The sequence below is a fragment of the Miscanthus floridulus genome, chromosome 5, assembly GCF_019320115.1.
Source record: "Miscanthus floridulus cultivar M001 chromosome 5, ASM1932011v1, whole genome shotgun sequence".
Taxonomy (NCBI): Eukaryota; Viridiplantae; Streptophyta; class Magnoliopsida; order Poales; family Poaceae; genus Miscanthus; species Miscanthus floridulus.
Window position 1 is genome coordinate 106,703,636 of NC_089584.1, and position 71,525 is coordinate 106,775,160.

A 71,525-nucleotide genomic window follows, 5' to 3' on the forward strand; every position below is an offset into this window, starting at 1 on the left:
CTGCCTTTCCTCCTTTTAGTTTCTCTTCTCATGTGCCTAAAGCAAATGATATGCAGATGTCAATCAGATATATATGTGCAGACCATCTGCCACAGACCACTGCTCCAGCTTGCGCACATCTGCCTTTCGTGCCCCCTGCACCAGTTAACCGTATTTGTGTGTCTTTACAGGATATTTCTGTCTCAGGTATCATGTGAGATTGCGACTGATCTGAACTAAAGTTGTTTGCGCATTGAACTGACAACTGGTATGTAATTAAAAAAAAACATGGACCTCAAACTTGGGCCACATGTGCTGACTCAAATTGAATGCAGAATTGTCCAAGCCCTTTGTGCTCAATCTTCCTAAAGGATTTATCTTATCTAACCATGAATCATAATACTCTCCATGGCAAAGGCTTATTTTCCTCTCATTCATCTTATTTATATTGTTGCAGACACATTTCCTTCCTATGTACTTAAGCGTAAATATGGTTGTTCAATTGGATTTTTTTTCGCTGTAGTTTTGGACTGATGCTTGAAGTCATCAACAAGTCTATTCAGCTGCTTAGACAATCTTGGCCTCAGGATGACAGGAAAATGAACGGCTTCTTTTATGGTGCTGTTCCAGTTTCAGCTTCCTTTTTATGCCGACAAGGTACATCGTTTCAGATTGATTGTGTGTGTGTGTGCTCAGATTGAACCAGTAAGGTTTTCATAATACAAGCTTTGCCATCTTTATTACCTATATGGAAAACCATCTCATACACATTTTGGTATATGGAAAACCATCTCACTATAGCCTGTACCATGGATATGTGCCAGTTTAATTTGATTAATATAATAACCACGAACAGAGTAACCATACATTTGAACTTTTGTACCATCGCTCATACTGCCTTGAGGTCCTTATGCATGAAAAGGGAAACTTTTGACTACCTGAATTAGAGGATTCCACGGCAAAGGCTTATTTCTGTACTGATTCGTCTTATTAATATTTTTGCAGGCTCATCTCCTTCCTATGTACTCACATGTAAATATGGTTGTTCAATTCGATTTTTTTTGCTGTGGTTTTGGACTGATGCTTCAAGTTATGAACATCTATTCATCGGCTTAGATAATCTTGGCCTCAGAATGATAGCAAAATGAATGCCTCCTTTTATGGTGCTGTTGCAGTCTCAGCTTCCATTTTATGCTGACAAGGTACGCCATTTCTGATTGACTTTGTGCCTGCCCTCAGAAGCACTAATGTTTTCCTCTATAATAGAAACTTTGCTATTTTTATTACATATATGGAAAACCGTCTCATACACATTTTGCCATATGGAAAACCATCTAGCTATAGCCTGTATCATGGATATGTGCTGGCTTAAATAGATTATTATAATAACCAGGAACAAAGTAGCTATACATTCGAATTTTCGTACCATTGCCCATAGTGCCTTGAGGTCCTTACGCATAAAGAAAGGAAACTTTTGACTACCTGAATTACAGGCTCCTGAACAAAATTGGTGCGCCTCCTGAACAAGTGAAATTAATTAAGCATGCCTATTTACTGTCATAGGTTTGTGATTACGAGGATTGCATACTCATTAATTACTATTAAGTTTGCCAAAAAAAATGCTACTATTCAGTGCAGGTTCCTCAGTTATGTTTACAATCCGTTTTACTCCTCCCATCTGATAAAATATAGTACCGTACCATTTTATCGGCTACTTTGACCTATGAACTCACACTGCAATACAGGTACTTTTCTGCAGTTTCTATTAGTTCTATCTCTTGCTGCTTTCACTAAAAATATGTCCCTGTCTCAAACCTGCTGAATCCAGGTATTTCTTCTGAATGGTTCACAGGACAGCGGCATTACTGGGCTGTCGGCCTCCGACTTTGTCGTTGCAATTACTGAAAGCTTATAAAATTGTGTAAGTTTGTTCTATATTTCTCTAACAGTTTACTGCAACAATATGGAGCCATGGAGGAGTCAGACATTCAACAAATAGCTCTTGCTTGGGGCAAAATTTGGCATTACAATTTTCACAATGCAGGCGTCATTGTTCTGCTAAGATTCTCCATTGGATATTTCTCTGCCTTTGTGCGCAGCCCATTGACTGCAAATCCTATATTGGTTCCTCAAGGACGCAAGTTCCTTTAGACGTTCAAAATTTGTCTGCTGACCGAATCTTTCATGTCTAGGTACCTCTATTTTATTGACTATGATGGTCTCCCTATTTTCCACTATGTAGTATAGAATTACTACTATATCCATAAATTTAAAGGGTACTCATATCAAGATTTCTTAACATGAATCCATGTCAGGCTTATGATACATGTAGATTGTGATTCACCTAAGAAAGATAATTTTCTGTCTGCCTGCGCAGTTCCAAGTCCTGGATGTTTTCTTCTCCCTATAAATAATCGTCTTTCATAATCATACTCAGTCTTGCAGACCACATTGCCATGACAAACCTCAATCGGCAATAAGAACCCATCTGTAACAAATTTTATTAATCTAATGGTACTAATCTTTTCCTTCCATGTACAATCATATGACATGCTATCATATTTTCGGCTTCTTTCGCACGGGGGTAACTGCTAGTTAAAAAAAATCGTCATCTTGCAACAGAATCAAAGGAGACAGAACAACTCTGGCTGCGGCTGGCACTGTGGCACGCGGCACATCTGCACTTGTGAAGAAGGATGTTGCTCCAGAACCAGCACTTCTGCACTTGTGAAGAAGGATGCTGCTCCAGAACCAGAAGTGCATGAACCGATGAGGCGCGCCAGCGACTTGTTGATGCTCTCTGGACGTCAGCATCCAAGGCTGCTCAAACGAGATGCAGATGAAGCTGCACTTGAATACATGCTATGATGCTAGTGTTCAGTGTTCACGGTCAATTGGATCGACCTCGCAAATTAAAGAGCGTGCATGCATGAATCTCGGGCTTGGCACCAGCGACTTGTATAGCCCAGGAGCACACTAGGAAGGAGTATTTACTAGGCTCTACTCTAGAGTTGCCTCAAAATCAATAGAGAACCAACAAGCATCTTTTACTAGCTCATTGTCCTTCCAACTCGCTACACTGCCAATTTTATCTTTTGGAAGAAACATATTGGAGGAGGAAGTGAGTCTAGTTTATCTAGTTGGAATAGAAGGTGTCGACATGCATCCCAAGTTCCCAACCACCTAGGTCTAAATCATCATTAACTCAAATTTGGGTGCCTTTTTTCTTCTTAATAGAAATCATGGATTTCCAGTACTACATAATGGACCAATTGCAACGGCTCTTACTGTTGCTCCTAAATGGCTTCCGTTTTTGTTTGAGTGGGAACATATTAGGCCATGATGGCCAATATATGTCTGAATTCTAAGAATCAGATTTATAATACTATGATGCAAGACATAAACAAATCACTTGTGTCACCAAAATGGTGCATATCAATGACTAATTCAAAAATCCCGATGTCCATCCTGGCACAAGGGAAACTACAACAAATAGACACAGTAGAGATGGAAATGCATGTTCCAGCAGATAGTTGTGCATTCTGAAAGCTGGTAAAGTTCTGAGCTATTTTTCGTTCTCTTTTATATGTCCTATTTACACAACTGATTGTGCAGCTGACTTTTCAGAGTAAAACCATATACCAGCTGGTACTGGTAGCAACAAGAAACCGTCTGTTTGCATTTTCTTGTTTCACAACCACACTGGTACAACCCCGTTCGCGAAAAAAAAGAGAAGTCCAAAGGGGTAAAGAAAGTCAACATGGTGGTAAGGCATATTGGCCCCGTTCGCTTGGCTAAAATTGGCTGAAAAAACAAGTCAAAGCTGAATTGTTGTGAAAGAAAAACACTGTTCCGGCTGAAAAAAAGAAGTCGAACAAGCCGGCTTTTAAGGTAAGCCGAACGGGGCCATTGCGTATGGTTTCATAAAATAATTACCAGAGTCCCAAATCTCCGAGAGAGTGACATTTGGATATCTCCGAGTCAGATCACTCTTCATTTTCAGAACAATAATAATAACCTATCGCATGACAGCAATGAAGATTGAATAAAGAAACAGAGTCATAGAAGCAAATAAAAGTACAAGAGGTCTTCACGAAATATATCACGCTCATAATATATAAGGTAAAAGGGCAGTTCAACAGGCTGCTTCATTGAGCCAAACATAAGTATAATGCATTTGTGCGACCTTATTACCTGCCAAACTACTTGAAAATTCCTCCGAACTCATTCGACTCATTGGATTTCAGCTTATATCCTCGTGCACACAGAACAAAGTAGTTAACCAACAAAGAAGCTGATTGACAAAAGGAGCATAGCACTATAATAGTAAAGATTTCTGAATCCCAAACAACTGAGATGCCAGGCCGTCAAACTAGGTACCTCATACTTCTGGAATTGTTCACCCAGCAGTCATCGACCCTGCACTTTTTAATTACGAGTTCCTGTTGTCAAGTGTCCAAGTCAAAGTAACATTTCAGTTGATTAAGCATCCAGGAGATTAAAATGTAAGTATATCGAAAGGGAATTTCTTAAAAAATATATATTTCAGGAGCTGTGCTGTGGTTGTGCCTAATGGATATCTACACAATCCATCCTTAGGATGGTAGCCAAGTTAACAAGTAGCTGTCCCATGTATACTTTAGTCACTTTTAGCTACCCTTTTGTGACTAAAAGCCACTAAACTTTAGTGGCCACTAAACTTTAGTGGAGGTGTTTGGCATTTTAGTGACTAAAAGTGACTAAAGTTTAGTACGAGGGGTGAACCAAACAGGCCTTCAATCTCTCATCATACAGTTCAATCTTGCAAAACAGGGGAAATGTTTCCATGATCCGAACAAACCTGCTCCTACCTGCGTGTACGACAGTACGAGGGCAACCTGACAGGTGAGAACCCTCCATAGAGCAGACAAGATCTGTGTTTGCCTTTTGCTACAGCCCACAAACATAATATTCCATGTCTCGGTAAGTCTTAAACTCACTGCAAACTGAGGCAGTATGCACAAGCTGCGAAAATACAGGCGAAAACTGAAATTTTGATCCTCTCAGTTCCCAAATACTATCCTGAGTACTGATTAAAATGCCCTTAGATCAATGCAGTGTTCTTCAAAGCTCCCAATGGGCCGGAAGCAAAAACATGGGCGAACTGAACTTGGGAGACTGTCCAAGTAATTTCTGATGTTTGGCTGAAAGTTTAAACGAACTTCTGGAGATTTGGACTCAAAAGCACCATTATCCCAAATCCCAAAACTCTGGTACAACTAAATTTGAGAGCCAATTATATTAGATCAAACGGAAAGAAAATGGTAAATAAATAAAAATACATACGTAGCATGAAATGCATTAGGAATCGAATGCGCTCGCGGCGCGGATCGGAGCAAGGAACACCCGACGGGGAATCCAATCGAGCCAGCCTAGATGGGGGAGAGGAGCTGGGCGAGGCGCGGCTTGGGCTCGGAGTTCATGCCGATGAGGATGACGAGGGGAATGAAGCCGTAGTGGGCCACTACCTTGGCCTTCTTCATCGCCCACGTGCTCCACTTCCGCGCCCGCCGCGCCGCGCTCTCCGCCGCTGACTCAGCCCCGTCCGCCAGGGCCTTTCCCTTCCCCGCCGCGCCAGATGCCATCTGCGCCTCCGTCAGTTGAGAAGACGAGAGGGACAGTTGAGAAGACGAGAGGGAGAGAAAGAGGCCAGGAGGCCGCTGACGGATGAGTCGCACAGGGAGGATGCGATTGCTAAGGTGGTGTGCCCTTAAATCTAATCTGATTTAATCTGCTTCTTTTTTTATCCGAAATAGTATTTTTCTCTCATAAATTTATCCATACTCATCCAAATTCATCAATATTCCTCCAAATTCTTCCAAACGAACGGGGCCTAAGACTCTCTCATACCCCGACATAAAATACAAGACTCATTTATCCTATGATAATATCTATTTTTGTCTTCTTCAATAATAAGACTAAAAAATAACATTTTCTATAAATAGGTCTATAGAAAAGAGAATACTCAAATTTAGGTTATACCTCTCTTGACATCCAAAATAAGTTTTAAAGGCTATAGAAATTGGGTTAAAGACCTATTTTGGGTTTGAGTTCTACAATGGGTCTCACGTTGGAGACAGACTAAGACCTAGTTTAAATCCAGAGCGTAAAATTTTAGTTGTCACATAGAGGTGTAACATGAGGTGTTTGATACTAATAAAAAACAAATTATAGAATCCGTCAATAATTTATGAAACGAATTTATTAAACCTAATTAATCTGTCATAACCACATGTATTATTGTAACACCACGTTGTCAAATCATGGACTAATTAGACTTACGAGATTCGTCTCGTTAATTATTTGCAAACTGTGTAATTAGTTATTTTTTAAATCTATGTTTAATACTTTAGATATATGTCTAAATATTTGATGTGATAGAAAGTAAACTTTAGAGAAAGGATCTAAACAAGACCTAAATATATTGAGGTGCTCCATGTAATTGAAAGGTGAAAAAATAACGGAACATTCGGGGGTCTATTTTGAAAAACCGAGTAGTGGCTGGGTAGTGCCTTGCACGGCCGCACACTCTGACGCTCGCACCACCAGATTCGCCGCCGCCGCATAGGGCTTTCCACCCGTCGCCGACGAGCCGCGCGATCCGAGGGGAGAAAGGGAGGAGAAGGAGAAGATGGGTGGCGGGATGGAGGTTCACAAGAACAAGTGGATCGAGGAGTGGAACGCCGGCCGGGAGAACCTCGAGTTCAACTTCCGCTGGACGCGCCGCAGCCTCGCCGTCGTCGGCCTCTTCGGCCTCGCCGTCCCCATCCTCGTCTACAAGGGCATCGTCCGCGAATTCGTACGCACGTTCCATTCCCCTCTCATGAATCATTTTCCTTCGCTGTGGTGGCTCACCTAGATTCAGATCGGGCTCTTGCTGCAGATAAGACGCATTCGTTGCGGACTTGCGGTGGAATGATTAAGTTCCTTTAAAAAAAAACTTTCATCCAAATCGAATTGTGAAACTAGAATCCTTTTGCTGGTGAGAATGAGAATGGTTCTGAAATCATGTTGAGAGTCGAGCCCATCCGGATATATTTTTTTTTAACTTTCATCCAAATTGAATTGTGAAACTAGAATCCTTTTGCGGGTGAGAATGAGAATGGTTTTGAAATCATGTTGAGAGTCGAGCCCATCCTGATATTGGTACTAATTTGTTGGCTTGTTGCTTAAAAGGTCAAAGCATTGTAGCATTACACCCTCTGGTTCTTATATAACCAGATATGTATCATTTTTCTCGAATGGAAATGTGAATTGTTAAATCTTGTTGATGGTATTATAACACTTCACCCGTGTTTAGCTTATAACACTTCACCCGTGTTTAGCCAGCCCTGAACCTTCTCAAGGACATCAAAGATTTCGTTTCCTTTTTATATGTATCGCAGTCTCTTCTGTAATCCAAGTAGAGAATACTTACTTCCCCTGGTCAGTAAGAAAAGTTGGTGACTACTGTCTACTGGTCTCTGGGACACAGAGAATAGGAAAAAATTCTTGTTGTTTTAATGTTTTGGCATCAGTGTTGCTGTTAACTTATGTGTTGCCATATACTTGTACGTGAGATAGGAGAGGTCCATGTATGTATACGAGCTGTGTGTGTACTTGAACTACCATCAACTAATGCATCTATTATCCTCAAAAACTATCTTCTTTCATGGTGTCACGAGATGGTTCGATTCTTCGACAAGTGTGCCACTTACCCTAGCCAACGTTACCCCAGCGCAATTGCCATCACGGGATCAGTTTCCCTGGTCCCCTGTTCATGTGTCACTGGTTTCTCTCCCATCTTCTATTCCTGTTAACCATCTGCCATGCTGCCCTTTTGATGGTTCGGGAATGCGTATTTTTTTTTTCTGTTGCAACACAACCTGACCCTTCCCGGCCTTCCTCCCTTCACTGACTGTTGCTCAAAACTATTGAGAACTCGAGAATGCGATGAACTAAAAGGGAGCTGCACGTGGGTGCTAAGCTGGCGAGCATGACTCCGAGGTTCATTGCTACTAGTACTTGTGTTACATGGCATGGCACTTGAACTAATAATCTTTGGAATGGCTTCATGAGCGAACCAAGTCAACAATGCCAAAGTGTGGTCGTGGGTGCGGTAGCAGCAACAGCCTAGACACAACTGAAGGGGCACAGCTCGCAGGTTCTATTGCACCTGACAATCATGCTCTGTGTGCGCAGATCCTTCACAGAAAGACCAAAGGGGTCAAACTCAATGGAACCATTATTGTCTGGCCTGAAACAATAAATAGAAATAGGATTCTAATTATGTTTGGAGTAACCAAAGCATTTTGAACGAAAAGGGGACCACGCACGGTAGCAAAAGAACAAGCCGGTAGAAGTAACTGGAAGCATAGACCCATTATCTACAATGATGGATGATGGATGAATGAGTGGAAGGTGAAGGTGAGCAAGAAAAAGAGAGTATACTGGCATCTAACGACATGTGCGAGGAAGCACCCGAGTCCATGTACTACTCACCAGTGGACAGGGCCAACTCAATGTCATGGACTCATGGTGTTGACAGCGTTTGCAAGGGACTGTTGATCCCAAGAACCACTCATCAACGGATGCCAAAACGCTGCAGGCTGCTTCTGTTGTGTGGGAAAACCACCATACTGGAACGGCGCTGCACGCTAGCTGGTGTGAGAAACTGGGCGTGGAAAACCAGCAGTTCCAGGTAGGCTGCAGTGAGCGTATGTGGAACGGGAGGCGTCCACGGTGTTGCACAAGCCCAAGATACCAACAAGCTAGTAGGAAACCCATGCGGCCACACCTGAACCATTTCCATCCATGGGTTGAGAAAGGATGGGAGTGACACAGGGGTGCTGGGAGTGGAGGAGGTCGAGCTGTTTGGCTGATGGTTTCTGCGGCTGATAAGCCAGCTGATGCTCATTTGTTGTGACAGAAAAACACTGTACCATGGCTGATAAGCAGTTCAAGCGAACAGGGCGATTGTTATTGAAATTATAGCCGCCGCGATCCCGATGGGTGATTATTGGACTGCCACTGATTGAAGGGTGTCGAATACTACTGCTTGGTGTTACCGCCACTGGTTGGTAGCTTGGCGCATTTCCCTGTTCAGCCTGTGGGGGAGTGTTAGCTGATGTGTATCTGTATGTGAGATAGTAGAGAACTGTGCACTTGAGGGCGTCGAGCTCATGTCTATATATGTACTTGAACTACCATTCATTAATGCATCTATTATTCCCCAAAAAGTATTTTCTGATATTCCCCAAAAAGTATTTTCTGATAGTTGCAATTGATATTGTTTGATTGCTCAGCTAGTATAACCGCATAAGGTTGATTTCCTTGCCCACTTTGACCCTCAGATTATCTCTCTAGAGCATGCTCTATCATTGCTGTCCGAGTCCATCTTGTTTCTTAGTTTAAATATGAAATAGTTCATGATATGAGTGATATCAGCCAGGACTGGAATTATTCCCCGCCCCCCCCCCCCCCCCCCCCCCCCCCCCCCCCCCCCACCCCCACCCCCCAAGAAGGCATCTCAGACATTCCATGTCACCAGTTCAGCATCAAGAAACAACCATATCCATATATAGCATTACCCTGGAGTCTTTCCATAAAAAAAGAGCATTGCACTGGAGTGGTGGAGAACACTGTAACACTTTTGAGCATCTGGCCCAAATATTACACCAAATGTGTCCCAAATCCCTTAGCTTGTGAATTCATAGTATAACCTTTGTGTAGTAATGTTCGGTCAACAAAAGTTATTCAATTGTCTAACATGTTGATTACGATGGGTTAAGTGGGATGTCACTCTTAGTTTTCATCCAGCTTTTCACAAACACACAACTCTGTTAGTGGAGGGGTGATAGGGTAGTCCCTATCCCTGTTCGCCCACTTGGAAAGAGGACTGGATTATTAAGCCTTTTATTGCCTTATTGTGTTTCTTTTTTTTGGTCTTAGTGTACTTTTGTTAAATTGCACAACAATATGACTTACTACATGTTGCTTCAAAACAAAACAGAACCAACATCGTTAATTTGAAGCTGAAAACAATCTACAGCACAGTTGCCAATAAGCGACAATTGCACATTCTCGTATTCACTTCGGGTATTGCTTATGAACATGCTCTCTCTCTCTCTCTCTCTGTTATTGTAATATTATTGTAATATTGCATAACATGGAAAAGGTACTTTGTTTGTATGCACTCGTATTTACCTCAATCCTTTGTCTGTATGCACTCGTATTTACCTCAATCCACATATATCGAAGTGGATTGGGGTGGAAAATTTTCACCCCAATCCACTTCAACACACACATATAGATCGATTTTAATACGAGTGCATCCAAACTAGTCCTTAAGGTGAAATATTGTCGTGCTGGATTTACATTTTTACATGCATCATTACAGCACTGATTTGTCATAGTTGCAAATGGTTTAAAGATATTTTACTTGATATAACATCAGTTAAAGATAACCAGCTGAAATTAGGCTAAGCTTTATTCGATTTTTACTTTTGAAAGTTTCTGTGTTGCAGCACATGCAAGATGAGGATGCAGGAAGACCACCGAGGAAGTTCTTGTAACCTGCAGGTTCATACTCTTTTGTTTCAAGAAATAAGCAATATTGCCAGGTGTGGTAATGTCAACTTGACAAACATAATGCTACTCGGTTCTTTGTAAGCACTTTTAAGTTGCTATATATGCTATGTTCCAGGTGTTTTGCCTTTGAGGAACCTATGTAGCGTCTTTATGTGAGTAACTATAACTATGGTTTATTGACATACAGTATATATTTTGTATAAACTGAGAGGACACACTACATTGCGCTGGTGGTAGTTCAGTAAGCTGGTTTACCCGTGGTTTGCTCGACAATTTCAAATAGCCTAACCGACCCTGTTCAATGGGGACTAATTTCTCGAAGGATACATAAACAGTTGAAATTCCTATGCTCTGAAGACGACGGGATCTTTAACTTTGAAGTCACTGTGACTTGTGAGCATTATGATAGGTAAAGGTACTTAAGTTTTTAAACATTAGATTTCTGTATAAGTATATGAAATAAATATACGCCTTGTTCGTTTGGGCTTCTTTGACTAATAAGTTATGGCTGAAAGTAATGTTGGCTAATTTGGTGTTAGAGAAAAATATTATTCGTTGGCTAAAAAAGTACGGCTTATAAGACAAACAAGCCCAAGCGAATAGGGTGATAATGTGGCAAACTTGTACCTTTACCTATCACATAGTTGTCAACTTTGTACAACTTGAACTTTCAGCAAAATTATTCTACGAAATATATTTTAGAATATACTAGTTTTTTCCCAATAAAAATAAAATCGGAGTTGGCATCTAATCTGAAGTGCAGTAATATGCAAAAACCGAGTCAGATCCAATTATATACAGTGTTTTTCAATCGGACGGCTCACGTCCAGCAATCTCCGTTCTGGTCCCACCCAATCCACTTCGCAGGTCCTTACTCCACTCTCCTCCAAACCCCGCCGGCCGCCGCACACTTCTCCTTCTCCCCGCCTCTAAAAACACGAAAACCCCGACCGCCGGCGGCGACCATGCTCCTCCACCACCGCCTCCTCCCTCGCCTACTGCTCGTTCCTTCCACCCACACCTCCACCACCCTCCGCCCCTCCCGTTTGCCGCTCCGCCTCTCCCTCTCGCCGCTCTTCTCCGCGCTGTCCCACCTCGCGGCACCGCAGACCGTCGACGAGTCCGACGACGAGGGGGCGCCCCAGGGGAAGGTGCAGGTCAAGATCCCGCTCGACCGCCTCTTCGTGCCGCCCGGGGCAACCGTGGATGCGGGGGACCAGGACGCCGTGAGCGCACGGGTCTTTAAGGGCTCCAACATCGTGCTGGGCCCATACGCGCGCGGTGACGCACAGGTGGTCAACGCAGATTTTGTGAAGAGCAGCGTGCGTCCCGATGACTGCCCTCGGGACGGTCTTCCGGAGTTCGCACTCGTTGGCCGGTCCAACGTCGGCAAATCGTCGCTGCTCAACTCGCTTGTCCGCCGCAAGCGCCTTGCACTCACCTCCAAGAAGCCTGGTAGGTTTTGCTTTGCCTGGGTGTTGCCTTGTTCGGTTCTCCTTACAGCGTTATCGAGTTTAGGATTTAGTGATTAAAGGTCCTACTTGTTGAGGAAGTGAATCTGAAGTTGATAGTGCATCGGTTTCGTTAACTGTAGCTACTGTCAGAGTTGGTGAAACTGTGAAAGGTCGGGAGAATCTGCGCATTTGTGTTTGAAGGGACCGCTGTTTTGTGGAATTGTTGTAGCCCGTTGCTCCTGCGGTTGCAGTTGAGGTGTTTGGTTTGAGAAATCAACCATCCTATATGAGGTGGTGCATCGTGAGTCCATCCCTCAAATTTGGTGAAATGACTCTATTCCTCATGCTTATACTAATTATTAGCTTACGAGGAATGAGCTAATGATGGATCAGCTCATTACATTCGACAAACCAAATAAAAAGTGAAGTGAGAAAATGATGGACTAATCGATTCCACAAACAAAAGGCCTCGTTTGGATCCTTGGAATTGAATTCATTTTAATAATCATAATTTAGACACATTAATTAAGCTAATATGGTTGTATATGGATTATATTTGCATATTATTGCTGGCTATACGAGAGAGATACTTATGTGTTGCATTTTCTACCGTAGGGGAGCGAGTTGAAGAGCATGTTATAAGTTGCAAAGTAGAAACATAGCATGGTGATCTATAGAATCAATTTCCATCTCCCACCTATGAATTTGAGATAGGCTTATATGTGAACTTTGGAAAGTGATGGAATGTCAAATTCCAAGCCAAATAGCCTAGTTTATTGAGTAGATTTCAATTCCTCCAAATGAAAGGATCCAAACGGCCCCTTAGAGCATTTGCAAGAGAACCTCTATATGGCTCTTTATTAGAAAATTTAGAGAGAAAAAATCAGTCTCCAATAGACTTTCTAAACCACTCTTCATTTTTTCCGTTCTCCAAAACCATCCTTCTCGATCTCCATTAATCAAGAGGCTACCTCGCTCTCTAAATTCAATATATGGTAGTTGTATCATGACTTTTTTCACATAAGGAAAATTATGATAAGCCATTGGAGTATAGAGAACGGAACTTATAGAGTCCGTTGGAGACACGAGATATACATAGAGAATATTCATGGGATGACTCTCCAAATGGAGATATAGAGATTGAATTTTAGAGAGGCTCTTAAGCTGAACTCCCTTTGGTTTACCATGGTCATATGTGTTGTCCTGGCTTTATCTAAAATCTAAATACCATTTCTTGTTGTAATGCTTATCTTTTGGAAGCTCTTATCAACCAGGTACTCTGTTCACACGTTTAGTTTTTATATAAGAGCTACCATCACATGGAACTAGAATTTGAGACTACTTTCCCAGCTTCTTACTTCTAAGAGCTATTGTCCCATGTGAGAATATAAAACTGTTTGGTTAGGGATTATAACTAATTATCTCTTAAATCCATTAAATTGTGCTCTGGCATCAATTTTATCTCTAGAAAATATCTCTGCAAGGCTTGATCATTTGTGCACCTTTAGTTTTACACTTTGGAGATATACTGCATCTGTACAGCAGGAAGTTAATAAAGGTAACCGTAGTAACTGTACAGAGAAGCTTGTTTCATTTCATTAATGTTGTTGGTTATTTTCATTATTGCAGGGAAGACCCAATGTATCAATCATTTCAAAGTAAATGACAGCTGGTATCTTGTTGACTTGCCTGGTTATGGGTAAACTACTGATCAGCAGACTTTTAGTTTTACTAGTAGTTTCCAAAAAAATAATCATGGAGATGAACATATTTATATTTTCTTATGGTTGAAAATATTCTTCACATAGAAATGGATGAGGTGGCATATGATGTTACATGTTTAATCCTCTAAAACAAGTCAGAATCAATTGGCAAGGGGTTAACAATTACAGGAATCGCTTAAACAACCCTAATCAAACCCTTTTCAACTTATCTTTTTGAATTTATTCTTTATTTATTTCACCAAAAAAAAAGAGCTCTGCCCTTCCATCTCTTGGATAAATAGAGGGGGGGAGGGCAGAGCCTTGCTACTGCAAATATTACTGGAACGGATCTGGCAATAAAGGCCAATGCATGGTCTGTCCAAGAAACTAGTAAGAATGTAAGGAGTTTTTCATTTGATAAGCTTATGAAGCATCTTGCATCGGTAGTATATGAATGAATGAGATATGGGTTGATAGTTCAGTCTAAATGTGAAAAACACCATGTCATCAAATTGGTGTTTGTGAGTTCAAAAGTTTGTTTTACAGACTCAATATTGACTGAGAATGTCTGTGCCTAATATTTTTATGTATTCTACTTTGATCTATATCTGAAAAACTCTACATCGCTACATGATCTTGGATTTTTCTTTGGGCAAATTAACCAGACTGCCTGTTATTTGTCATATGTATAACAGTGAAACATGAATTCACAAATATAGAAAATAAATTTGCATCCCATTAGTTGGAGGATATATTTAGTCGAAATATTATCCATTTTCTTGCATTAACAAGAGCTTTTATTGAACAGATATGCTTCTGCACCACAGGAAGCTCGTACCAATTGGGATGAATTTACCAGAAATTACTTTCTCAGCAGGGAGAATTTGGTATCTGTTTTTCTCCTTATAGATGCAAGTATACCTGCCAAGAAGATTGATCTTGACTATGCTAGTTGGCTTGGTCAAAACAAGGTAAGCATGCTTCTGAAACGACTGAACTCCCATTTATGAAGTAATTGACCATCATTCTTTCATCCATATGCGGTAGGAGTGCTCTTTGATATTGTTAGTAGATAATCTAGTTGATCTGAGCAATAGAAAATAATGCTGCTCAAGTCTAAAGGCTGAAATATCCCAGTTTGTCAAGTTGAAAATCTTGTGCGCACATGATTCTAGCAATAAGCTGAACCAGATTTATTTACAATCATTTTATCTTTCACACACAATGTGTATGGATGTTATCTGTTCTTGTTAGTCAAAGTTAACTATGATTGACTGATTTATTTACCCATCACAATGAAAGATGTATACTTGTCCGATAGAACAAGTATAGCACTGTATTAGACTTTAGGCAGCAGCAATCAATCTTTTCCTAGAGGTTTGAGTCAGAACTTTGAAGGCATATTGCCGTCCTGGGACAAAGCAAACCAAGAATTTGTTACTGACTTATTTGCTCACACAAAGAACTTAACTTGGCAAGTCCTAAGTTTTTTTATCATGAAATTATTCGATCATTTAGGACATAATTGCAATGGGCTCTCTGTTTCTGCATTTTGCCATTGGGTTTATGATGTAGCCTGCCATTTGTATTTTGTGCTATCCTTTTCAAAACCCATCGAAGTCTGCAGAGTGCAGCTTAATTCTGGAGTCTGGACCCCCTACCTCATTTTTAAAACTTATAAGACTATACAAAGTAAAAAAGAAAAGGATCTGGTAACAGTCCGACATATACTAGTACACTGTACTAAAAAGTTCTGAAAAGGTGTTAGCTTCGTGCCTTTTTTTCCCCCTTTTCCTGTACTAGGCATAGATCCAGTTCCATTCTTCGCGTAAATAGTGCAGTGCGCCAGTGCCCACAGACACCCACCCTTCGCAACCAGGTCTGAACTCTCAAACCCTGGACCGCATGTCCTACCCAGTCAATATTAATTAACAGCCCCACCTCCTTATGCTCTTCTGTCCTTGCTTCCTTCACAACGAACTATTATTTCGCCTACTCTCATTTCTGTTTTGCTGCAATCTAGTGCAAAATAATCCTCTTTGGGCAAAGGACCAATTAACAGCCCCACCTCCTTGCTCTTCTGTCCTTGCTGCCTTCACGGCAAACCATTACTTCACCTACTCTCATTTCTGTTTTGCTGCAAGCTACGTAGTGCAGAATAATCCTTTTTGGACGACCTATGTTGGCATGAGCCTTGGTCCTGGGGACACCAGCTAACATACTCCTTTTCAGACATACAGTAATTGATGGACTTGTGTACAGTCAGATGTAGTAACTAGTAGTGCGCTTGCGATCACAACCGTATCAAACATGCATTCGCCCTGTTCGTTTGGACTTGTTTGGCTTATAAGCCGTACTTTTTCCTGCCAATGAACAATATTTTTCTCTCACACCAAACCAGCCAACAGTACTTTCAGCCATGGCTTATCAGCCAAACAAGCCAAAACGAACAGGGCGATGTTTACCCATGTGAAGAATCTATAGGTTGTTGAGGAATAAATCTGGCACTGTTCACTTTTAATGTTTAATACCCCATTCTGTTCAGGTTCCCATGACCCTTGTGTTCACAAAATGTGACAAGCGCAAGAAGAAGAAGAACGGCGGCAGGAGACCCGAAGAAAACGTGGAAACTTTCCAGAGCCTAATCCGTGAATACTTCGAGGCTGCGCCTCCTTGGATCATGACGAGCAGCGTGACCAACCAGGGCCGCGATGAGATACTCCTGCACATGTCTCAGCTTAGGAATTATTGGCTCAAGCATTGAGATACAATGATAGCTAAACCGGATCGAAGCAACTGAAACAGCATACAAAGCACTGTCTCATTGATGCATGAGCAGTCTGGCACCTCCGCAATCAGGCTTTCGCACCAACTAATCCGCCGTTTGAGCTGTTAACTGTCCAATATGACCCCTGTGCATGATTACCCAATCAACACTCTGGGAATGCAGACAAGGTGCTAAAATCAGCTGATCCTGGGTTTTTCTATTGTGTACACGTACAATCCCAATGTTTTCCCCTTGTTCCCTTCTGATTATAGGTTTGTGCATGCTGTGGGTTAAATGATTAATAAACCCTGGTGTCAGCTAATCATCAGCGGGAATCTGACTTTTTTGTTTGTTACTTACTCGTATGTGCTCCCTTAGACCCTGCAGCATACAAATGGCAGGAGGAGGTGCATGAACTTGACCTGTTAAGAAATGGATTTGTTGTGTACAGAATGTATTGAGAGCGCCACATTATTGGGATCCCCTTCTATCATACAGTGTGTTATGTAATAAAATGTATATAGCTGAGAAAAGAGCCGGTGGACCGGTACAGGTTTGCCAATGCTGATCATACTCGCTCCGTCCCTAAATGCCTGTCGTTTTCGCTTTACTTTCTGAGAAACAACTTTAGCTAAATATAATTTAAAAAATATTAATATTTATGATACATAATTAGTATCATTGGATATATATTTGAATTTAGTTTTTTAATAAATTTATTTAGAGATAAAAATGTTACACGTATTTTCTATAAATCGAGTCAAAGATATCGACACTTAAATTGTGACGATAGACATTTAGGGACAAAGGAGTATATCTAATATTTACAGGCAAACTTGGCTGTAATTTTGTTTATCCTGGTGAAACCATAGGTTTTCAGTAGTACATCTGTCCTACACCTATAGTTTAAAGTTCTGACACCCATGTCTTCCTCTTAAAAAAACACATGTTTGTCCGTATTACGGCCACGTCTTAAAAAGCCGTGCGCCGTCTACGCCAATAGATAGATGCTTGTATAATCCAAGAGAACAGCTCACCTGCCTAACCACAGCTGGAGCACGCATTCGCCGCTAAACAATGCAATCAGCGCGTACTGATGCCACGGAGAAACAGCACGCTAACAAGGTGTGTTGTTTTATGCTTGGTGGTGTACTGGTGTGTGCAAGCAAGGCTGCAAGGAATCGTTCAACGCTTCAGTTACTTACGTAATGGTACGGTAAAGTACGTACTTGTAGTATACTAGTAGACAGTTTTTTTTTTTTTGCTGATTTGTTGTTTTTTTTTTTTTTGCTGATATGTTGTGAGAGAAAAATTCGGCTTATGGCGTGCCGCGGCAGTGGTGTACAGTTGCAGAGCGGTGAGTGGAGTTGCCGTAGTCAATGCCCGGTACTCGCCGGCTCCAATGTAGTCATGCACAGTAACTGGTGTCTGGCCTTGGGGGCAGTTGCAGCCTTGCAGAAAGGGCAGTTGATCGCACGGAAAGCGGCAAGTGGACAGTAGACACAGCCAACGGATCAATCTACTCCCGTGTCTTCACTTTACCCAAACTGTGTTGCGGCCCAACGCCTGCCTTGCACTTGCACCTGTGTGTTCTGTTTTGAGCCAGTCTGCGATCACAAAGCTGTAGCTGTTCCCTCCCTTCACGGAAAGCTTATTACTTTCAACCAGCTGACTCCGGCGAAAACACGCAGCGTTCCACGTGCACGCAGCGCGGCGCTCTCTCACGAGCCGCCCACGCCCGGCCCCATGCAATGCGACGCAGCACGCACAAGCAAGCATCGCGACATTAGCATGGCACGAAGAACCAATCTTGTACGTATTCCTTGTTCATAAGCTAATACGGCATCCGGCGGCCGCGCACGACGTGGTGACCGTACCCGTACGGCCGTAACGGCGCCATCTCTTCTCCCCCACTTACGTTACGTGCGAGCGAGCGAGCGAAGCGAGAGCGCGTCCACCGCCCACGACCAGAGGTTGCCCACTCCTACCACACGGCCACACCATGTCTCTGTCTGTCTGGAGGCCTGGGCGGCCGGACCTGGCGGTTTTTTTGTTCCTAGCTCGCGGCTCGGGCGGTTAAAGCCGCGCGCGCGAGGCCGCATTAGCCCGGCACGAATGCGATAGACCAACACCCGCCCCCGCCCCCGCTTTTCTCTCCACAGACCACCACACCCCACGCCGCGCGCGCACGCTCAGAGGCAGCAAGGCAACCGGAGAATCAAGCAAGAGCACATGGCCATGGAGGACTCCAGCGCGGGCGCTGGCACCGGGCGTAAGAAGCTGAAGCACAGCCTCGCGGCGATCCTCTCGGTGTTCTCCCGGCGCCCGTGCGGCGGCGGCAGGAAGCGCCACGACAACGAGGGCGAGGCGAAGCCACCGCCGCCATTGGCATTCCCGTCCTACTCCCGCCTCGGCGGCAGCGGCAAGAAGCAGCCCGGGGGTGGGAGTGGGAATGGGATCGTCGACCGCCGCCTGTCCCTCTCCGCGCCGCGGCCCGCGCCGCTGGTCCACATCACCATCGACTGCGCGGGCCGCCGCTCCATCGACGCGGCCGACCCGTCCCTCCTCTCGCTCGACGCCGCGGACGCCAGGAAGGCGGAGCGGCGGTCCACGGCCGCCGGCGGGCTGCCGCACGAGACCGGCGGCGAGTGGGAGGGCCGCAAGTGCCCCCCGTCGTCGCCGTTCGTGGCGCACCTGCCGCCGCTGCCGCCGGTGGCGAGGTGGAAGGAACGGGCCAACACCAACACCAACAGCTCCTCGCGCCGGCTGTCGACGCACTCGTCGCGCCGGCTGGTCAGCAGCTCGTCCTCCGACGACGAGGACTCGAGGAACCTCTTCTCGTCGCGGAGCTTCTCGTCCGACTCGTCCGACTTCTACAACTGCCCGCGCAAGAACACCACCACCAGGGCGCGCGCGTCCGTCTCGGGCCCGTGCCGCGCGGCGCCGGCACCGGCCTCCGCCGCGCGGCGCCGCGGCGCGTCGCAGAGCTGCCGGTACAGCTTCGAGCTCCCGCGTGGCTCCACGGCGTCCGCCGCGACGGACGGCGGGTTCGCGGTGGTGAAGCGCTCCGCCGACCCGTACGACGACTTCCGCAAGTCCATGCAAGAGATGATCGCCGAGTGGCCCGCTGGCGCTGGCGGGGACGGCAACGATGACGGCGAGGGGGACCACAGCGCGGAGCGGCTGCTGGAGACGTACCTCGTGCTCAACTCGCCGCGGCACTACCCGGCGATCCTCGCGGCGTTCGCCGACGTGCGGGAGACGCTCTTTCCATGAGCTTATTCGTCACCAACGGTCGGCTCGGCGGCGCTGTGGTGTTGATAGGATCGATTAACCTTGTCAGACGGAAGTAATGACAATAGAATTGAGCATGTGCTTTGTTGCGTGCGTACGTGCATTTGGCTCTGCCGTCCTTGGCCTGCTGACAACTGCTTAATGCAGACTCTGTTCTGTAGTCTCTGTCTCTCTGATGGGTAATCTCTCTTAGTCTCGTTCATGTTAATTTTGCGAGTTTGGCCTGTTGTGTACTGTACATATTACCTCTTTTCTCGTCCGTGTATCTCTAGTCTCCTTGTTATTAATTAATGTATATATTTTCCCCTTTCGTGTATAATGAGCTACTTACGCGGCAAAAAGGGTACTTTGGAGCTCGGCGCGTGTGTGATGGTTGGCGAACCGCATCACACCAAGCCCACCAACCAGGCAGCCCGCAGCCGTCCGCCGTCCGCGCGCGGCCGCGGCGTGAGACCGCTTCGACGCGGTTGGGATTTGCACGTCGCCATCGACCTGCAGCAGCACCTTCAGGCCGGCGCGCCTGATTGATTCGATCGGGCAGCCGCGCCGTGGCCCGTGAGCCATGATCGTGGCTCGCCCGCCGCCCGCGCGCGCGGGAGGACGTACGCCATCGTTCAGTTCAGACAGACTCACAGTCGTTGGCAGTGGCAGTCGGGGAGAACGGGCGGATGCGTTCCAGTTCCATGCGCCCGCCCGCGGCGTCTGCCTGGTGCCACTTGATCGCTCGCTCGATCCACTAGTGCGCTGCGCGCCCCCGGTTTCCGCGCAACGCGACTGCACGGCGGGCCTAGAGCGAGCAGAGAGAAGGCAGGCCCCGTGCCCGTCCCGTCCCGAGCGCTGCCGCGAGCAATCGACCAAGACGTGACGCCGTCGTCAGGGCGCCAGCCTGTTCGTTTGGGCTACCACGTTCACTTCAGGAATCTTCTGTCTTTGATATCAGAAAGGAATTTGAGAACATTTTGGATGCAGCAGACACTGATGAACTTAATCGTTTGGAGATCTTCTACCGCAGCATGCTTTCTGGCGTGAAAGACAAGCTTCTGAAGAGAAGAGTCCAAGAGATGGTCCAACAATGCATTATTTCACTCTCAGCAGGGAGGCAAAACCCTCAAGATAAGTGAATTGATTGAATGATTATACTTGTTACCGGACTGCAAGTGAGTACAGTATCTCCAAACTTGGTCTCATCAAAATTGCAATAACCCTGTTTATGCCAACCCACAATCGCTTCTGTTTCTTCAAATATAAAGTGAGTTAGTAAATCTATCCTGGCATCAAGATCATCACCTGGCCGACCATTGCACAAAGGCGGCATTACTCATACTGACTTGTAGGCGTATATGTTGTTTATGAATTGTTACTGGACTGCAAGTGGGTACAGTGTCACCAAACTTGGTCTCAACTAAATTGCAATAACCCTGTTTATGCCAATTGCCAACCCACTGTTGCATCTGTTTCTTCAAATATAAAGTGAGTGAGTAAATCTACCCTGCCATCAAGATCATCACCCGGTCGACCATTGCACAAAGACGGCATTACTGATGTTGTTTATGAAATTCTTTATATGATAAATGCATCCTAGAGAAATTGAATCCTGTGTAAAGGATTTCTCTATGGGTTGTCATAGACGGACAAGAATATAGTCTGTTCGTTTCATCGTAAACGATCGTGGATTATTTACTGCTGGCTGGTTTGGTGTGAGAGAAAAATACCGTTCCAATTTATAATCCACGATCGTATACGCCCAGCCGAACAGGTTGTATTTGATTAGTGTTATTGGAAAAGTCTTAGGCAAATACTAGTTTAAATTATAAATATTATCAAGGTGATGCGCGTAAATAGTGCGGGTAGCTAGTTTTTTTTTAACATGGTAACATTTGAGATTGTTCATTTGAATTTTTGCAAATAGTTTATCTTTTGTTTGTTGTATTTGTCCGCTCTTCGTGAGTCTCTACTGCATGTCTCTCACAAAGATCTTCCGGTATTAAATTTTGAATCATCTTATACCTTTTCTTGCGTGGATCAATAGTTGCCTTTTTGCCGTAATGATCATTTGCCAGATTACTCATGTACGACGATAGATTCAATGCTTATTTGGATTCTCTTTTTCCAAAGGTTTTAGACTTGCATATATGTTCTCCTTTTTGCCATAATAGTTCGGGGTCGGGCCTTTTTTTTTTGTTTTAAAAAATACTTCTGTTTACTTTTCTTTTTGTTGTTTTCATCTTTACGACTGTATTGAATATAATATTAAATTTATATTATCGGTAAAAAAATAAACAATTTATTTTGTCAATGGTCACGTATAGTTTTCATTAATTTATTTTGAAACGCATGCCTTTAATCTCTGGTTCGTATAGTGTGTACTTCATAATGTGCATCATCGGTAGTTTTTTTCTAAAAGCAACATCATTGGTATATAGTTATCTTTATATATAGCGCATAGCGCTGTTTTTTTCTTTTCCTTAAGATATTTTTGAAATCATTAGTAGATGCTTGAAGCTGCAGCCCATTTAATAATGTTTTTATTTAATGGGCCACTGTAACACCCTCGGTGTTACACTGTAAATTATTTGCTAAAATAGGTCATGAGCATCATGTTTATGTGTTAATGCATATAATATAGAGTGTAGATCAAGTTCTGGGACTCAAAACGTTCAACGGAAAAGCATAACCAAAGTTAATTCCATGATCATGTTATATCACTTAGGGTTTAAAACTAATTTTTATTAAGCAAAAATGCTATAGAACATATATGTGATACTTGAATAAAGTTTGAAGTACAAACTTTGTAGATGACGATAAAATACCTACAGTCGAAAAATGATATTACTAGCTAACATTTCTAATAGCTTGGAAATTGAATTTGAAGCAAAACCAACACAAGACTTAGTCGATTTATTAAGTCAGGAAAACAAGGAAAACAGGTTGACAAAGCTATGTTTGGTAATTTTGTAGAAGGATTAGGCTAAGGAGTGGTGTTGCATTATGGCTTGTTTTAGTAGCCTCATATGCCCTCTTAGATATAGCAATGCTGGTTTGGATGTTGGGTCAACCGAATGAGTGAATTGGACGCTTTTAAAACACGTGCATGGCCCATTCTAGGTCGGGTTCCTCGCATTGGCGCGGTCACCGTGCTCCTGTGCCGGCGGCGGCGCGCCGGCCGCGCGCACGTGTCTGGCCACGCTTGGCTGGCCACTGTGGCCGACAACCCAGGCGTGCAGCTGTTCCTCCTCAATGCCGCGATGCGCGCTACCGCTACTGGTGCCCTTGGGGCCGCCCGCGTTCGCTCTATTGCTCGGCTCTGCTCCGCTAGCCGCTGTCGCCGCTGCGCGCACACCGCCTCGCACATGGGTGCCACGACGGCGCTTTGTCTCTCTCTTTGCTCTGCTAGCGCTGTGTCAATGCGGGATCGAGGCCGCTGCCTTTCGCACACGCGCATGTCCCCGCTTGGGGTCAACCGTGCCCTATCGATGGGCATGGAGCTCTCGCGCGCGGCACATCGTGCCAAGCCGCTGCTGGTCTCGCCCTGCGCCGCACGTGGAGTTGCCGTCCCCTCGTCTTGTTCTTTTCTGTTGAATGGCTACGCGACGCATCGTGCTGTCCCTTCTCTGCATCTCTCTCGCGTGCGCTGTTGCGGCCACCAGGGACGGCATGCAGGACCGAGCCGCGCCAATGCCAAATTCGCAACGCCTGGTCATTGTCAGCGCAATTACTCACGCCAGGTGCTAGTACTGGAGTCCTGCTACCGCCCAGTCATCTCTGGCCTTCAATTGAGCCCGGCCGAGCTCCAATGGGCTGTTTTCCCCTCCACCATGCCATTAAGGTCGGAACCGGCCGTGGCCGAAGGCAGCCACCCGCCGCACCACCTCTCGTCAATCCATCTTCACCACGAGTTCCGCCTTCATCTCCACTTCACCCTGCGCACCCCACTTCCCCGACGGCGCTGACGTGGTCGCGCCACCACAGTCCGTCGCTAGACTTGCCGTGTGCGTGTGGCTGAACGCACCCGGTCGGTCCCCGGTCTCGTCTTGTCACTGCCGAACACGCCCAGGTGCGTGTGTTAATCAGTGCCCTGTGCTCTCCATCCACCTCGCGTCGCGCACGTAGCCAGGCTTAGGTCTCGCCGTTACGTCTCATGCATATGCACTCCGCTCTGTGGTCGTGATGTTGCACAGTAGCATCAGAGACGCAATCAGCCAATGGTTAAACGACTGGCTCCTGTAAAGTCTACGGCGGCTCGGTGATTCGCCGGCCACTGACAGGCGTATGATGACGGCCGGCGTGATCTGCTGCCTGAGACTGATCGGCCCAAGGTGACGTGACGCGTCCGATTTCTGTCTTCTTTCATTTGTTGTTGGTGCGGAGAAGGCCGGGCGGACGGAGGGCATGGACTGACGTTTCGAAGCATGGCCCCGTGCCCCTTTTTGCCGATCGGTCCGACGGGATGTTTTGGCCCCGGCCGCGCTCCGGGTATCCGGACGGCGTTGTCACGTCTTGTCGATGCTCAATTTCGACCGTGAGAGTGAGAGGGCCTCTCGCTCTCGCCTCCAAAGGTGCACAACCTGAACCTACAACTAGCTAGTGGCGACCAAGGTACAGCAATCATACCCATGCACATGCACTGATCGGTGATCGCCCATCCTACGACATGAGCACACTGCCCCCTCCGTATACCACTTTCACGCGATAGCCAAGGTACGTAGGCAAGACTCCATGAACATAATACAGTAGTCTACTGGGATCTTAGCACTGGATGTACCAGCATGCATGTGATAGCATACACACTGAGTTACAAGTATAGAAACAAAGAAACATCGACAGTGTGAAACCGCTGCTTCACTTTGCGCGTCTAATTGGCCGGGATTATAGTAGTGGCACGCGTCTACGGCGGTGGGAACAGCTAAACACTTCTAGACCTCGCCGTAGAGCACAAAAAATATGGCCTCGGAACTCGCGGACGTGCGGATGCATGTCTCAGCAAACGCCAACATGAAGGCCCGTCCCCCAGCAAAGATTCTTCCGCAGCGGGCCGAGGGCGACCGCGGTCGTCGATCGACCACGAGAGCAGAGCTGTCCTGGCGGCGGCGGGCCCGGGCGAAATTTCCCCCTCGAGATCTGCTCGTGGACCCGCAAGGAAGCCGGGCACGAAGCTCGCTCCACTTCAGTGTCCAACACATGGCGATCGATGCGCGGCGCGGGGCCTCCTCGCCTCGATCGACGGCTCCACGTACCGGCAACACCGCGAGAGAAAAACACGGCCTCTATGATCTATGAATAATTGAATACTGAGAAGAGTGAATGCCCTGACTTTTTTTATGCATTTTCGTATGGATCCACATGAACTAGCATTTCCAATGGTCTTAGACCCGAATTTTAAAACCGATATTTTGATTCTTTTAACCTCCTCTGTGATAGTCCTAGATCTCAATTATCACGGACATCCATTTTTAACCGATTATGAATCTATAGGAAACGTTACACTACATAAATAAGGTTATTATTATTATTACAATAGTCTAGATACAAGCCCTTGGACTAAATCAATGTGTCATTTTAAACGTCTATATAAATAAGGTTTGGATACACTAAATTATAGATAGAACAAATGGGTGGCACGGCACGACACGGCCCAGGCCCGTTGAAGGCACGGCTCAACACAGCTCGGGCCCCTTGAAGGCAAGGCTCGATGAGCCATTCGTGCCATGTCGTGCCAGCCCACAGGCTCGGACTACGGCCCAGGCATGAGTCGCATGCTTCGCTCCTATGGTGAGGGATGGCGCTAGCGCTACCGAGCCTTCAAATCAAAAAAAGAAAAAGAAAAGAAAACTACGAGGAGTCTTTGTCAAAAAAAAAAAAAAACCTACGAGGAGACAGAGAGGCGATGTTTGAGCGGTGCCGGCGAGTAGCGCACGGGGGAGAGGGTCTCCCTGAACGGCGACCGGTGACCTCCTTCCTGTCCATGCGCGAATCGGATCCGGGCGGCCCTCTCCCACCTCGGGCACTCTCAGCTGTCGGCGTGGTGGCGTGCCTCGGTTCGCTGACTTAGGCTCTTCTCCGCCCTTCTGCCTCGAGGTCTGCACCTCCTCGACTCGTCGCCGACCTCCTGTGATCCTGCCTCGACCTCGAGCCCTCCACTGCAGATTCAAGACATGGAGGATTTCCCAGCCATTGGTGCACAAAGTTGCAAACTTTAGCTTGTTGTGCTCTACAAATAATGAAGAATGTGCTAGGGTTTATGTAGATTTTGAGACAAATAAACATTGTTGTGCATTGATGTAGAAACTTATCTAGGAATTTTACAATAATGCAATAACTAGTATAGATCTATATGTCTGCTTTCCAAGTTCTCCAAAGGAAACCTTTTCTTATCTGCACAAATTTAGACACATCATTTATTGAGTTTTGCCATACTGTTGAGTTAGTTGGTGAGCTGAGAATGATCTATTTCAACTTCAAGTGAAGTGTAGCATATTTTGCAATAAGCAGGAGCCTGGAAGATTAATTACAAAACATCTTTTCAAAAGGAAAAGCATTGCAAAGCAGCATAGAGTCATGTGGTGCAACGATTCTGCTATATTGAACTGGAGAGCAATTTTGTCTGGAGAAACTGTCAGTTTCCACTCGTGTAGTATAGTGGCACTGTACTGTGATCCAAGTTCAACAGGTCTTACAATATTTGTTCGACATTTGCATAACTCAGATTCAGTTGTCTGATCAAGAGTTTCTGTTTATTTAGGTTTCACTTATTATGTTTTTCCCCAGTCTATATTTGTTTTAATAGATCTTCAGAGTTATGAAAGTGTAAAACCGATAGATGCATGCATAAACCATGAAAAGTACACCGGTGATCAGCTCTACCTCCCTGCTTTATTAAACTTGTAGAGCTTGCATAACATTTCAACATGTTGCAGAACTGAAAAACATGGTTCATAGGATGCTACTCCACCATGCTACACATTTTTTCCCCTTTCAGCTATTTTCTTTCATGCATTGATCCGCCAATGGTGCCCTTATATTTGATGCAAGCTCCTTCTAATGCTCTTTAGATCCCAACTGCCCTACCAAACTATTATATTGTTGTTGATTTGCCTTTTAGATGTGCTGCCCATGATGTTCTTCACCATTTGTGGTGCTTACAGAGATGCAACTTAATCAGAAACCCAATCTGAGTTGCTTCTTTCTTCCACTAGAACTGATCTGCATGTGAGGTAACAAGTAGATTGTCTACAACACTTGGCAAAGCAAAATACAATGATCTTTATTTCAGACTTACCTTAATATATTTCACACTACATGCAAGGCTGAGTTTCATGTATTTTGCTCTGCCAAGTGACAAGTTATGTTTAGCCATGGAAAAAATATGCTGATTCAATTAGTTTGTTTGCTCATTTTGTCAGATAAATACTGGATAATGCCATGGGACAAGTAGGCTCCAAATCTTTTAGTACTTGATTTATAGTATCTCAGTGCTAACTAACCATCCACCTAACCAAATAAAACTAGCTATACACATCATGCCGAATAGAAATTAACTTACTACCATGTAGTGCATTTGCAGTCACTAAGCCTTTCCATTTAGGCTCTGAAAACTGCTGTCACTTGGTAACATTTCTTAGTTGGTTATGCATACTTTGTCATGCATCTCTAATAATTTTTCCCTTGCACAGAGAAAGCAAAAAATGCTTAACCACAAGAACCCACCTTTTTGTCTCCATCTGTTGGGGAAAGCCCTTTTGTGTATGATCGCCCGTTGGTCAGTACTTGCCGTTTGCTTTAGAAGAGCCTGCTGCTGTTTTAGTCAACTACATATTTTGGTATGGAGAGGGACGTGCAATGCACATACTTCTGAATCTACCATGTTTCCTAGCAACATGAGCAAGACAGATGTGTATTGGAGCAAAGTCTAAACAAGGTAGTAATTTCATTTATATCTAACTGAATTGTAAATCAATTAATTAGGCATTAACATTGTTGTTGATCACCAATGCAGACCGCAGTGCTCCATCCACCGGCCCTTCAGCATTCACAGATTCACCTTTTAGTGGCAGAGGACCACAAACTTTGTGAGCAGGTAGAAACAGCCGTGGCCACCCCTTCACATGTTCATTTGACATTTGGCATTGAAGAAAACTGTTGTTGTTTTAGTTGACTAGGCACTTTTGTGAACTTCTTTGTGACATATGGCTCCTCATTATGGGTGATTTCTTTTCATATTATAATCATGGATCTGCTTTAGTACCATGAATGTAAATTTAGATCAGTGTTACAGAATACCGGATAAAACATTTCATACTTAAGAATTCTGATCATGCATGATATATGGCTAGAAAAAAACCAAATGGGCTGTACCGTGCTAAGGCTGCTAGCTTACTAGCTGAAACGAACAATGTCTATTGCTACATCCGTCCAAAAATGATGCAATTCTAGATGTGGCCAAAATCAACTATCTTAAGTTTGGCTGAATTTATAGAAAACAATATCAACATTTATGTTTCCAAATAGGTTTAGGCCTCCTTTGGTTTACAGGAATTCCATGGGAAAAATGGAGGATTTCCTTTTCTATAGGATTCAACACTGTAGCACCCTTTGGCTCCTAGGATTGAACCGTAGGAAATTTGAAGGAAACATTCCTGAGCAGCTGATTTCATAGGAAAAGTACAGGAAATAAATATCCACTCCTACATCTTTGTTTCTGTGGCTTGCGTAGGAACGAGGCCAATCAAGAGCCAGATCAATGATATTACAAAGAAATAAGAGCTAGAAGACAAGCATCACATCACACCACGGGAGATTATACAATTCCTATTCCTATGAATTTCCTATACCCATCCAAGCACCTACCTTGAATATTTTCCTGTATTTTTTTTATCCTCTGTTTTGCAATTGTATTCATGCAAAATTCCTATGTTTTTCTTATTCCTATGCTTTTGCAATCCTATGTTCCAATACTATGAAATATATTCTATAATTAATCAAATTTGAAATCTCTCTCTCACGTGGCCATCCTCGATGTCCCAATCATGGAAGCCGAGCAAGAGAATTTGGAATCCGGCCAGTTGGGTAGCCAGTTCCAGCTTAGGATGGATATATGTGGGGAAGAAGCTCCTAGCATCTTTCAGGATGACTTTCGTTTCCTATTCCAGTCTCGCAAGATCCGAATAGGATTGTGAAAGCTTGTGAATTTTGAATGGTTCCATAGGAGTTTCGCCCACCCTGGTACTTATTCAGTATCATAAATATTAGCACATTTTTGTATAGATTTGGTCAAACTTCAAATCGTTTGACTCATTGAAAAGTGAGAATTACAATTTTTTTGGGACGGAGGCAGTACTTTCTAACCATATGTGCAATATGGCCTGCTGTTCCTTCTCTTATGTAGCATACCTGTCTAAATAACTCTACATATATAACTTTACATTTCTTAGTTGTAATGTGTCAGATCCGGGAAGGGCGGGCCTGGTGCAAGCGGTAGAGTCTTACCGCCTGTGACCGGAAGGTCCCGGGTTCGAGTCGCGGTCTCCTCGCATTGCACAGGCGAGGGTAAGGCTTGCCACTAACACCCTTCCCCAGACCCCGCACAGAGCGGGAGCTCTCTACACTGGGTACGCCCTTTAATGTGTCAGATCCGGTTAACAACAATGGTGATATATGTACTGAACCAAGAGAAACGTCTTGATATGCTGCTGCTCTCTGCCCCTCACCGATCGGAGGTTGTACGTGTGGACGATCGGTGGGCGTGGTTTGAAGGCTGATCGGCGGCGAGGAGCCAGCGATCGTGAGAGGAGGAAGAACGAGGTGGCGGCTAGGGTTGGACTCCCGGCTCCCTTCAGGAAGCCGGAAACAATATGTTTCTGCTTGCCATCTCAATAATGTTTACAAGTATTTATGTCTCTCAACTAAAATAGGAAATATTCTAATAAATATTCTAATAATATGGCAATCAAGATAAATATGGGCTTTTAGGCTCCTAGCCACTAGCGGGCTTGCGGCGTGAATAGCCCACGCCGGTCATAACATCTCTCCCCGCCTCGGCAAACAGCTCATCCTCGAGCTGCACATCCGGGTAGAGAGTCTTGAAGTCGTCCAGGTGCTCCCAGGTGGCGTCGTCCTCCGAAAGGCCTTGCCACTTGACGAGGATGCGCCACACGCCGCGACGGAGCTGGGCGCGCAGGACCTGCGCAGGGGCTGGCAGCAGTCGCCCGTCCTGAACCGGTGGCAGCACGGCCGGTGTTGATGGTGGCGAGCCGGCGTAGTTGTAAGGCTTTAACAGCCCCACATGGAAAACGTCATGCAGGCGCGCGTCTGCGGGGAGTCGGAGACGATAAGCCACCTGCCCGATGCGCTCGACGATCTGGAACGGCCCGGCGTAGCGTGGGCGCAACTTGCCCTTGGACGGCGAAGCGAGCGCATGGGTGGGTCGATGGAGAAGTCGGAGCAGCACCCATGCGCCCACGTCGAACTCCACCGCGCGATGGTGCTCATCGTAGTGGCGCTTGGCGTACTGCTGGGCCTGAAGAAGACGCTCGCAAACCTCCTCCAGGAACGTGTCGTGGTCCCACAGCATGGCGTCCACCGCCTCTGTCTGGGCCGCCCCGGCGTGGTGTGGCAGGAGGGGTGGCGGGGGTCGGCCGTACACAACCTCGAACGGCGACGCTCGGAGCGTTGTGTGGTACGAGGTGTTGTAGCAGTACTCCGCCCAGGAGAGCCAGTCGACCCACGAGCGAGGCCGATCACCTGTCGCACAGCGCAAGTACATCGCGATGATCTTGTTGACGACCTTGGACTGGCCGTACGTCTGGGGGTGAAAGGCCGTACTGAGCCGCTGCTTGACACCTGCACATTTAAAGAGATCGCGCCAGAGATTGCTGGTGAAGACTGGGTCGCGATCGCTGACGATGGAGCTGGGGAAATCGTGCAGGCGCACGATCCCGTCGAAGAAGGCACGGGCGACGGAGGCGGCGGTGTAGGGGTGGCTGAGCGCGATGAAGTGGGCGTACTTCGAGAAGCGGTCCACCATCGTCAGGACCACAGACTTGCCGTGCACCTTCGGCAGCCCCTCGATGAAGTCCATGGAGATATCCGCCCAGACCTGCGACGGAACGTCCAAAGGCTGAAGGAGGCCGGCCGGCTGTGTGGTCGGCGTCTTGTTCCGCTGGCACACGTCGCAGGAGCGGACGAAGTCGTGCACCAGCTGGCGGTCGCCGGGGATGTAGAAATCCACGCGGAGGCGCACAAGGGTTTTCTGGACCCCCTCGTGTCCAGCCGAGTGAGCCAGGTTCACCACCTGGTGGCGCAAGTCGTCGGTTGCAGGCACGTAGATGCGCTTGCCGTGGAGGAGGAAACCGTCGGCGGCTGCCCACGGCTCGCCCAGAGACGCAACCTCCAGCTGCTGCAGCAGGTCGCGCACGACCGGGTCAGCCGCGGTGGCGCGGCGAATGTCGGCGTAGAGGTCGAAGGAGGGCCCCGAGAGGGCACAAAGCGCCGCAGTCTCCTCGTCGCGGCGGGACAGCGCATCGGCCGCCGAGTTGAGCCGCCCGGGGCGGTACTCGACGGTGAAATCGAACCCGAACAGCTTGCTGAGCCACTGGTGCTGAGGCACGGTGGACAGCCGCTGGTCCAGGAGGAACTTCAGGCTGTAGTGGTCGGTGCGGACGAGGAACCGACGCCCCCACAAGTACGGGCGCCAGTGCCGGACGGCTTGCACCAGCCCGATGAGCTCGCACTCGTAGGCCGCCAGCTTGACATGGCGGGCAGCGAAGGGTCGACTGAAGAAAGCCAGGGGTCCCCCCCCAAGTGTAGAACGGCGCCAAAGCCGGTGCCGGACGCGTCGCAGTCGACCACGAACTGGCGCTCGAAGTCGGGCATCTGTAGAACCGGCGCCGACGAGAGCGCCCGCTTCAGGGCAGCGAAGGCCTCATCCGCCTCCGCCGTCCAAACGAACGCCTCCTTCCGCAGGAGACGTGTGAGTGGTGCCGCGATGGAGCCGAAGTCGCGGATGAACTTCCTGTAGTAGCTGGCGAGGCCCAGGAAGCCACGCACCCCGCGTGGAGAGCGCGATAGCGGCCACGAGGCGACCGCGGCCACCTTGTCGCTGTCCATGGCGACGCCGTCGGCGTTGATGACGTGGCCGAGGTAGGTGACGGAGAGGGCCCCGAAGGAGCACTTCGACCTCTTTAGAAAGAGGCCGTGGGCTCGTAGGGCGGTGAAGACGAGGCCGACATGCTGCAGGTGCTCAGACCACGACGTGCTGTAGATCAAAATGTCGTCGAAGAAAACCAGCACGAACCTGCGGAGGAAGGGGCGGAGCACATCGTTCATCAACGCCTGAAATGTCGCAGGGGCGTTGGAGAGCCCAAACGGCATCACCAAGAACTCGAAGTGGCCGTGGTGGGTGCGGAACGCCGTCTTCTCGATGTCCGCCGGGTGCATGCGCACCTGGTGGTACCCCGAGCGGAGGTCGAGCTTGGTGAAGTACTTGGCCCCGTGGAGCTCGTCGAGGAGCTCGTCAACCACCGGGATCGGGAACTTGTCCTTGGACGTACGGTCGTTGAGCGCGCGGTAGTCGATGCAGAAGCGCCACGACCCATCCGCCTTCTTGACGAGGAGCACGGGTGCTGAGAACGGAGAAGTACTGGGGCGGATGATGCCCTGCTCCAGCATGGCGGCGCACTGCCGCTCGAGCTCGTCCTTCTGCAACTGAGGGTACCGGTACGGCTGCACTGCCACCGGCGCGGTCCTGGGCAGCAGGTGTATGCGGTGGTCGTAGGGGCGGGCTGGTGGAAGGCCGCGCGGTGTGTCGAAGACGGCGTCGTGCTGAAGTAGGAGCTCGTCCAGCAGCGGGTGGTGCGGGTCCGAAGCGACCGCTGCTAGGAGGGCGCGCCCGGGGCGCCCACACACCGCCACGTGACGCGGCGGCCCTCATGCAGGAAGGACACGGTGAGCCCCTCGAAGTCCCAGGTGAGGGGGCCCAGCGTGCCAAGGAAGTCGACGCCGAGGATGAAGTCGAAACAGCCGAGCGTGAGGCCGACGCAGGTGATGGAGAAAGGCGCCCCGTAGATGTTGACGGGCACGTCGCGTGCGATGCCTTCACACGGCACGCGCTCGCCGTTGGCCACCGTAATGCGAAGCTGGTCGCCCCCCTGAGGAGCGAGACCAAGGCGCCGCATGACTGCGCCCTGGAGGAAGGTGTGGGTGGAGCAGGTGTCCAGGAGGGCGAGGAGGCGCTCGCCCTTGATCGTCACGGGCAGGAGCATAGTGTGGAACGTCCTGATGCCTGCAAGAGCGTGTACAGAAACCACAAGAGCGTGAGCGTGAGCATCCGCTGCGGCGGTGGCGTCTTCGGGCAAGGCCGCGGCTGCGTCGTCGGCTGCCCCCTCCACGTCGTCGTTGAGGAAGTCGTCCGCCTCCAGGAAGAACAGGCGGGGGCACACGTGCCCACGCACGTACTGCTCGTCGCAGTTGTAGCAGAGGCCCTGACGACGGCGTTCCTGCATCTCAGCCGGCGAGAGGCGACGGTACGGCCGCACGGGTGCCGCCGGGGCTGCTGCGCCCGGTGCTGCAGCGGCGGCGGCGGGCAGCGCAGGCAGCGCTGGTGCGCCAGCCGGGGCCCCGGCCGCAGCCGCCCCCTGTTGGCGTGGGGGAAAGGCTGGCCGCGGGGGAGGGCGGGCGCCGCGCTGCGGAGGGGGTGCTGCCGCGGTCAAGGGCCTATTGGGCCTTAGCCCATTAGGGTTAATTAGTCGCTTGCTTAGGGGCCAAGTCAGACCTCTCTATATAATGAGAGGAGATGTATCAATCTAGAATTAAGCAAGAGATTAGAAAGAAATCCCTTCTCTCTTGCTTGATTCTAGATTGATACATCTCTCATTATATAGAGAGGTCTGACTTGGCCCCTAAGCAAGCGACTAATTAACCCTAATGGGCTAAGGCCCAATAGGCCCTTGACTCCTCTAACACTACACCCCACCTGGACATGCAGCTCGTCCTCGAGCTGCAATCTAACGATGACACTAACGATGCCTCCACTAGACACAAACCGAACACCTAAAAATAAGCCTTTTACATCTCGGCTTATTTTATTGACCTGAAGAAGACTACGACTCTTTATTTTTGACTCCTGAAGATACGGCGGGCACCCTCCGCTTGCTGGACCAGCACGTGTGTAGCCACCTGGATCCCATGGAGACCATCGGAACGAGAGGGGTGCACGGGTATGGCCACCTAGAATTAATGGCAACAGCAACCAGCGGAGACATGCTCGTGGCGAACGGTGGCGGAATGCGATGGTGCTAGGCAGTGCGTTCCCGCCGGTGACAAGGAGGAAAGCTGCTCCCATATCGCCGGTGCCGCAGAGTTGGAGTTCGCCGCCCACGGAAAAAACACCATGCTTGCGCCTGAAGACAACAGCAGGTTGGTGCGGTTGCTGGCGGCCATCCAACCAGGCGAGGTCGACCGACCATGCTAGGTCGCGCTCCCCTATGCTGAGGTCGACCGCCGCCAAGGTCTCCTCGTGCATAGGTGAACGCATCTTCTACAGCCGCCGGCGTGCTAGGAGGCCACGCGCCGCAGCCTGCAGCCGCACCGCCGCAAACACCTGGCAGGCACTTGCCCGCGCAATCGCCTTCCTCTCCGTGAGCTGCAAGGCTGCTGCTGTAGGGACGACTGGCCGCAAACCGGCGATCCAAGCCGGAAGCGGTGGCGGCAGCAACTGCTGTTGGGACGTCGGCGACGGGTTCGGCTGCGGCCCCAGCAGGAACCCATGAATCCCGGCCACCATCTTGCCGAGGTCAAGGATCGCCGCCGTCAACTGCTCATTCGTCATGACGCCCACGGCGGAGGACGACGAGTGGACATGATCGAACCAGAGATCTCTGATACCAGGTTGATATGCTGCTGCTCTCTGCCCCTCACCGATCGGAGGTTGTACGTGTGGACGATCGGTGGGCGTGGTTTGAAGGCTGATCGGCGGCGAGGAGCCAGCGATCGTGAGAGGAGGAAGAACGAGGTGGCGGCTAGGGTTGGACTCCCGGCTCCCTTCAGGAAGCCGGAAACAATATGTTTCTGCCTGCCATCTCAATAATGTTTACAAGTATTTATATGTCTCTCAACTAAAATAGGAAATATTCTAATAAATATTCTAATAATATGGCAATCAAGATAAATACGGGCTTTTAGGCTCCTAGCCACTAGCGGGCTTGCGGCGTGAATAGCCCACGCCGGTCATAACACGTCTTCTTTCTCTATTTACAATTATAATTTTCTGCAATCTTTGCTTTTTTTTTCATCCAAACTGAAGAGTTTTCTGCAGCTGCCATAGTTTGGCTGGTAGGGCGCACAAGGCACGCACCAATTTCTAGTGATATTTTTGCCAACTTTCAAACTTACCATGTTGAGGATTTAAATGAACCTCTTATGTTGAAACCACTCTAGCAATTGAGATTGGTGCAGCCCCCTTAGTTCCTTCTACTTATTGTGTTTTTGCTCGCCTTGGTGTGGCTGTCTTTATTTTGAACTAAAATCCACCCTGTACATAATTTCTTTTCCCCTTAATTGAGAGGCAGAGCTCCTGCCATTTGCGTTTTAAAAAAAAAAACTCTAGCAAGTGAGATTGCTATGCTGACAAATGAACTAAAGTAATGTTTGCATCTTTAATTTGACAAGTGTGCTTTCAAGCTCATGAAATTTCTACGTTTCTGATACATGACTTCATGCTTTATGGTTTGACACTGCCCTCAGAATGTGGTCCATTTTGTCTTTAGTCTTTATGCTATTTATATACCTGCATAGTGGAATTGTATTGAAAGGCACACAGCCCATGCAATACTAGTCAAGTTCTATTTTTTCATTCCGCAAAGTGCACCTGTTACTTATTGAAATCTATAAATATGCCATGCGTGCACACTCTCTGAACATCCTCCAAGGAATCCAGTGCCTACCTATTGTTATCTCCAGCAATTCTTGAACTCCTTATGTAGCATCGCTTACCCTTGTAAGTTGACTATTGTCACTTTGCCACTCAAGTAGAAATATTCTGCTTAGGCCTTTCTGAAAGTAAAGGTACTTCCCATTTTCAAATAGCAGTTGCTAACTTGCTAAGATAAACTGACGGAGCATTCTAGAGTCTTCAAATTTGTAACTTGAAACAATAGAATTGCATTCAAGCAATTTTTTATTCATATGATAGATGCAAGGACATTGAATCGAGCTAATTATATCACTTTGTTAAATCTGAAATGCATACTATTTGTCATATTCGCCTTTTCCATAAAGAAAAAAGGTGTATGCAATGTGGAATATGGTTCTTTAACTTTCTTACTAATTCGTGTTAATGATACCCATAACCAAAGATTCCAATATTATTATATTCGTGCATTAACTTACGCATGTGCAATAATCTTGCCCTTACAAGTACAATTTGATTAAGGGCCTGTTTGGATCCATCAGCACTAAAAATTAGCTAGCTAATAGCTAATAGCTGCTATTTTTTAGCTAGCTAATTTTTAGTAGGAGGCCGTTTGGATCCACCTGTTAATAGGTGGTTGGATAGTGAGTTGAAGGTGCATTTGAACAATTAGCACCTATTAGCAACTCCAAACCAGCTAATGGAACTAATAGTTAGCAGCCCCCTAGCTAATAATTAGCAGGTCTGTTTTGATCCACTAGTATTAATTTTAGCTGCTAATTTTTAGTGCTAATGTATCCAAACGGGCCCTAATACACAAGGGACTTTTGTAGTTTCTACTTATACTTGTTCCAACAGGTGTGTATTTATTTTTCAAGAGAGGCAGACTTCATCACCTTTTCCTGCTTTATCTATCCCTTTGCATATCCATTTTTTATAATCTTTTCCATATCCAGTTAGTTTGCACTGTCTCCTTAGCATGACATAAACTACTCATGAGAAATGACTTAACGCTTTAGGTGCCATGGTATTCAGGACTTACGTTTCTTGAATTTGGTGTTACCTCAGTGTATATATGTCATGGCTAACATGATTGCTGGTATTACCGTAAACTATGTTTACCGTTCCTTGCAAGTTATGGCTGTGTTCTGTATGTAGGGGAGTTCTGCTCCAGTAAACAGTTTTACTATGTGGAAGCACAAGTCCAGCTAGAGTCACACAAAAGTAACCCGCTGAAAAATCTACTTTCAGCTATTTTATATGTCAAGTTATGCTTCGAGAAAAAATATTTACGCAATGTCATTGGCCGCAAAATTTCCATGGGAATCATTTCATTGTTCTTTTGGATCACTGCCACGCATTGGCTGGTCCGGAGTGCTACATTAATCAATATAGTTGCATCCTTGCTGGTCAAATGCTTCATAAATTTATTAGTGTTCTTCTCTACTGTTTTAAGAAACAAGTATATTTCTCACAGTCAATCATTGTTAGATGAACAATACAGAATAAGTGAGACAATGAAGCTGAGGAGTCTTTAATCTTTACAATACTCTAGTGCATTAGATGGACTTGTTATGAGATCTAAACTCTTTTGCTTAATAACCCCCTATTCTACCCTATAGCTATTTCTATATATTTGCAGTCAAGTTTTAGGCTAGTTTCTGATAGAGTTTACCTGTTCTTTATGTAACATTCTACAACATGAATTCGCTTTTGGCTGAAAAAGTCATCAGCAACAAAAGAGGCTGGAAAATGCCTGTAGTTATTTAATATAAATAGACTACTTCATGGGATAGATTCTCAGGCTTAAAAGGTGTAGTTGTATATTTCAAGCTACATGAGCATGCATCTTTGCCATTACTACAATCAGTTATCAAAACACAACAGGCAAAAGCACTGAGCAGGAAATTTGTTCTGTGTTGTTAGTGGCTCTGGTCCCTTTTCTTTGTTTACAGTCGAGATACCCAAAACTGACACCTTTTCTAGTATTTTATTTTCACACCATTATGATGGATCACAAAATATGGTTGTGTACTCCTTGCTTGATAAACACAAATTACAATAAGGATTCTGCTTCATCTGTCTATTTTCTAGAAGAAAATTTTAGGCATGTACTGGACTTTACTGTTCCGACCTCTGATTTTCTCATTAGTGAACATTATGCTTCAGTAGCCCTGCATTTTATATGGGACGTGCCTATACTGAATGAACATCGATTTTTTAAATATGTATTTAGTGCAAATGGAGTAAAATGTTCTACACTGCACAATTGAAAAGGACGAAGTGACATCAACCTATAATGCTGTATTATCCTTTTCAGCGTAAACTGCCTTTTCTGCAAAGAACCTATGTAGTACACACCTTAAATTCGACAATCTACGAAACAAATTTCTTTGTGCCTGCTCAAATTTGCCATTCTATAAAACTTTTCATCTGTCATTTTGCTTGTAAACCTTAAATGGGTATACTCCTTTGTCATTGGTTGATTTCTGTTCCTTTCTCTTCCACTGCAGCAGTGCAGCCCAAGGAATCCACTTCTATTGAGGTGTGTACGATTTTCCTTTTTTCAGTCCCAGACACTGGCTATCAATTGAAGCATTCCTTCATAACTCTGCACAGGCTGCCTCTTTTTTGATGATGTAACAATTTTCAGCCTATGGCCAAGTAAATGCCTTGGTGGGTTTCAACTCTAGCCTACCCCAACTTGCTTGGGACTTAAAGGCTATGTTGTTGTTGTTGTTGTGGTCAAGTAAATGCCTTTCTCGGATACTGCTTGAAACTTTGTGTTGAGTGGGAGGAATTGTTACTGCCCATTACATGTTCAAATTATTCAAGGTCCTAAGCAGTGAGGTATGATTTCTATCACAGTTATTTTGACAACTATTTGTAAATGAAGGTGGCACTATGCTATTATGTTACCTTTTTACACATTATTTATTTCATACATGTGCCATTGTACTGGATACAATTAAGTCCTACTCTCTCCTTTCCAAATTATAGCCCACTTTAACTTTGTCCTGAGTGAAAATTTGACCATTTTTTATAGAAAAATGCACCAACACTACAAACATTAAATAAATAAATAGTTTCATTAAATCCACCATGAAAGATATCTTAATAGTGCATTTATTTGGTATTGTAGATGTTAATATATTTTTCTAAAACTTGGTCAAAGTTAGAGAAATTTAACTTATCACAAAGCTAAAGTCATGATTATACTTTGTGTATGTCACTAGCAACTAATGCCTAGACAAATACTTACCCTCAGATCAATATTTTTTTTCATGATATGGCATATTGTTGATTAATCAAGGTTATAAATTAGAGGGATTGGCATAATGTAGCATGTTTGATATTGTTGAGCCTCATTGATGCTTTATATAGAGTATAACAAATCTTGGAGAGCAAAAAGAATTTCCTAGAGATAAGGCAGTTGTCCCGGGATTGATACAAATTCAAAACTAACGTATCTCGAGATATCCCAGTATAAAAAAAAGGGCAGACCCAGTGCCGGAGGCTCCCACATGAGTGGGGTCTGGGGAAGGGATAAACCGAGACAAGCCCTTCCCCCGCAAAATCTGCGGAGAGGCTGCTTCGAACTCACGACCTGGTGACTCAGTGAGACAGCTCTCACCACTGCACCAGGCTTGCCCTTCGAGATATCCCAGTATACTCTTAAGTATTAACACCTTTTCCCCGCCCTCCCCCATCCAGACTTGAGAAGAAGCTGAAGATATCCCTTACTGCTACTTGCACCGAGTCTTCTGTTGTTTCAACCTTGACTTGTTGGAAGGGTATACTTCTACATTCTGTGTCCTGTAGTGCTCTACCTGCAACAATGCTGGGTCTGTGAGATGATTCATGGCATTTGAAACAGCATTCACTCCTACCGAAAGGGTAGTTGGAGCTGTTTACTCACCAAAATAAAGGAAACAGCATTCTGAGAGTGCTCTCACTGCAAGAATCCCCAAAAGCGATGGCTCAAGAGATCGCATTGTACGGTAGTGGGCTGGGTACAGAGGAATCTAGTGGGAATCCTGGAGCAAGTATACTGGGAGAATGGCAGGCATGAGCTATGTCTCAGTGGATCCTCCATCATTGGAAGATGGATCCTTGTAGCATGTGCTGAGTGTGCAGCAGGAGTGATTTGGGTCTGATTGGTGGCAAGCAGGGTACTGCTCTCATGTAGGGCAAAAAGGTCACAATTTGCTTGCACCCACTGAGGAAGCTTGTTAGGTTCCCCATTTTTTTGTGCCCCACAGCAGGGGTGCGTTGGTTTCCTGGGGAGGAAACTGGGTTTGTGTGAGTTGTATTGTGTGCATATTGTATGTATATCTTCTTAATGCTAGCAACAAAGAAAATGGTGTCTGGTTATCAGTCAGTGGAGAATACAAGAAGTTAGGTAAATGGTGAACCCATTGTATATATATCGCTATGTTGCTCAACAGAGCACACCACACCAGAATGGCATCATTAGTTTCAGTCCTGCTGCACACCTGGCCCTGTTTTGCTTGACTTTTTAGCTGTGATCAACCTATATGATCAGCTAAAAAAATGCTTTTCTTGTCCTTGGAACTTATCGGATTACCACTCATTTATAGTTCACCCATGAGAAAATTTCGCTTCTGCTTACTACCCTCATTAAAATTAGAAATACATAGTTCCTCCTATGTTTTCATGTTCTTTACATCTCCATTAGAGTAGAGACCACATAGCTGGCTGTGCTGCACAAGAGTAGGAGTAGGTGAGGTGGAAAGCAAATTAGCAGTAGGTTAAGGTAGTAAGATAGTGAGGACACCTGTCTTGAATTTGAAACTTTATTGAAATATTCAACCGTCCATCATTGCATTAGATTCTTTCAGTTATGGGCAAATTTTGGTTCATTCGAGTGGAACATGGGATTTTGGCTGAGTGCAACGGCAATTCTGGTTATTCTTGTTTGTTTGGAGTTGACATTTTGAATTGTTAGGCCCTACCAAGGAGAGATGTTGGGAACACCACTATTTTGTAGGGATCTTCTGAATGCAAAAATGAAATTAGGTATAGCACTTAGTCAGTCGGTTTGTAGGGGGTCATTTGTCAGGTGCAGTGCCACGATAGTGTGTTACAACATGAATTGCTGACGGCTGGCAACTTAGGTCTAATAATTCCTTGATGCTGTGTTGGAAACAAGATAGTCCATGAACAATCATTGAAAAAGTTCAAGAATGCTGAAATTTCCGATTTACCTAGGCGCTGCCATTCAGTGTCCCAATTCAAAGGATCGTCCTAAACATTGTTTTCAGCTAGTGATTTTCATGGTACCGGACACTGATGTAGCTACAATTGTGCCAGATGCTGACCAGTTCTTATTGTTCGTGGATGCTTCTAGGATATTGTCTCAGGCAAACAGTTCTGTGGATACTTCTAGGTTAGCTTCAGGAGTAGAACACACATTTCATAACATAGTAGCTTACATAACTCTCTGAGAATCATTCATCTTTAACTGCATGAGATCATTGCTGGGGCATTAGGTATGGCAGAATAAATCATGGCACACAATGGTTGCAGTTGCTTTGGCTAATATATTAACTTCTACTATCCTTTTTAGGCATCTTTGCTTTAGCAGGCTTAGCTGTTACAGTTTAAGCATTAACTATGTACTTAAATCCTGCCATGAAAAAAAAGTATATTCTCATGCTTGTTTTTTGAGGGCTATTACACCTCATGTACAGTTCCGTGATTAAACTATGTCACTAGGGTCTGATATCCTATGCATGTTCTCTTTTGTGAGACCTTGCCACACGTCTGCCTGAGTCACTAAGTGATCCTCCATGACTCACCTTTCTATATTATTTTGGGATGGGCGTACTTGATCTGAATCAAAATGAGACTCCTACATAGAGTATATAGGGCACACAACTAGCTTAGCTAGGCCATGCATTCAAAAGCTGTGCATAGAACTCTAGAAGACGGACACCTTCAGAACTTCCTCCTCTCTACTCATATTTCCCTACTGTCTTCTAACTCATCAAACAACAAAGAGTCCCACTAGATTGCCCAGGCACCGACCTCTTGAGAAGAACCATGATTCTTATAAAGCATTCGCATCAGTCTTCACAGTGTCTTCCGGAGATGCACACAACAGTGTCTTCCGGATATGCCGCCCTGTTCGCTTGGCTGATAAGCCATGGCTGAAAGTACTGTTGGCTGATTTGTTGTGAGAGAAAAATACTGTTTGTTGGCTGAAAAAGTACGGCTTATAAGCCAAGCGAACAGGGCGCCCCATATCTCCCCCATCCTTCTCTCTCGCCCATGCCTTCATAAGCAGCAAAGTTGGCTGGTTATGTGTACACCATGAAGTTTGAAGCCAACACATCCGTTTCTCGCTAGTAAGATCAAGAAAAACCCACTGAAGCCTACTTCCTACCTGAATCTTCATGGATCCTTGGAGTGAAAGTGAGGGCAAGAGAGCCCATGATCCTATCTTCAAATGTTCCAGCCAAAACCACCACTTCAAGGAAATGAGCGCTGATGCTGCTGTCGCTCTCTCTGAGAGATGTACATGCATCTGGGTTTCAGGTCCAATTATCGTTGGTGCAGGACCATCAGGGCTTGCTGTTGCTGCATGTCTCAAGGAGAAGGGGATCAGCAGCCTTATTCTTGAGCGCTCCAGCTGCATAGCTTCCCTTTGGCAGCTCAAGACATATGATCGTCTCAGCCTTCATCTTCCTCGGAAATTTTGTGAGCTTCCTCTCATGCCTTTCCCTGCCAACTACCCGATATATCCCTCAAAGCAGCAGTTTGTAGCCTACCTGGAGAGCTATGCTGCAAGTTTTGGCATAAGTCCCACATACAATCGCACAGTGGTGTGCGCAGAGTATGATGAACAGCTTCTGCTATGGCGTGTGAGGACGCAGACTTCTGGCACAACGGGACAGGAGGTGGAGTATTTATCCCGGTGGCTTATTGTGGCAACTGGTGAGAATGCTGAGGCTGTGCAGCCAGATATTGGTGGTCTACAAGAGTTCCCGGGAACAATCATGCACACCAGTGCATATAAAAGCGGCAGTGCATTCACTGGGAAGCGTGTTCTCGTTGTCGGGTGTGGAAACTCCGGGATGGAGGTGTGCCTAGACCTCTGCAACCACGATGCAGAGCCCCATATTGTAGTAAGAGATGCTGTACGTGACTTCTCTCTACTTCTCAATTCCTTTTCTTTCCTATGTTATTAAGCATTCTTAATTAGTTATACTGTTCTGTGACTTATATCTGTTTCCTACTCTTAATTCTGTAAAGTGATAGTGGTGTAAATAACAAGAGGTGCCCCCTGGTTGCTATTTTTGGTTGTTTACAAGTGCTGGTTTAGCCTGTGCTAGTTATCAGCAACTTGTGCTCTTCACAAGCTCATGAGCTTGAGGAAGGGTTAGAGCCTGAAAAAAATCATTTTGTTGCATTAAAAGCAAGACCTTTCATGAGCAGCTTTATTTGCATTAAGTTATGCTAGTTCAGGGTAGTTGTCACTTAGGAAAGAAGAGATATTCTTGAGATTTAAGGCTTCTTCTGTGGCTGCTATTTGTATTCGCATTAGTTCTTTCTTGGGATTCATCGCCATGCGCGTGTACTTGCAGCTACTCTAACCATCAGTGTGCGTGCTTCACACACATGTATGTTTTGGTTCTTTCATTGCTCCCTGCTAGTATTTTTCTTGCCCCAAGGGTAGTGCAAAGTGTATTCTCGTCTATACTTTAATGAGAAAACTACGGTTTGCATGCACTAGCCATGTGTCCCCATCACCACCACGAGAGTATAGCATAAGTTTGTCACTTTAAAAGAAACATTAACAAAATGGCTTGAGAACCTACCTTTCCCGACTAGGTGCATTCCTTTCTCACAGCTCTTTCAGCTTTGAAAGAGCTTAGTGTAATTAAAATAGTTGCAATCTGTGTTTGCATTATATACTATACTATGTTGGAGATAAGGGAATAAGTTTGGTCCAAGGCCCGCGTTTCGAAAAAGAAAGTATGGTCCTGATCATTTTGCTACTTGTAGCATGCAGAAAGCAGCATTTGGAGAACAGATATTTATTCTGATTAATTGTCTGATCCAACCATTAGTCAGATGTTGCCTTTTGTGCATGAGCCCAGGCTAAGATTGTGTTCATCATTGGCAGGTACACATCTTGCCCAGGGAGATGCTTGGTCACTCCACCTTTGGTCTGTCAATGTGGCTGCTCAAGTGGCTCCCAGTCCACGTTGTGGACCGTGTTCTACTGTGCATAACATGGGCCATGCTTGGGGATACTGCTCAGCTTGGGCTAAAGCGGCCGGCCTTTGGTCCTCTTGAGCTCAAGTCACTGTCAGGAAAGACCCCAGTTCTTGACGTCGGCACATTTGCAAAGATTAAGTCTGGTGATATCAAGGTCTGTTTTCACGCATTTGAGGCACAAAGCACGAGAGATTGATTGTTGAGTGGAATCAACTGATCAACCTCTGTCTTGATTTAGTCCTGACATGTATCTTCCCCCATTGATTGAACCGTGCAGGTACGACCTGCCATAAGACAGATATCAGGAAGAGTGGTAGAATTTGCGGATGGTGGGTTGGATGAGTTTGATGCCATTGTGCTTGCGACTGGCTACAAGAGCAACGTTCCCTTCTGGTTGAAGGTACCTTTAATCCAAATCTGACCATGTAATGAAAATATTGTAATTACTTAGAACAATAAGCTTGAAGTTAGACAAGAAAATAGTCATAATCATGCCTTTTTGCCAATTTTTGTAGTGGATAGATTGGTGAGATACTGTTCTTATGATGCATCCTTGATAGCTAAATCGAGTTTTGCTTTGAATTGGTCAGGACCGAGAGTTATTTTCTGAAAAAGATGGCTTGCCGAGAAAAGCATTTCCGAACGGGTGGAAGGGCGAGAACGGCCTGTACTCGGTTGGATTCACCCGGCGTGGACTGATGGGGACCTCGGTCGAGGCCAGGAGTATCGCCCACGACATCGAGCAGCAATGGAAGGCCAAAGGGATGCATCCGGATGGTTCCTCCAGCTCCCGTCGCTGTTGTTTACCATGATGACGGGAGCCGTGTCGTCTGTCATCTCGCTGAGAAGCTTGTGAATACACTAGTGGTAGGTTTGGCGAGTGATACGATATTTGCCGACTTGGGTGGTGGGCTGTGAATTGCCAAAGGGTGTATGCATTCTGCTGCTCTGTTGCCTGCGTGTGTAGTGCTTGTATAGGGGGGGTATGGGTATTGTACTGTCATTTTTTGCGTTTGTTGGTTTTGATGATGACTAACCATCCTAAAGGGCATAGGCATGCTCGTGGGGGTGAATACTGAGGTGCCCGTGTTCTTCAAAAGTCGGGCTCAGTTGACTTGGCCTCTACTGATAATGAATGAATCTTGCCTGGTTTTGTGTACGGTTTCGTGGCACTCGCTTTGTTGTTGCTGTGGTCACTGGTGACCTGTTATGTTACTAACTAATGTACTACTAGTACAACGATGGCTTTGCTCCATCACGTTACTTTCGGCACGGAGCTTTTGGATGGATGCTTTGGATGCCCCTCACACTCCAGGACCATGCCCTACAAAGGCTACAGCTCTCTATCCTTGAATAAAGGACAAGATCGGCTACCTACTGGGAATCCGTTCTTGCTTTTGGTGGCCGTGCACAAAACCAAAAGTTTCGGTTGCTGGGCAGCGAGCAGGAGCAGCAATGCAATCTTTGCGTTGCGTATCACCCGGCGATATGACAGTTGGATCGTGCCTGCCAAAGTGCCAAAGGGAAAGAGCCTCCACCGCTCCGGGCTCGGTACAGACTACAGATAAGGATGGCAACTGGATGTACCTGTCGGGTATCGTCGGAACGTTTTCTTCTCCGTTACGGAGAATTTATCTCGTCCCCATTCTCGTTAACTGTCTCGGGTATAGATTCTTGCCCATCCCTGTACCCATCGGGCAGCGGTCGGGTAACAGATACCCGACGGGTACTGCATACCCAATAAACAAGGACACTTGGGGTCGTAGCTTTGTAACCGGAGACATTTCTTCTTCACCCGGGTATAAGTGTCGGAGTCTCGGAGATGCCGAGCAGAAGGAGCGAGGTTGCGAGGAGGACGAGCAAATGTGGCAGAGAGACCGAACTGAGGAAGCGAGGGGCACGAGCGCTCGTGAGGCAGGCGTGCTTGTGCTCCTGGCGGAGATGGTGAGGAAAAATTGAACTAGGGTTTCTAGAACACACAAACAATATATATGATTGTTCAGATTTGGGCCTAATACTCGCATGACAGCTCAAATAGTCGGGTTCTCCAACGGGTAACGGGACGGGTAAACAGGGAATGTTCCCGTACCCGCTATACCCGTCGGGATGGATTATTGTCTATTTAGATGTCCGCGGGTAAAGATATGATTACATCTCCATCCCCTAATGGATCAAATACCCGTCGGGTATCGGGTATCGGGGCCGTTGCCATCTTTAACTACAGAGCAGGCACGATCCCACAGAGGTCACTTGGCAGAGGATGAGGTTATTCCTGGGTGGAAAGACAGCCAGAATATTCCACAGGACTCATTTGCCTTTCACTGTGGGAAAAGACAGCATGCGACGCTAATATCTGTCCTTGACTTGCTCATGAAACCTTTTCATCTTTTGGCCTTGTTCATCCTGCTGTTGGTCTTGATTCTTACTTGAAGCAATTCGACCACGTAAGCTGATGCACGCATGTTTACTGTTTAGCACTTTAGTTACATAGGCAATGTCGTTTCCTGACAACTTACTGTCTTTGCGTCAACGCAAGATTCATCTACACCGATGGCGATGTGGATGAGTTGGTAACCACGCGTCAAGCGATTCAAGGTTCAGTCGCCAATGCTATCTAATGATTGCTTAATAAACAACTGTACCCAGATGAGATCTCTGAACTGAAATGAGGATGAGCAGAGCAGTGGGGATGGAGGCGTCCGTGAAGGAGGCTGACGAAACGGAGATCGATCAATTTTAATTTTAAGCGTCATGGCACAGGGCAGCGCACATGCGCGTATGGTGGTGCATCGATGCATCACATTCGCGTCGTCCCTGCAAGCACCAAGAGCTAGCGGCCGGATTTGACCCCGTCGAGGTGTCACAGCACGATGATGGGATGAGCTAGCTAGCTGGTCGATAGCAACGTCTGTGATCTCTCAACACCACGGCCGGTCACGTTAGAAAGACGGCACCGGTCAGTCGGTCGCGTGGGTCACTGCCACTGGATCTCTCCTCGATCTCCTCTCTCGAATGTCTGCCTGGTACGGTCGATCTGATGGATCTCGCTGCGAATTACGGACCGTGCATGCACAGCACACCGACGACGGGTCGTCGTCGTCGGCTATCATGGGACATTGCATTGCACTCGGCGCAGCATGTGCGTCCATGCATGCTCGCATCCAAGGAGAAGCGAACGGAAAAGGGAGTGCATCCATTGTAGCTAGCCTCCGTCCGCCTGGTCGCCTGGACGACTAGCTAGTACGTTATGGACGGTTGCCATCAGCCGAGCCAGTTGCAGTCGCTTAACTGGGCGGGCGAATCTAGCTGTGATGTTACGTTCAGGCCGGGGGGCCATCATCTCATCATCATGATGAGGCCTGTTAGTTTCGCCTGATCACCAGACCAGACCAGACATATGTACTCCTAGCTAGCATGCACTTGCCAGTGGACGGCTGGACGCACGCATATTCGCGTAATCATGTCCTGCGCCGGCGGATGATTACTACTGGGACGGCGACGTGCGCCGGCGCGTCGTCGACACGCGCGCATGCAGTTCCCAGTCCGACAGGGCACGGCACCACTCTAGCCACAGCAGCAGCCGTTGTTGTTGTGTGCAGCAGTGCATGCAGATCCGTTTCCCGGACGGGATGGACGATCGACAGCAGCGGCCGGCCGCTTGTGCGCGCGCCGCCCGGGTTGGACTAAACAAGGCAACAAAAGGCTCGCGCCGAGGCCCCTAGCTAGGACTAGGAGCTAGGAGCCGACGACGCGACCCAAAAGGAGTGGACGGCATGCAGCCGATCGAGATGTGTAGATGGAGCACCCGGCCGCGCGGGCGCGCGACGACCGACGAGCTAGCTATGCTGGAGCACATGCCCAGCAAATTGTAAAAGGTGTCCCGCCGGGCTAGCTAGCCGGGGCGGAACCCAAGGACCCGGCACAAGCGCGCGTGCATGCGCATGCAGGCAGCTGGGACACGGGGGGGCGCCGTGCTTGCTCATCGGTCCTATCGCTGGCCATACAACCTTCTCCTCGCTCCTCCGATCCCATGCATGCCATCCCTTTTGCCCTTTTGCCCTTTTGCCATGAGAGAGTGACCACGAGTACCAGTACCACCGCCTGCACTGTAGTGTAAGGTAGTAGCCTCGCCACTCGCACGCACCGCACCTCCCAGGTCCTTGGAACGAAAACCCGTGCCTCGCTCTCCTGCTTTCGAGCATGGCAGGACCGGCTTGCCTTGGCCTCTCTCGCTGGCTGTGGCTGGCTGGCTTTCGATCGTGCCATGGTACGTGCGGTAGAAATATATATATATATACACACACGCATTCATGTTTCTCCTACTACCTGGCATCTATCAGCCAATAAGCCCAACGGCCTATTGGGCCTTGGTCACGCGTCCTGATCGGAGACATCCAACCCTACATGATTGGTGGGCCCCCGTCGCACTGCGCTATATAAAGTGGTGGGGGCCGGTGGCTCAACGTACGAGGTTCACCGTGAGCAAATCCGCCCCACCAACAAACCCTAAGTCCGATCTAGTAAGGGCGCGCAGCCAGCGACGGGAAGACGCCACCGTCATCACCGTCGGCTTTATTGCACCCCACCGCGTCGCCAGACTTCACCGACTCATCTCCGACCATCGCTGCCCGTGCGCAGAACATCACCGACAGAACGAGATGGCCGGATCCTCCTCGACGGCTCCCTCCGATGGTCTGTACATTCTCATCTACTCTCCCCTCTCTATCACTCTGTAGTACGGTTCATTAGGTCATCTACTTGCTCATCCCAAAATGCAAAGAACAACCCGACTAGATGCTACTCTAGAAGATCTCTGGATCTAACAATGGTATCAGCCGCCAGGCTAGTTCGTAGATCTAGATCGGGGAAAGAAAAGCAAATCGAACCCTAACCCTAGATCGGGTACGGGAAAAGTCAGAAACAGATTGAGACACGGTCTCAACCAAGAACCCTAACCCTAGCAGTTCGCCAGCCTAGGGTGTAGATCTAGTTTTTCCGAATCAACAACAACGAAAAATGAATGAAAAGAAAAGTGGAGTTCGAATGCGATTCGGATCCAAAAGAACGAAACCCTAACCCTAAAGATAAGGAGCCTACCTGGGCTTTCCTCACCGCCGGTGGCATCGCCACCGCGCGGAAAGAACACTGCGGCGTCGCTCCCGAACGGCGCGCGAGACAGAGTCGTCGGGCTGGGTAGTCTGGTGCGCGCGAACAACAGGGCACCGTCGCGGGACTACTCGACGGCGGCGTGCTCCACAACTAGGCGAGCACGCACGCCGGCGAGGAGCTCCACGGCAGCGCCATCTCATCTTCCTCCTTCGGTCACCGTAGGTGGCCGCCGCTCGTCCGCTGCGGCGCGTGAGAGTAGGAAGAGGAGAAAGAGAAAGAGAATGAGGGTTAGGGTTCAGGGAGCGACGGCGAATGCTGGTTTTGATCCAGCGAAAATGAAGGCCGACCGTCCGATCGCATTGGACGATCGAGATTCACCACGCTGCGGCTCGGGCCTCTTTTGGCCCAGGCGGGCGATGATGCTCGACCGGATTCTCGGCCCAGGCCCACGTTGCGACCTGGGTGTAGGGGAGGGCGGCGGCGCCAGCTGGGCCAGGCCATTTCGGCCGCTGGGCTGAGTGGACGCGCGTTGCGCACGTGGGCCAGGGCGCGAGCTACTAGGCCGAAATGGCCATAGACATAGTGACACAATTTTTTGTCTTTTTAATTTGCCCGAAACAGTTTTGATGTATTTGAACAATTCGAATTGAATTTTGATGTTGAAATCTGTACAATTTCGATCCAACGTCAATTTTGTTCAGAGAATAGTAAAGTGTTGTAACAGTTTCTGAAAAATAGAATTAAAAGATTTATTAAAGTTTCCGTTGCGTACTTAAAGATTGTTGCTTTCATTATTAAATTCGAACCAACGAGAGAATTTAATTTTGAAACATAGATAATTTTTACAGTTATTATAATGTTGTTATTATTCTGACCAACGTTGATTAATAGCAATATTATAATGTTGATGTTATTATGGTTTTTTGTTATGCATTATTTCTATTTCTGCCCAACGGTGATGTAGATTTAATGTATAAAACAATTGTATGTTTTAATTTTGACCAACGTTAAAACTAAGGCATGCAAATTGTTGTTTTTCTATATTATGTTCTCACTTTAAACAGAAATTGTGTTTTCAGGAGGATACTCTTTGATGGCTTATATCAAAGATATCCCAACTCTCAAAGGGGATAACTACATTGAATGGAAGAAAAAGATTAACCTGGCCTTCATTTTGGTTGAGGTTGACTGGGTAGTCACCACATCGTGTCCCAAAGAACTTGTGGCACCGGTGAGGGAGACTGATGAGACTGATGCTGCATGGTAGAACAGAGAGCGGGACTTTGCTCCCGTAAAAATGTCTTTTGACCTCGAACATAGAAAGTGGGTCACAGCCAATAAGAAATGTTTAGCTGTGATAAAGAATACAATTGAGCCTGCGATAGTGGGCTCAATTCCAGACTGTGACACGGTCACAGAGTACCTAGAAAGAATAAAGAGTCAGTTCACTGGCTCTTCAAAGACATATGCAACCCAGCTGATCAAGCAGCTGGTGACAGAAAGGTACTCTGATGGCGGCAGTGGCATTAGAGAGCACATACTGAGAATGAGCAATTTGGCATCTAAGCTCAAACCAATGGATTTGGCACTAAAGGATGAGTTTCTTATTCATTTGATTTTTGCTTCTTTGCCTAAAGAATTTGACACTTTTGTTGTTAATTACAATATACAGCCCGAGAAATGAGATCTAGAAAAGCTCATAGCCATGTGTGTGCAGGAGGAGGAAAGAATAAAAGTTTCACAGGGTGGTACTATCAACTACCTAAAAGATAATAAGAAAAAAAACTATAATAACAGCTCTTCCTCCAAGTCATCTGGAAAGGGTCCCATGCAACAGTCTCAGAACAAGCAATTCCCAGTGGAAAAAGACCAGTGTCTCTATTGTAAGAAGACGGGACATTATAAGAAGAATTGTCCCAATTTCCTAAAGATGATTATAAAAAATAAAGGTGAGAACATTATTACGTTCGTAAATGAATTCTTGTATGTCGAGTTTTCAAAATCTACTTGGTGGATTGATTCAGGTGCAACTATTCATATTGCTAATTCTTTACAGGGATTCCGTTCGATGAGAACTTTGCAAAGAAGCGAAAGTTTCATTAAAGTCGCAAATGGAGTACAAGCAGATGTTGAGGCCGTTGGCGATCTTCCGCTAGAGCTTACTGATGGCTTCATACTTTTTCTTAGAGATGTTCTTTATGTATCTTCTTTGCAAAGAAACTTGCTTAGTGTATCAAAATTGGACCATGATGGTTATAATTGCCATTTTGGAAATGACAAATGTCAGATATTGTTTAATAATATATGTATTGGTCTTGTCTTCCGACAAGACGAGCTTTATTTGTTATCACTTCGTGAAAATGTGAATTCCGTATGTGATGTGAATGAGAATGTATCCTCATCAAACAATGCAAACAGAAAACAAAAGAGAGCTCACGATGCGTTGTCGAAATTATGGCACTGTCGTTTAGGCCATATTTTGAGGGGGGAGAATAGAAAGACTAGTTAAGAATGATATTCTTCCTCCATTAGAACTCTCAGATTTAGAACAATGTAGAGATTGCATAAAAGGAAAGTATGTAAAAAAAATTAAAAAGGATGCCAAATGAAGCACAGGAATTTTAGAGATAATTCACACAGACATATGTGGTCCTTTTCTTGTGAAAAGTGTGGATGGTTATGATTCATTCATAACATTCACAGACGATTACTCTCGTTTTGGCTACATTTATCCAATTAAAGAAAGAACAGAAGCGTTGGATAAATTCAAAATATTTAAAGCAGAAGTTGAAAATCAGCATGATTTAAAGATTAAGATAGTCAGGTCTGACCGTGGGGGGGAGTACTACGGTCAGCATACCCCATATGGATAAGTTCCTGGACCTTTTGCAAGGTTCTTACAGGAGAATGGTATAGTCGCCCAGTATTCAACACCGGGCGAACCTCAGCAGAATGGAGTAGCTGAAAGGCGTAATCGTACCCTGATGGATATGGTGCATAGTATGATAAGTTACTCCACCTTACCATTGAGCCTGTGGATAGAGGCGTTAAAAACTGTCATTCATATTCTCAATAGAGTACCAAGTAAGTCGGTGCCCAAAACACCGTATAAATTATGGACAGGAAGAGTACCCTCACTAAAACACTTATGAGTGTGGGGGAGTCCTGCTGAGGCTAAAGTATTTAACCCAAATATTAGGAAGTTAGATCCCAAAATAGTAAGTTACCATTTTATTGGCTACCCAGAAAAGTCAAAAGGTTTTTATTTCTACTGTCCAGATAGACATACAAAGTTTGTGGAAACGAGACACGTTGTCTTCCTAGAGGATGAAATGATAAGGGGGAGCATGGTAGCTCGAGAAATTAATCTTGAGGAGAAACGGGTGTATGCACCCACTCCGATGGTTCAGGAGCCATTTTTCGAGCTACCTACTGCTGCTACACCTACAACGCAAGATGTTGTGGTGCCAGCACCTATTGTTATTCCTCCTATGGCAACAACAAATGAGGTTGAGGAACCCATGGTTCAAAATCCTACAGACCCTATTGCCACACATGAGGGGGAGCAACAACAACCTCAAACAGTAAATGTGCCAAATGTGGAGGCCCTTAGAAGGTCTCAAAGAGTTAGAAGATCAGCTATTTCTGATGATTATGAAATCTATAATATTGAAGAGTTTTAAATGGGGGATGATCCCACCTCATTTGAAGAAGCCATGAGAAGTGATCATTCATCAAAGTGGCTTGAGACCATGGAAGATGAAATGAAATCAATGAATGCCAATAAAGTTTGGGATTTAGAGATAATTCCTAAAGGAGCCAAAACAGTAGGCTGTAAATGGGTCTACAAGATAAAACTTGACTCTCAAGAAAATATAGAGAGATATAAAGCTCGACTTGTGGCAAAAGGCTTTACGCAAAGAGAAGGGATTGATTACAATGAGACATTTTCTCCAGTCTCATGTAAAGATTCCTTCAGAATCATAATGGCATTAGTGGCACATTACGATCTAGAATTACATCAGATGGATGTAAAGACAGTATTTTTTAATAGAGACTTAGAGGAAAATGTTTATATGGCACAACCGAAAGGTTTTGTCATGGAAGGAAAAGAACGAATGGGATGCCGCCTAAAGAAATCCATTTATGGATTAAAACAAGCTTCAAGACAGTGGTACTTAAAGTTTGACCAGACAATAAATAATTTTGGGTTTAAAGAGAATGTTGAGGACAATTGTGTCTATACAAAGTATAAGAATGTGAAGTTTATCTTCCTTGTCCTGTATGTGGATGATATCTTACTTGCTTGTAGTGATGTCAGTCTACTACTGTAGACAAATAAGTTTTTGCCCTCAAAATTTGATATGAAAGATCTTGGTGAAGCTTCGTTCATTCTAGGGATCAAGATTCACCAAGATAGAAGAAAAGGGGTATTAGGACTGTCACAAAAAGCATACATAGAAAAAGTCTTAAAGAAATTCAGTATGCACAAATGTAGTCCCTCACCTGCTCCTATAGTCAAGGGCGACAGATATGGGGATTTTCAATGCCCCAGGAACCAATATGAGATCGATCAAATGAAAGTGGTTTCATATGCTTCAGCTGTCGAAAGCTTGCAATATGCTCAAGTATACACGCGCCCTGACTTGCATTTGTTACCGGGTTACTTGGCAGATTCCAAAGCAATCCTAGAATAGAACATTGGAAATTGGTAAAGAAAATCTTACGTTATTTGCAAGGAACGAAAGGCCTCATGATGACGTATATAAGATCTGATTCACTCCATATAGTGGGATATTCAAATTCTAATTATGCGGGAGATAATAGAAAATCCACGTCTAGATATGTATTCACTCTCGCAGGGGGGGCTATTTCATGGAAAAGCTCAAAGCAAACCGTCACTACATTGTCCACAATGTATGCCGAGTTTATAGCGTGTTATGAGGCAACGGGGCAGGTGAACTGGCTAAAGAAGTTCATACCCGGTTTAAAGGTGGTTGACGATATCAATAGACCACTGAAGTTATACTGCGATAATAATCCAGCAGTACAGTATGCTCACAACAATAGGTCAAATGGTGCTGCCAAACACATTGACATAAAGTATTATGTTGTGAAGGATAGAGTCTGAGATCAAATGATAAGTCTTGAGCATATAAGTACCGAAAAGATGCTCGCGGATCCGCCTACAAAAGGCTTACCACCCAACGTGTTCAGAGAACATGTAGCCGGCATGGGTTTAAGGGAAAGCCTATGATTCCTAGACTATAAAGGGCCCAAAAGTTAAAGTATCTATTTCAGAGCAGAGACGTGCATTGTAGCTGTTAAATCTATCGGCGATTGACCGTGACGATGAAACATGCTCTATGCATCATCTGTGAAGAAATGAGTAAGGATAAAAGGATAGAAGTTTAAAGATAAAAGTAATAGTGTGAGATCAAGGGGGAGAATGTTGGATTGATCTCTCAGCCAATAAGCCCAACGACTTATTGGGCCTTGGTCACGCGCCCTGATCGGGGGCGTCCAACCCTACATGGTTGGTGGGCCCCCGTCGCACTGCGCTATATAAAGTGGTGGGGGCCGGCGGCTCAATGTACGAGGTTTACCATGAGCCAATCCACCCCACCAACAAACCCTAAGTCCGATCTAGTAAGGGCGTGCAGCTAGCGACGGGAAGACGCCACCGTCATCACCATCGGCTTCATTGCACCCCACCGCGTCGCCGGACTTCACCGACTCATCTCCGACCATCGCTGCCCGTGCGCAGAACATCACCGACAGAACGAGATGGCCGGATCCTCCTCGACGGCTCCCTCCGATGGTCTGTACATTCTCATCTACTCTCCCCTCTCTATCACTCTGTAGTACGGTTCATTAGGTCATCTACTTGTTCATCCCAAAATGCAAAGAACAACCCAACTAGATGCTACTCTAGGAGATCTCTGGATGCAATTGCAATGAAGAACGGTGTGCAGTGCAGGGCTGGACCGATACATGCATAAAGCTGGCCGGGTGCGTGCTATCTACTAGTATCTCCTAGTATATCTCCTGAATGACAAGGCCTCCTGATCCTGATGATGAATGATGAATGACGACCGACCTTCCGTGGAACACTAGGTGCCACTTGCCGTCTTGTCAGGGCATATACACCGGAGATTCTCGCTCGTACCCATGTCACAAAGGTGCGGTACAGTGAGGTGAGTGCGCGCTGCAGGTTACGTTAATTAATTGGTCTACCATTTGCCGCCTGAGGCTTTTGTGGCCAAAAGCGAGAGCGAGCATTGCCATAGGAAGCCCATCACAGCCATGAAAAGTCAATGCTAGCCAAGCAAGGCTGTCTGTGTTAATCGGTCGAGCTAGCTAGTACGAGACCGAGACCTAGCTTTTATTTCGCTTCTCGACCAAATCACACGCCTCGCCCTTGATGCTTGGTGTAAATGGAGTAGCAGCCGCTAGTGCGTGCTGGGACGGTGACCAGTGTGCTCTGCTTGATCGATCTGTGCTCTCAGTGTGCGTGCATGCGTGTTGCATGCTCTGTCGTCCTAGCTAGTGCCTCTCCAGCTTTTGGGGCGTCTCCCCCTTCACCTGGCCTGGCACTGCATCTGCATCTGCATCTGCATCTGCATGCACGCGCAGCGGTCGTGCCAGAGTAGTGCTGGTATGGTATCTGCTAATGCGGTGTAGAATCTATGTCGACCTGGGCGGGGGGATTTCATGCTAGCATCCACTACGTACTGCCGCTCATCCTCCACAACCAGGCATGCAAAGTAGCGTCCACCTGCAGGTGCAGTGCAGGTGTTAGGCTGCGAGCAAGTGGTTGACGGACGGTTCCGATCGACTGCCTTTATTCCCAACTGAGGCAGGCATATGAATCTAGAGATTCATCCAAGTGCTTATTATCTGCAATACCCTGGACGGGCCTTGAGAGACGACGCAATGGCTTGCGTCAAGCCCATGCACCGTACTTACGTACGTGCTTGCTTGCACTAGTACTACCGCCGGAGCGTGACGAGCAGCCGAGGATGTCATCACAGGTATTAGTGGAGCTGATGCGTATGTAGCAGCATACATACGGCGTGTGCATTCAGCACACCATATATCATATATATTTCGATCATTGTTGGTTTGAGGAAATAAAATTTCTTACACTGTATCTCATCTATGCAAATTCGCACGATCCATATATATCCTTCAAATGTAAGCATCGTTTAGGCCCAACACGAATCTTTGTTATTATACTTATATACTCGCGTTTATTATTATATTATATACTCGCGTCGTATGCAGTAGTAGACAAGAAGCGAAGCCCGGAAAGGCCCATATAATGTCACACGCAATACTGATAGGCCCAAATATATTCCAGCTGGAGGCCCGACCGAATAAGGACTCACAAGCTGCCGTCCGTAAAATGGGCCACACTTTCTAGCTCAGCTCGGCCTTGTTTTCCTAAAGAAACAACAAAAGTGAGGCAGGCCATCATTTAGGCCAAACAAGGATCTTTATTGGCCCATGAAAAGTAGTCAATACCAACCCAAACGAACGAGCTTAGAGCCAGGAGACGCTCTAAAATTCCACCCTGTATGTCTCCATTTGGCTATTGAGTTCACTATAAAAGATCTTTTTCCATCGTATCACTCATCCCTCTAAGAGACTATCAAGTCCCCGTATCCTATCGATTTGTATTTTGTTGGTATTAAAACTAACATGAATTTTGATAAGGTTTTTCCTTAATTTTTGAGAATTAAACAAATCAATATAATTTACAAAACAATTAACTTTGATGAATTTTAATTTCAAATCTATATTGAGTTAAATCCAGTTAAAATGGGATCTGTTATTTATTCTAACAATATAAAAAATATTATGTGATCCTAGGAGCTTGATATAGTCATCACCTTCTGAACTTATGAAGGATGGGGAAATGAATGAGCGTCACTGGAACGAAGATGGTGAGGCACGCACGGACTAGCCAGATTTGCCATGACCGAGTGGAAGGATAGCGTGTGAACTGTGAACAGGGAAGACGACTTTTACTGATTGGAGCGGTGATTTCTACGTGTTGCATGCCAAAATGTCGATGTTGCGTTGAGTACCGAGTCATATAGAGATCCATCCCCAATATGTAAGGCACACTAGGTTCCTTTTCCTGATTTACCTCGATAGCCCATCTTATCTAGTTATCTTGCCTTGCCTGGCAAAGCCAAGCAAGTTTTGCCATAACTGTATGGTTCCATGTACATGCAGTTTCTCCCTCCGGTTCGTCAACCAAGGTGCCAGCAAAGCTCGATTCCGGACGTTTAGGATTTGATTGGTTTGCCATCAAAATTTGCCATGCTATGAATTTGGTAAGCCGTGGTTTTGACTATTGTTTGGTTGGCTATCAAAACTGATCAACCTCTCACATTTAGTTTGTCAAATCTATAATAATTTTTTTATTTAAATTTGGCTTGCCAAATCTACGGTACGGTAAATTTTGATCGTAAACCGATCGGCCCCTTTGAGGCTCGATGTGAGAGGCACGAGCTTGATCTAGATGGTGGTGCGAGCTCAATCTGACGTTGTCTGACTCCATTTTCAGTGCAAATTCTTTTTTCCCTGCGAGGCAGCTGCAGTCGAATCAGGTAACGTGAGCTCGATTTACCACTGTTAGCTCGTTTTTTGGGGGCGTCCGAATTCGATTATTTTACATGGCCGCGGTGCCTGGGATTCCGAGCAAACAGCTCCTCACTGCGCACCGCCATTTTACATGCTCGAATAGTCGAATGTACCGTGTCGTACGTGGGCCGTTGGTCGTTCGATCAGCGGACGGGCAGTCGCCGTAGAGTGCCGATCCGACTTGATGCGTTTCCTCGTGAAGTGCCGGGCGGGATCGGAGACAAAAGCCCTCCACGTCGAAAAGGCACGCCCGGGCCCGTCGGTTTCTCGCCCTCAGGCCAGGCCAGTGCGCATCGAATCCATCCCATCCACATCCACCACGGCACCACCGCGCCCGCAAAAGCGAAGCGAGTGTACCGCGACTACAGACAGACAGACAGACACCCCCGGCGAGGCGATGGCGTGCGCGCATAGCCCTCGCTTTTGGCTTGTTGGCCCCGCCGTCCCCGCACGCGACGACCGGGACGCCGGCGGGGCGCGCAACGTGGCTACGCGGGGGAGGCGGCGACCTGTCAAGCGTCAACGACACCAGCGTCCGCGCGCCCCGGCCGGTTGCTTTCCATTGGGCCACCGTTTCCGTGGGCATGCTGGCGGCGCGCGTGTTGCTGTCCGCGCCGGGCACAAATGGATTCAGGCGGTTGGCTGGCTAGCACGGGCGCGCGTGTTACTAAGCTGCTGCATCTGCTCGTCCATGATACATCCCTTTCAGTGACACGACACGATCTCTTGGCCTGATACAAGTGCGACGTGGTGGGCTCGTAATCGTCCAAGGGGAGGGCTTTACTAGACTGGTAAGTACCACGCTAACCATCCTCGGCTCTGTGTTTTGGATGGACTAGGCAACAAAAAGCGAGGCAAGGAATCTGTCTGGTGTACCGCACTTAAGATATTGCTCTGCTCTGATGTTTACCTTGACTTTAACCGCAAACGTGCCAGACCGACCTGCTCCCACCTTTTCCTTCCACCACCTCCCTCAGTTGATCGTTCTATGTCCGGAGGTCCTCAGACCTGTTGGTTTCGCTAAAATTTGGCTTATGCTGAATTACCGTGAAAGAAAAACACCGTTTATTCGTTAAAAAAAACACGGTTGAAGTAGTGCAGAGGGTGAGTTGTGCGCCCCGTGGGCCCGTCCACGCCTCAAGCAAAGAAACTAACCAACATGAGGTCTGAGGAGTAGAGTGACCCGAGTCCAGTAGTCTCCCAAATTGCGAGTAGCACAAACTCTGCCCTGCAGCCCCTGGTCGCCGTCGAAGCAAAGAGTTTGGAGAAATGCATGACAATAGAGAGCGGATCTGCCCTCTGCGCATGTCATTCTAACGCCAAGCTTTTGTCTCCGGGGTGATCTCAAAATATCTCACCGTACATACGTCGTCCAAATATCACCACCATCATAGCATCACGCTACTAAAAAAAGCGCAACAGGCTAGGGAAGAAAAGCGCAACGCCTGTATAAACGGACATGCTATGACCCAGGGGACAGCGCGACACTTTTATGCCTGTACCGCCACACGTGCCCCGTGCTACGCGACAAGCGCCGAATCCTCCCAAAATCCGGGTACACCACCAGCGCCACCGCCACATCACCGCGCAAATCACATGGCTCCATTTGTTGCCGACTTGCCGCCGAGCGCCGAGCCCGAACCCAGCCACCTGGCCTCCGTCCCCCAATTCCTCCTATGGGCCGGACACACGCACTGGCTCGCGTCCGCGGCCCGTGCCCGTCCCGCGAGCTGAGGCCGCCGATAAGATCGGCAGCCGAGCCAGATATTTAGGCAGCGGCAGGCGCTTTACCGCCCCGGACAGAAATATCTGTGGACATGTTGGACTCGCCCCGCACCGACGAAGGAGACGAATAAACCCACACGGCCACCACACACACACACACACCCCGAGCGAACAGAACGGCAAGATAAAGAAAAGCGAGCGGCTTTATTATCCGGTTCTTCGCTCGCGCAAAACGGGAACCGGGGGATCTGTTGTTCACTTGTTCTAGGGAGCAAGCGTCATGGGCAGCGAGTGCAAGGGCCACCTTCAGCTTCACGCCGCAGGCGGCTACGGCATCGGCGTCGCCAGCCGGCAGCAGCAGCAGCAGGAGCAGGCGGGCGCCATCGCGCCGTTCGTGGCGAAGACGTTCCACATGGTGAGCGACCCGGCCACGGACGCCGTTGTGCGCTGGGGCGGCGCCAGCAACACCTTCCTCGTCCTCGACCCGGCCACCTTCTCCGACTACCTGCTGCCGTCCTACTTCAAGCACCGCAACTTCGTCAGCTTCGTCCGGCAGCTAAACACCTACGTGAGTGCGCGCTAGCTACCTCCTCTGCTCCACTCACTCAGCTGGCACTCCTCGTGTGATCATAACAGTTCTTGGCGGTTACATACAGGGGTTCAGGAAGGTGGACACGGACCGGTGGGAGTTCGCGCACGAGTCGTTCCTCCGGGGCCAGGCGCTCCTGCTGCCGCTGGTCCTGCGCAAGAAGAAGAAGGCGGGCGGCCACGGCGGCGGCTGCCGGGACCTGCTGTGCGAGGAGGGGGAGGAGGTGCGCGGGACCATCCGGGCCGTGCAGTGCCTGCGGGAGGAGCAGCGCGGGATGGAGGAGGAGCTGCAGGCCATGGACCGCCGCCTGCGCGCCGCCGAGAGCCGCCCGGGCCAGATGGTGGCGTTCCTCACCAAGCTCGCGAACGAACCGGGCGTCGTGCTGCGCGCCATGCTCGCCAAGGAGGAGCTGGCCGCGGGCAACGGATCGTCGCCGGGGACCGTGGAGGCGCCGGGCAAAAGGCGGCGGATCGGGGCCGAGGCCGGCGCGGGCGGGGCCGCGGACCTGGCGCAGAGCCGGGGCGCCGTGCCGTTCCCGTTCTCTGTTCTCGGCCAAGTGTTCTACTAGGGTAGATAGGGACAGGTCCGTGGTCCGTGCAGTGGTGTATATGACTTGTAGCATAGTTTTCGTCGCTTGCTTTATAAACTATATTTTTTTTAGTCAACGAATATTATTTTTTCTTTTATAATAAATTAGTCAACCGTACTTTCAATTATGGTTTATCAGGCAAGCGAACAGAATATTTGTCTTCGTTTAATCAGCTACTGCCTACTACTAGTATAGTACACTAACAACTTGTTTAAATTCAGGGTCTAAAATTTTAGAGGGTCACATCGAATGTCATATAAAAGTGACACATGAGGTGTTCGGATACTAATAAAAAAACACATTATAGAATTCGAGATGAATTTATTAAGCCTAATTAATCCGTTATTAGCACATGTGTTAGTGTAGCACCATATTATCAAATCATGGACTAATTAGGTTTAAAAGATTTGTCTCGCAAATTAGTCGTGAACTTTGTAATTAGTTATTTTTTAGTCTATATTTAATACTCCATGTATGTGTTAAGTATTTGATGGAATATGGAGTAAATTTTAGGAGGAATTAAACAAGACCTGCTATGTAAACGGTGAATAGTTTGTCTGCAGAGCGAGGCCTGAAAAAAAAGTAAAGTGTGGTGATGTGCGTTTGGTAGGGATATAGATTTTCATAGAAACATTTTGAATCCAGATTTATTCAAGAAAAGTTTCTCGTAATGAACCAGAATCACTTTGTCAAACCAGATTTATTCAAGAAAAGTTTCTCGTAATGAACCAGAATCACTTTGTCAAACCATTTGGCTGATGGCTGGATTTGATTCAAAAATATATTTTTTATGAAAATTTTGAATAAATACTTAAAAAATTAAAACTTTTTGTAGACGAAGAATAACTTAAATGCAACCGATTTTAACTTATTCCACTTAAAAAACTAACTAAAAAATTATTGTTGTTAATAAAAAAGGGGGCAAGAATCAAAATCACGCGAAACCAGCTAACATGTGTTTCTTCGCATAAAAACAAAAAACGGTTCCAGTGATTCTCAAGAACGTTTCTCATCTCATCTGTTTGGTAGTGATTCTACCGATTTTCGTAAGAATCCGAATAATTGCCAAATGGGGCCTAGGATCTGTTTGCTCGCTTCGCACCGCTCTTTACAGTACGTTTGTCTTCGTGAGACTGGTCCCTCCTCGGCTATAAATAGTTGAAAGTCAGGAAAAAAATTCACTTCTCCGTTTACTACACTAGTAAACTGAAAACTAAAAAAAATACATACTCCTCCTCACGGTTTCTTATTCAGTGTTTACTGGAATTATTTCAGAATCATATCTCACCTGCTCTCCTGTAAGAATCATTTTTTTTTGTATCAGTTCGGAGGAGATGCCCACCTACTTATATCGAACGAAGAGCTGAAAATTGCAGCCCACGGGTCTCTTCGGCTCGTATTAAAGTCGGCTGATAAGCCGACTAAAGCTGATTTGCTGTGAGAGAAAAATACTGTATATTCTAACTGATAAGCCGGCTGAAACCTTGGAGGTTGTACAGTAGATGTGAGAGTATGAGAAGCAGGCGTGGAGAGAAAGGTACAGAAGTGCAGATTGTTATAGTGGGAGAGGAAGAAATCCCTCGGGATTCATCAGGTCCGAACGCTCAGACCGACCCTCCGCCGAACAAATGAGCACGGGAAATCGGTATGCGCGGGAACGACAGATCGGAGGAAGCCGCGACACACGGAAACAATGGATCGACGGAACTGCAGAGGCCATGGAAGTATGTTAGTTTCTATTTTATTTTTTTCTTTTTTTTTCTTTTTTATTTCTTTTTATTTATTTATTTTCTTTTCTTATTCTTTTCATTTTATTTTTCTTTTCTTTTCATTTTTCTTTTCTTTTCTTTTCTTTTTCTTTTTCTTTTTTTTATTTTTGTGCTTTATTTTATTTATATTTATTTTTTTGCTTTATGTGATTTCATTATTCTTTTCATTTTTCATTGTTTATGTTTCTTTTATTTCTTTTTTGTTTTCTTTTCTTTTCTTTCCCTTTCTTATTATTTTTTTATTTCCTTTCTTCCTTTTTTTGCGTTTACTTTATTTTTGTTTTCTTTATTTTTTGATTCATGTGATTTCCATTATTCTTTTTATTTCTTATATTTTTATTTATTTCTTTCTTTTTTGCTTTTACTATAACTAATTATTACGTTTGTTTTATTTTATTTTATTTTTATATTTTATTCATTAAGTATTTCTTTCTTTTTCCTTTTCACTTTTGTTTTTATGTTTTCTATAGACTTTTTATTTTCTATTTTCTATTTTACCTTATTTAATTATTTTTTGTGTTTAATTTTTTATTTCTATATTACATGAGATGCTATGTTCATATAGTATAGATGTGATGTTCTATAGTATTTTGCGATGTTCACGTGGTATATAATGTTATTTTCTACGATGTTTTTATGTTTATTTAGTATACATGTGATTTCTGTGATGTTTTTTATGTTCACGTGGTATACATGTGATGTTATATGATGTATTTTGTGATATTCGCATAGTATACATGTGATGTTCTCATGGTATATATATAATGTTCTATGGTGTATTTTATGATGTTCGCATAGTATACATATGATATTCTCATAGTATACTTGTGGTGTTATATGATATTTTTGTGATTTTCACATGATATAAATGTTAATTCTATGATTGCACATAATATACATGTGATGTTCTGTAATATATTTTATGATGTTCTATGACATATTTTGTGACATGGTATATACATGTGATATTCTGTGTTATATTTTGTGATGTTCACATAGTATATATGTGATGTTATAGATGTACTTTTTCTGATGTTTACAGGGTATACATACGATGTTCTATGCTGTATTTTTTGGAATATTCACATGGCACACATGTGGTGTTGTATGATATATTTTTGGATGTGCATATTAATTTTAAAGTTCTATGATTACTTTTTAGTATTCATATAATATTTATGATGGTGTGTGATATATTTTTCTGATTTTATATGGTTTAATAATTCAAATATTTTATATCTATCCTAAACATTAATGTGTTGCAGCAGGAGAATTACATCATAAATTATAAACTATATATATGGGTGAAAGGTCCTAATATGGCTAAAGGGGGTGAATAACATATTTAAAAATATACAAATCAACGAGAGCAATTTGATTAGTATGACAAATAGCGAAATGCAAACTTGCTCTAGCTCTATAAGGGTTGCAAGCCATCTATCCAATAATTCTAGTTGCAATGATTACTAGGCACACAACTTACAAAGTTACTACTCACTAAAAGCTCTTAATCTTGCTACTCTAAAGAGCTTCACTAGATGAACTTAAAACAACAAAGCAAGCTCCTAATTCTAATTACACTAAAGAGCTTGTCACAACTAGTTTGCAAGAATATAAATAAATGAGTAGGGTGATTATACCATTGTATAGAGGAATGAACTAATCACAAGATGAAGATTACGCCAATCACCAGAAGAATGCAAATGACAAGAGACAACCAATTTTCTCTCGAAGTTCACGTGCTTACCAACACGCTACGCCCCCATTGTGTCGACCAACACTTGGTGGTTCGGCGGCTAAGAGGTGTTTCACAAACCTCGTCCACACAATTGGACACCACAAGAACCTACTCACAAGTGAGCTAACTTAATGACACGAGCAATTCACTAGAATTACCTTTCAGCACTCCGCCGAAGAAGGTACAACTCTCCTCACAATCACCGAAGGTGGCCACGAACAATCACCAACTCGTGTCGATCCTCCACCGCTGCACCAAGCCATCTAGGTGGTGGCAACCACCAAGAGTAACAAGCGAAATCCACAGCGCAACACGAATACTAAGTGCCTCTAGATGCAATCACTCAAGCAATGCACTTGGATTTTCTCCCAATCTCACAAAGATGATGGATCAATGATGGAGATGAGTGGAAGTGCTTTGGCTAAGCTCACAAGGTTGCTATATCAATAAAAATGTGCAAAAGAGTGAGCTAGAGCCGGCCATGGGGCTTAAATAGAAGACCCCATGAAATAGAGCCATTGTTCCCTTTCACTGGGCACTGATCGGGGTGACCGGATGCTCCGGTCCTACTAACCGGACGCAGGGCTCAGCGTCTAATCGCCCGATGGCGGCCACGTGTCATCCTATGTTCAACAGGAGTCGTCTGATCTCAACGGTCATGACATGACCGGACGCTCTGTCATAAGTGATCGAACGCCGAACACCTAGAGTCCGGTCATTTCCAGTAAGCTCCCAAAGATGGCAACACTTGACCGGACATGTTTGGTCGACCTTGACTGGACACACCTAGTGTCCGGTCAGTTACCCTAACATCTGTGCAGCTACGTCAGCTCTGACTGGACGCATCCTTCTAGCGTCTGGTCAGTCAGAGGCTCAGCGCCTGGTCACATGATCGACATCAGGTCATTACTGCCACGCTTGACTGGACACGTCAGTCCCCCTGAGACTAGCGTCTAGTTAGTTGAAAAACAGCAAGACTGACCCTCTATCATCTCTATCTCCTTCACCCTTGCTTAAATGTGCCAACCACCAAGTGTATCACCTTGTGCACATGTGTTAGCATATTTTCACAAATATTTTCAAGGGTGTTAGCACTCCACTAGATCCTAAATGCATATGCAATGAATTAGAGCATCTAGTGGCACTTTGATAACCGCATTTCGATACGAGTTTCACTCCTCTTAATAGTACAGCTATCTATCCTAAATGTGATCACACTCACTAAGTGTCTTGGTTACTTAAACAAAATGGCTCCTTCATTTTATACCTTTGCCTTGAGCCTTTTGTTGTTCTCTTTCTTATTTTCCAAGTTCAAGCCTTTGATCATAACCATGCCATCACCATTGTTATGATCTTCATCATTGCTTCATCACTTAGAATAGTGCTACCTATCTCATGATCACTTTGATAAACTAGGTTAGCACTTAGGATTTCATCAATTAACTAAAACTAACCTAGAGCTTCCAATCTCCCCCTTTTTGGTAATTGATGACAACCCTTATACAAAGATATGAAATAAGATTCAATTAAATTCATGTTGCTTACCCAAGCATATTTACCATGTGTAAAGGATATGAACAAGTTTCATAAACTCCATATGGTAGCAATTGCTCCCCCTACATATGTGCTAAGAGTTTGGATTGTAGCTTTGCACGTATGCTTAGATAGGAAATATAGGAGACAATTTCTACCAAATGATGCTAAGGTATAAGAGATGGACCTTTGAAGCGTGATACCAATCGAAGTGCACCATTATACCATCCTTAGCACCATTAGTAACTAGACATATATAAAAACTAGAATACCCTATGAGATCAATATTATAAGTAAGGGTCTAGTTTCCATATGATGAACATAAGTCTAATTACTTTAGCTAGATACCACTTGATAGCTAGATACCACTTGTAAATTCATGGGAATGAAATCATTAGATGACCTATGCATACTAGATTTTCATTTCATCATGCAAATTTACAATTAGTATACACCACACAAGCATAGATGTTGAAAATTAGAACTTGTGCCATGCAAGCAAAGATATGAAATGCACATTCAAATACACCATACAAGTTAATGAGCTTGCTCCCCCTATTTGTATGCTCAAGATTTTAAATTGATCTTAATTGATCCTCTTTCTTTGTCATATCTTATTTATCTCTCTACACTATTTCTCCCCCTATCACTTATTATTGTTTCTCTCCCCCTTTGTCATCAATGACCACAAAGGCTTAAAGTATAGAGAGGTTAAAATTATAGCTAGGTTGGAGTGAAACCATGTGAAATGAGGATCATTTTTCAATTTGGTTCAATCTAGATTACTTGCAAAAGATATTTAACTCGATTTGATCCAAGGACAAGCTTCTTCACATCTCCAAATAAGGGTTATCTTATACCATGTTGAGTTAAACACTTATAGCTCATTTTATAGATCAAACACTAGGTTTATAAGCCCACAAACATGTCATATGCTACCACTAGATCATTTCAAACATATAAGCAATAGTGATAACATACAAGCATCAAATTCATTTGATTTTCATGAATGAGCCTATTCAAATGTGGAATATGTCTAGATGCACTAATCATATCCTTAGCATGGATGTATATCATGCCAATCAATTTATACCTTATATTGCTTGAATGAGAGGCATGTCATATAATGGGGGTGCATCAACACATATTGGTGAAGTCAAGTATGTTCAATTCATTCCTTAGCTTGCAAAACCTCTTCTCATCAAGTGGCTTGGTGAAGATATCGGCAAGTTAATCTTCGGTGCCCACACTCTTAATGCAAATATTCCCTTTTTGTTGGTGATCTCTTATGAAGTGATGACGGACATCTATATGCTTTGTTCTTGAGTATTGAACTGGGTTGTTTGTGAGTTTGATGGCACTCTTATTGTCACATAGCAATGTCACTTGCTTGATCCTAATTCTAAAATCACTTAAAGTAGCCTTCATCCAAAGTAATTAAGCACAACAACTACCAGCCGAAATGTACTCCGCTTCGGTGGTTGAAAGTGCTACACTATTTTGCTTCTTTGATGACCAAAATACAAGTGATCTTCCCAATAGTTGACATGTACCTGATGTGCTCTTTCTCTCAACTTTGCATCCCGCATAATCGGAGTCCGAATATCCAATCAACTCAAATCTTGCTCCTTTGGGATACTATAACACCTCGGTGTTAAGCATGCATTAACATTTTGCAAATCATGAGCATAATCACCATCATGCATTCATAAGCATGACATAAAATATAGGATTGAAACATATATGTTGCATAGTTTTATTTTGATATATTGGATGCCATATTTCTTTTGCCATGTGTGAACCTTGATTGATCACTTAGACAACTTAGAAGTAATTAGAATGCAATTTGGAGCAAAATGTATACTCAAAGTTTTCTCAAGTTTTGCTTGTAAAAATAATCTTCTAGAATAGGGTTTTGACCTTACTCCTTTTGGTATAGTTGTAGAGTACATTTTTCTGAACAACTTTTATTTTGGGTCCAACTTTTGAAATTACTTGAAAATGTTTAAAAATTCATTTGAATGAATTTGGGGAAGAAAATAAAAAGGAAAGATCACATTTTCACTTAATAGGCCGTTGTCTCCCTTCTGGCCCGCTCGTGGATTCGACCCGCAGCGCCCGCGCGCTCCCGCTCCCATGTCGCGCCACACCCCGCGTCTGGCCCAGCGTCGCTTCGCTGGCCTAGGCCCACGCCGTGCTGCTCCCGCGCGCGGACGCGTCGCGCCTGCCTTCCCTGCCTGCCCAGCCGCCACACGACGTCCATACACCGGCAGCGAAGGGCGGTGCTCCGACCAAACGCGCGCTCCACCCTATGCTCCTCTCACTTGCTACCTTGTCCCCCTGCCTCTCGCTCAGCAACAGTAGTGCAGCGGCCGTCTGCCACCGCATGCGCCCGCTCCCTCGCCGGAGTTGGCTCGTCCGACCACTGAAGCTCACTGTCGACCGCTCCATCTCGCCCTGAGCTCCTCCTCCACCTCATGCATCCTGTGCTAGCACCTTCTCACTGTGGTAAGCGATGAGTCGCCAGTAATCACTCGCCAGAGCTAGGTCGAGTTCACCAGAGATGCGTCGCTCCGTGGACCTCGCCCCTTCGTCCTCCTTCTCGCCTCCTTTTTATGCGCACGAGCACCGCACGAACACGGGGTAGCTCTCAAGCCACTCCCTGCGCCACCTCTTGGCCGGAGATGGCCGGTCGACGGTGAGTCGGGCCACCTCGCCGCCATGGATGCCGATGAGCTTGCTCCCGAGCTCCACTGACCCCGATAGATGCATCGGTAGGTCCGCCTTGGCCCGGTGGTCACGTGGGTGGTGACCTCGTCGCCGGCCACCTCGCCGATGGCGAGCTCGCGCCGGTCAGCGTCGCCTCCCCTACAGCGGGCGGCTGGCAGTTGGATCCGTCTAACCCGTGGGGGTCCGCTATCAGCACCTCGGCGTGAACCTGGGTGCACTGCACTGGGTGCACCAAGCGTTTTCAACGGCTGGATTTTCGTTTTAAAAGAAAAAGATTTCTGGAAAATGCTTTTAAAGGATTCTAAAATACATAGTTGCTGCTGTGGTGCCCCAATTTTGGTGAAACAAATTTCTATATGCTTCTTATTCTTAGATCTACAGTAGAAAAATATTGCATGTGGTTTTTTGGGATACTTTTGTATAGGATTTTATTTAATTCTTGTATTTGCTGTTATCTTAGAAAATGTCTAGTAAATAGAATAATTATCAGAAAAATATGGTTCTAGTTTTGTTAATCTCCTTTAGTGATGTACTTTGTAGGAAAAATATATGTCATGCATGTTCTATAGAGAAATATTGATGTGTAGTTCAAGTGCCTTTAATTGATGATTTTTGTTATTTTGATAGGGAGCAAAAATTGTATAAAGCATGTGTATGATAATTTTTGTGCAGTGATTGCTTACTATGCAGAACATAGGAAAAATATTAAATATGTTGTTTGATACTTTTCATAATACAAAGTATTTTCATGCTCATATTTATGCCATAGCTTGTCATTTTTTGTGTAGGCTATTTTACTTATCCAAATGCCATGAAAATTTTATGGTAGTCTATTTAGAGTAGTACTATGCTACTATAATTTTCTCAGATTTTTTTGTGCTACCAAAATAGGTGTACCCGGCTATGGCTATTGCATTAACTACCTGTTCCCGGCGATGGGCGACAACTAGGACCAAGGGCAATGGTCACTCCGTATCTCTCATCTTATGCTTTTGTTGGAGATGACTACCTACTAGCACTATATCTGAACCAAAAGTGTGTGTGTGGCTTTAAAACTATTTGCTTCCGCTATTTTAGTTTGAACTTGGGTTGTAATAACTTTATGTTCTAAACTTCGATGTATCCAACTGTCATTGCGAACTTTATATAACATGGGACGGGGATTACTAAACTTGTACGATCTTAGTTTGTATGTCGATTGGTTTGAAATCCTTTGTGGTTTCATAGACTACCGGGTTATACGGTCTTAAGTTTGCTAAATTATCTGCTTCGACGGAAGATTTCCTTACTTAATCTTGTATAATTGGTCGGTTCTATTACAGATACCATAATCTAATATGTTGTGTATGCTTCAAGTATCTCAATATCCTTTTAGTTGCCTTTAAATGACTTTCTCTTAGTAAGGCTTAAAATCTAGCACACATGTATACACTAAACATCATATCCGATCTTGATGTGGTCACATAGAGTAGGCTTTCAATCATAGACTGATACATCTTTTGATCCACCATGTTGCCACTTGCATCACTATCCAAGCTTCCACTTGTCTCCATTGGTGTACTAATAACTTTATATTATCCATTCCAAACTTCTTGAGCATGTCCTTGATATACTTGCCTTGACTCATAAATGTGCCATTCTTTATTTGCTTGATTTGAAGAACATGGAAGTAACTAAGCTCTCCAATCATAGACATCTCAAACTCACTTGCCAAACTCCTCACAAAAATCTTGATTTGTTGATCCGAATATGATATCATCAATATAGATTTGCATTACAAACAAGTCATTTCCAAGCTTCTTGGTGAAAAGAGTGGTGTCAACCATTCCTATCTTGAATTCCTTAGAGAGTAGGAAATCCCTCAATCTCTCATACCATGCTCTTGGTGCTTGTTTCAATCCATACAAAGCATTTTTCAACTTATAAACATGGTTGGGTTTCTTTTCATCTTCAAAACTAGGAGGTTGCTCAACATACATAAGCTCATTGATGTACCCATTGAGAAATACAATCTTCACATCCATTTGGTACAACTTGATGTTGTGGGCACAAGCATAGGCTAACAAGATCCTAATTGTTTCTAATCTTGCAACCGGGGTATATGTTTCTCTAAAGTTAAGACCTTCAACTTGAGTGTAACCTTGAGCCACTAATCTTGCTTTGTTCCTTATTACTATCCCATCTTGATCTTGCTTGTTCCAAAAGACCCACTTGGTTCCAATCATATTATAATCCTTAGGCCTCTCAACTAACTCCCATACTTAGTTTCTTATGAAGTTGTTTAGCTCTTTATGCATATAGCATTGACCCAATCAACATCCTTCAAAGCTTCATCTATCTTCTTAGGTTTAATAGATGACACAAATGAGAAATGCTCACAAAATGAAGTCAATCTTGATCTTGTTTGAACACCTCTTGAAATATCACCAATGTTGGTGTCCAATGGATAGTCTCTTACAACATTGGTTGGTTGAAGCACTTACACTTGATTGCTAGCATGTGATTGATCACTTGGTTGAGATGATAAACTAGCCACTTGTTGATCTTGCACTTTGCCATCACTAGTGCTTGCTTGGATTTGATCATGAGAACCACTAGTTTGCACATTTGAGTTAGAGAGCACTTGATTCTTGTTATCTTCAATATCAATCACCTCACTAGGCCTTAACTCACCAATGTCCATGTTTTTCATTGCCTTGACCAATTGAGTGCCTTTCACATCATCTAGATTCTCATCTTCCTCTTGGGAACCATTTGTTTCATCAAACGCCACATCATAAACCTCCTCAAGAGTACCACTAGCCAAATTCCAAACTCTATAAGCCTTGCTAGTAGTGGAGTATCCAAGCAAGAAACCTTCATCACATTTCTTTTCAAACTTGCTCAATCTAGTGCCTTTCTTCAATATGTAGCATTTACAACCAAATACTCAAAAGTATGCTATGTTTGGCTTTCTTTTATTCAATAGCTCATAAGGTGTCTTCTCCATCATGGGATGACAATAGAGTCGGTTGCTATAGTAGCAAGCCGTATTGATTGCTTTGGCCCAAAAAAAATGACTCACATTGTACTCACTCAACATTAATCTTGCCATATCAATTAAGGTTCTATTCTTTTTTTCAACTAACCTATTTG

The 71,525-nt window shown here is 45.4% G+C and overlaps 4 protein-coding genes and 1 long non-coding RNA gene across 7 annotated transcripts in view; all 5 read left to right on the forward strand.

Annotated features, from left to right (window-relative positions):
• Nucleotides 1–2,164, forward strand: part of LOC136452918 (uncharacterized) — a 2,186-nt gene extending 22 nt beyond the window's left edge. The window contains exons 2-5 of one of the 3 annotated variants that reach the window (XR_010758922.1): nt 171–247; nt 503–636; nt 985–1,181; nt 1,613–2,164. This is a non-coding gene — a long non-coding RNA (uncharacterized lncRNA). Of the gene's footprint in view, nt 1–112; nt 248–502; nt 637–984; nt 1,182–1,612 lie in introns of those variants that run through there. The other 2 variants (XR_010758921.1, XR_010758923.1) reach the window with 2 other exon arrangements.
• Nucleotides 2,165–10,566: 8,402 nt separating this feature from the next.
• Nucleotides 10,567–17,080, forward strand: LOC136450417 (GTP-binding protein At2g22870-like). Its single transcript, XM_066450840.1, has 4 exons — nt 10,567–12,042; nt 13,671–13,740; nt 14,553–14,715; nt 16,290–17,080. The coding sequence occupies exons 1-4, from the start codon at nt 11,355–11,357 to the stop codon at nt 16,506–16,508; spliced, it is 1,140 nt and encodes a 379-aa protein (XP_066306937.1). The 5' UTR covers nt 10,567–11,354; the 3' UTR covers nt 16,509–17,080.
• Nucleotides 17,081–18,641: 1,561 nt separating this feature from the next.
• On the forward strand, nt 18,642–20,218 carry LOC136452920 (transcription repressor OFP1-like). The gene has a single exon (XM_066453495.1). The coding sequence runs from the start codon at nt 18,744–18,746 to the stop codon at nt 19,785–19,787; it is 1,044 nt and encodes a 347-aa protein (XP_066309592.1). The 5' UTR covers nt 18,642–18,743; the 3' UTR covers nt 19,788–20,218.
• Nucleotides 20,219–25,636: 5,418 nt separating this feature from the next.
• Nucleotides 25,637–45,113, forward strand: LOC136450418 (indole-3-pyruvate monooxygenase YUCCA2-like). Its single transcript, XM_066450841.1, is given in 9 exon segments — nt 25,637–27,720; nt 27,799–27,879; nt 38,220–38,251; nt 38,326–38,556; nt 41,446–42,869; nt 43,859–44,107; nt 44,231–44,353; nt 44,544–44,732; nt 44,734–45,113. Coding segments are annotated over 5 exon segments (1,443 nt in total). The 5' UTR covers nt 25,637–27,720; nt 27,799–27,879; nt 38,220–38,251; nt 38,326–38,556; nt 41,446–42,125; the 3' UTR covers nt 44,872–45,113.
• A 14,344-nt stretch (nt 45,114–59,457) lies between these two features.
• On the forward strand, nt 59,458–60,680 carry LOC136452921 (heat stress transcription factor C-1b-like). Its single transcript, XM_066453496.1, has 2 exons — nt 59,458–60,010; nt 60,099–60,680. The coding sequence occupies exons 1-2, from the start codon at nt 59,723–59,725 to the stop codon at nt 60,597–60,599; spliced, it is 789 nt and encodes a 262-aa protein (XP_066309593.1). The 5' UTR covers nt 59,458–59,722; the 3' UTR covers nt 60,600–60,680.
• The last annotated feature ends 10,845 nt before the right edge of the window (nt 60,681–71,525 follow it).

What these genes read in the sequence shown, in the direction of transcription:
- LOC136452920 (XM_066453495.1), top strand. Translation starts at nt 18,744, where the DNA reads ATGGCCATGGAGGACTCCAGCGCGGGCGCTGGCACCGGGCGTAAGAAG.
- LOC136450417 (XM_066450840.1), top strand. Translation starts at nt 11,355, where the DNA reads ATGCAAAAACCGAGTCAGATCCAATTATATACAGTGTTTTTCAATCGG. An exon ending in GTTGACTTGCCTGGTTATGG is followed by an intron (nt 13,741 to 14,552) that starts GTAAACTACTGA and finishes TTTATTGAACAG; the next exon opens with ATATGCTTCTGCACCACAGG. An exon ending in GTTGGCTTGGTCAAAACAAG is followed by an intron (nt 14,716 to 16,289) that starts GTAAGCATGCTT and finishes CATTCTGTTCAG; the next exon opens with GTTCCCATGACCCTTGTGTT.
- LOC136452921 (XM_066453496.1), top strand. Translation starts at nt 59,723, where the DNA reads ATGGGCAGCGAGTGCAAGGGCCACCTTCAGCTTCACGCCGCAGGCGGC. An exon ending in TCCGGCAGCTAAACACCTAC is followed by an intron (nt 60,011 to 60,098) that starts GTGAGTGCGCGC and finishes GGTTACATACAG; the next exon opens with GGGTTCAGGAAGGTGGACAC.